Source organism: Magnolia sinica, chromosome 8, assembly GCF_029962835.1.
Source record: "Magnolia sinica isolate HGM2019 chromosome 8, MsV1, whole genome shotgun sequence".
Taxonomy (NCBI): Eukaryota; Viridiplantae; Streptophyta; class Magnoliopsida; order Magnoliales; family Magnoliaceae; genus Magnolia; species Magnolia sinica.
Genome location: NC_080580.1, coordinates 23,691,067 through 23,748,864, shown reverse-complemented (window position 1 = coordinate 23,748,864; position 57,798 = coordinate 23,691,067). Strand labels below are relative to the sequence as shown.

The window sequence follows — 57,798 nt, the reverse complement described above, 5'->3', positions numbered from 1 at the left end:
ACACATACATCATGGTGGGGCCCATAGAGCACCGACCACCAGCCAAGGGGCTAGTGTCAGGGGGAGTAGCCACTCCGTTCTCTCACGAGAGGGGAACACGTCATCCAGCGGCTGTCATATGAATCTACTATCGGTGTCATTCATCGGGTGACTGCAGATTTAACACGACAATGGAATTTAACTGTACTAGGCTGATGGTATTGCGAAACCTTGTTATGGGCATTTGGCTCGTGGGATTGGATGGAATTAGGTGGAATGGGATTCAAACAATGACGTGATTATGGTAGGTTAGGTTTTGCCATAAAATTGGAAGAGAATTGGTTGTGTTGGATGACTGTTTGGATTGCTTGGAAGAACACAATCCATGGTATGACATTTGCATGTGTTTGTGTTTGGATGGAGGTCTTAACTTTGATTATGTAAGGATTATAATTCAGGCATGTTTGGATATCTGTCGTGTCTGGTCCCCACTGATAGATTTCTAAAATTATGGGAGATGTTTGGCAAGACGGCTCCAAACGTGAATTAGTTGGTTTTACGAAAGGCTCCAGACGTGGTGATGTGTGGATTTGTATGGCACTGTAAGCCCGCCCTTGCTTTATGAGTAAATACTCCATGTTATCTCTTCGACCTGTGGTCCACTTGACCTTCACATCTGTTTTACTTGAACTCATTGTATTTTCTCAGTAGTTGGGTTTCTTACTTGGAATGTTCTGGACGAGTCGTGCTGGACAACGTCGATGTAAAACTCACCAAATCATATGGGCAATAATAGAGTCTAACACATCAACACACCATCGCATCGGGTGATGTTGTCAACACCCTGAAACCCTAATGAGGGCCTATTTGGACAGTGGTATTAAGTTGTATTAAATGGGATTGCATTACTAATCCCACTTTGAAATTTGGAATGGCATGTTTGAAAGGAGTGAGATGAGATTAAAATTAACTTTGTAGGCTTTGGAAAATGAGCCTTGTGTTGGAAAGTATGAAATGGGATTACTAATCACACGGATGATGGAATTTTGCTTCATCTAGGTTCAATCCAAATGCAATTTCAAAGTAAATTCTGGGATTTATTTTTTAATGCATACATTCCAAACATAGTATTAGAAAACATGGGATAAACCCAATCCAAGGACCATACCCTACACATGCATTTATTGTAACTTTTATGATTCCATCGACCTTAATCCCACCTAATGCAGCGACCAAACAGGCCCTAAATGTTTTGGATCCAGCTACTTCTCTACCTGCAATATTGTATTATACAAATCACTTACTTATGATTATTACCTCAAAAAGACTTGGAAAATTAAAAATTATTACATAAGAAAATATAATGGCTATTAAATGGTCCCTTGAGAGACCTATGGTTACAATTGAAGGGTATTTGTAGCTTACTTCAGAGAAATGACATACAAATGACTCACTTGTACCATAAAGGCACTCTCAGAGTAGTGAGAGTTATTAAATAATCTACCAAGTGCAAATTTCATTCCAATCATTGTAAAAGTAATGAGTGGTTAAGTCATTTGGAGCCAACCATCGCATACATTGTAAGGTTCAACAGTTCCTCACCCTATTACAAAAGGTTTATGAATCAGTAATAGAGTTGGTTGTTCAAAAAATCAATACATTTGATTAAGTATTACTAAGTAAAACACATACCTTTTCGGATTCGGTATTGTAGACATTGTGCTATGGCCCACAAGCAATTCTGCAAGAGGTCCCACCATCTATGTGCAAGACATAGTTGGATGAGTGAATTAACGAGCGCAATTTACCTCTCCTATGTATACATTTTGCCGCTACGATGCCCTACAAGGAGACTTATGATCTTACAAACGGTTGAGTGAGCTTAGCTTGGCCCTAGTTACATAGTATAAAAACAATTGTCATGAAAGACATGTGCAAAGACAGAGATAGAGTATATGATGGAATTTTACTAATACACTTACATTTTTCATATTTATATTTGAATCCCTATCAGTTATCTGAATCCTATACATTGCATTCCTAAAAATGTAATGAATGAGAAAACAAATTGTTAACCCAACTAGGATATAGAAGAAAAATCAAGTATTAGACATGTACCTCCAACTCACGGCGTAATTGACATGAGTTGGGCAATCTGCTGGAGATTTAACATTCATACAATTATTAAACTGTATATGATACTTGGCATTCTTCCAAGTGGTGGCTAAATCACAAAGAAATAAATGTGCATGTATAATATAGATCTAAGAAATAATTAACATACAAAACTATTTATATGACTTGTTCGGTTCGTCAACACATCAGTCGTTGGTCAAATTACAGTTTAATGATTTGAACTAGAGCTTAATAGCAATATACAAAGCCATAAAAATAACAATTATCCCAACAACCAACGCTGTCACTGTATCCTGTATTGTCAAGGGGCTCTCATCCGTCAATGTACCCATAAAAACCATGCTTGGGACAGTACGTTGGACTACCGAGGTTGATGGGGTTGCATTGACTACCTTATTAGAAGATGGTGTTTTACACGTATGAGTGTTTTCCATGTGAGTCCATTGGCCCACAAGCTCCGCAGTCCGAATGTTTTGTTTATAATTTCATCAATTACTCGCATCTTTCAATGATTTGAAAGAGTGATGATCACACTTGATGTATCCTTCAACTTCCAACCTTGCCTCCTCCCAAGAGAAATATATGCCCGAACGGCGGCCGACCACTACAACATAATATTTCTTTTCCTTACTCATCTGTGTTACATGTACGTTTTGAAAATTTTATAAACGAGCTCCTATTCTTTCAATCAATGGAAGTCATAATTTGGGACCGAACAATACTTATATGTACCTGCAGTGAATGAGGTTGCATCGAATCAGAACATATCTTCTTGATAACAATTTAGCGCCAACAGAAAGTAAACTCTCTAAATGAAACTGGACTTACTTCCAAATCTACAGTAATATGCTTAAATATAGGCAATACATTACATTGTTAAGCCATATAGATGGACTAAATAGTAACACCACGTTCCTTGTGCTACAAGATACCTCAACTGAATTAAACAAATAAGTTAGTCCCGTCATGTAGCAATTAGTATATTGTTGATAGTAATCCATGAAAAGAAGATATAAAACAATGACTGCATAAAAGATTTGAGTAGTACCTGAAGTTGATATATTGGAAGCGAAGAAAATCAAGAATAGGTAAAGTCAATAAACACACACCAGAGGTTATAAAGATATTATATGTCCATAATCGTAACACCCCGAATTTTCGCTATTTGGAATTACCAAAAATTCTTAAATTTTTTTTCTTATATAACTAGCCACATCGTCACTTGCTGACCCTTGACACTCGAGATGGGCTTATACGTGGCTGGTACCGATAAAGAATCATATAAATAAGATTAATCAACCATAGAAAACCAATGAATCCAACCAATTACTCAAACATCGAGTTTAACTCCATGATTTGTTCACATAGGGCCCAAAGCTAACCGACCCATCGCTGACTAATCAAGACAATCGTAACTAAGTTAAAGATCTACCCAAAGCCAAGTCAGTTATAGCTCGGACCTTAATTAATAAACCAAATCAACTCAGTTACTCTTTTAGTCTAAAATCGACGGTTTAAAGTGAATGTGACCGAATTACCCTTTTCGCTAATTTCAAATAGGCCATACTATGAACTTAATTAATCCATATCTCAACAACTGCGTCCAAGAAATCTCTCTACCCAATTTACTCCAGAAATGCCCTGATTACCCGAACAAACTTTAGACCGCTTGTTAGTGGGCCACGAGTTCTGAAATTATAGAGTATTGTCCATCTCACTAGGCTTGACGTCCATCGCGGACGGTGGGCCCAAACGATGCCCCGAACCGCACAACTTGGACCGTGAAGATAGAGCTTGTAAAATACAACTCTCTCAAGTAATAACTTAAAATCTGAAATTTTAAAACAAATGGCCTTGCCACTTAGGACAATAAATTAGGACATTTCAGCCGTCGGATTTTATCTAAATCTGCACCATAGGTTGAAGATATTTTCCTGCACTCATCCGCCAAATCTAACTTCGATCGAGAAATGGTGACCATTGATCGTAAATCAGACCCTTGCGATAAAACCCCGCGTCCGTTTGCCATCAAACTTTGCATAGCCCTTCATCGGGCCATGGAGCACCTATCCCATAAATTAGATGGGCCAAGGAGCCATCAAGGTAGCTCCAATAGCCATAAATAGGTCCCACAAGGCAGTTTGAAGCAATTAATGGAACTCAGGGCTAAATAATTTAATTCCAAGGTATAAAACCCTTAAACCCCTCTCTCCCACAGAATTTCCAATAGCTGAGAGAGAGAGAGGGAGAGAGAGAGAGAGAGAGAGAGAGAGAGAGGGAGAAGGAGAGAGGAGGAGGGTGCATGTGCAAGGGAGCTAGGAAATTGGAATTTTTCGCACTCCCACCTCCACCATTTGTCGGAAATCTCGGCCTTATCGCCGTAGAGGCGAGCGACGTCTGATCCAAGGTAAGAATTCGAGCTTCCTTCCGTTTCTTCTTAGTTAGAGCCACATGCATGTGTCTTGACACAAAGTCCAGGTAACGTAGGGCCCCGCCATGTCAAGTTTGCGGACCCGACGCCGCTAGAGCGACCACAAGAGCTTCCGGTAGACAAATAGGTGCGGACCATTATCTTTAGGTAGCTAACTATTAATCCTAGGATGAAGTTAATGATTGTGGTTGCTGAAATTGCTGCACATGTGTGATTTGCAGGAATTTCGTTAATGAATTCTCCTTGTAATTTGCTTAAACATACATAGGGAAATCAATGCTCAATTCCAAGTCAAATAGACTAGGCTGAATTGAACATTGCCTTCCTCCCTTAATTTTTCTTCTTTTCATTAATGATTGAAGTTGGATCATCCCCAAATTTTATTGAACTTGGAAATTGTGCCGCATGTTTGTCTCTGCCTCAGATTTTACTTGAATGTTCGCTGCTTGTTGCATGCATGACTGGATTTCCTGCAAATAAGAGTAACATGTGATCCTTTCTTATCATTAGCAAATCTAACCCTGTATGCATGCATGTCTAGTTACTGCCATTAGGAGTAGTTCACATTCCTTTTTTGGTACCTTACAAACTATGCCATGATTAAATGCATGCTTCTTATTACTCACCTTCCTATGCACTTAACATGCCTCACCTCACATGAATTGCTATGTTAGTTGTAATGCGGCCTGCATGTTCGTTAAAATGCCCAATAGATTAGAATTTCCTGATTTATTGCATATATCTGTTCCTATAGATGCATAGTTGATTTATTAGTATTATTGATTGACCGTAGCTATTTATTTAATTGGGTTAGCTAGCAAAATCAGAAATATTCGCAAGGGTAGCCCCATTGGATCGGCTACCCTGGGCCAATCCGACCGATCCAGATCGAAGACAGACAATCGATAATAATTGGAATACGCGGGATGCTTGCACCTAGTGACAATTACACCGTACTTCACTTGAGTCAGCCGAATTAGTCCACCAGTTGGCTAACCATGTATGTTCACCATGTATGGTCACGCCTGCCTGAATCTAAAGCACCCCATACCTTTGAGAGGCCACTATTAATCATAATGATATGATCCTCAAGACTCATGAGCCGGACATGGTGGAATGAGACACCGTGTCCGAGCTGTTGGCCTACGCTAGGGTGACGAGCCTTCCCATAGTGACCAGTGAGCAACCAAGTCTCGAGAGCTGGGCATGGTGGAATGAGACACTGTGTCTGTGTTGTCAGCCTACACTGGGGTAATGAGCCTCCCCGTAGTGACCAGTGAGCACAGGAGGTGATAGGTCCTTGTTCGAACGGCCCCCGTTAAATTACCCAGCCGATGGTTCTGTGCCAGAGTACCGTTCTAACGACCCGGGTATGAATGAAATTGGGTGACGAGCCCTTTCCCTTATGGTGATTTGGTTATGTGACAAGCCCGCACCTCGAAACTGAGTGATCATACTCTGTGTTTAGGTGACGACCCATACTGAGTTGATCCTCAAAGCTTTAGGTATCATGCCTTATCTTTGAAAATATTGATTTGTGAGACGAATGGATGATACCTAAATTTAGATCAATGATAGTAGGCTCAGAGCTGCTATGGCCACCTTGGGCCAAGTGATCTAGGTGAGGCCATTAATTAAATAGAGGTGTTTCAGCATCCCTAATCTTATTAGATGAATGGACTTAATTAAATACTCGGCTAACATGAATATTCACGTATTGCATTAGTTAAGTTGGCGACTCGGCAGTTGAGGTCGCATTGAGGGAGTGTTTGTCATTTGCAATCGTAAGATAGAGTCGCTTGAGAGAGTGTTATTGGTGAGGGCATGCATCATTCTATAATACATGCATATGCACTAACAAGAGTAGTTAGGTATTGGTGTTTGTATACTTTTCATTAATCTCGCCTTTGGATTTGATATTTTGTGTAACTCATTGCTAATGACACCCATGAGTTGATCCCTCACTCCCACTCTGGGACGGTGTTTTAACACACGAACATGCCCTTCTTTATATGCAGGTATCGCGGAGCTCGACGCGCTAGACGGGGCTAGCATAGATGAAGAAGAGGAGCTTCCTACTTCCAGCTTTTAGGCGGATCGCCATATACCGCACATGATTAAAGATGGGCAGTTAGGGTGAGGGGATAGTTGCATACCATTTTTTTTTACTTTACATTTGTATATTTTGTTAGGCATCGCCTCACACGTCCTATACGATATTTCCTTGTTGGATCTGCACTTACTTACCCATGTTTTATTTCAGTAGCTTAGTTGTGGTTTGTGGTTCATGATCCAATTGATCTCTCTATTGCTCATTTTGTCTGATTTATACCCCAAATTACTAACTCTTAAGAAATAAGTGACACCCAGGAACTTGGGAGTCAAGTATTGCTCGACCCTAAAAAATCTGGGGGCATTACAATAACACTTAAACAAAACATAAATGTGCTAAAAGCAAAGTTTGAAGTTCCAACCGTCTTCTAAAAAGGTACCTACCAAGTCCATAAAACACTAGCTTAACCATCTATAAAGTTTTGCACATATATCAAACATGACCCTTCATGGAAAATCACCACCTACATTTTTCTGAGAACTATGGAGAATTTTCTTTAGTCATTCCACACAGTGTTCCTCTCGAATACTAACAAAGAAGAATGCGAGTTGCTCGTCCTCGGAGAGGAGCTGACCAATGTTGATGAATTTAGAGTTGGTCAACCCCTGCACCTCTTCAAGGATATTCAAAACTTTAGCGGTACGATTGAATTCCTTGCCAAGTCCAAAATCATGCATGACCTCTGCAATATTTTTAAGAGACATGCCAAGTACATCACAAGGATGACCAAGACGAATTCGCTTCTTTGTAGTACTCCCGCTATGAGTGTTCTTAGAATCGGAAGTACGTTTTGGTGTACCGCGGTCTGATGGATTTTCCCTAGACTGACTGTCAGAAGAAAATCAAGATTTTCTTGTTAAGTCCCCTAAATTGTCGGCTGATAGATCCACACTATCTTTCATATCCTCATCTGCATCTAACCATGTTTCATTTAAATCAGGTTGGACACGAGATGAGCAGGCAACCATATTCCTCTTATATGTAACGTCTAGTAGCCTGATCATCTCCGACGATAATGGCTAAATTATCCATTCTCTCATGTCATGCCCCAAACTCGGAAAACGGGCTCACAAAATTTTCGATCGCCGAATCTAGCGCTGACAGCCTCCGTAGTGCCCCATTCTCAGATTTCGGCACTCACATGCTAGATTCCGATCCTGGGATCCTACAAGGAGGGTTTTCAGTATGAATTTTTTTTTTGTAATGGAGCATAACCACAAGCATAACCAAGTAACAAAACAACATCACCACATATCCACTATATTAAAAACTTTAAGTACAAATGCGGAACGAGAAATACAAGGTAATCGAAAACTCCAAAATGAACTGATGTGAGCTCCTACCTCAGCGCTGCTGCGATCTAATGCCACCTGCACGCAACGGTCATGCATAAGCTTACAAAAGCTTAGAGGGTGGTGTAAGTGTGTGCGCAAGGCAAACGTCAAGTGTACAATATCAGAGTAATACGGAAATATGCGGTAAGTCCATAAATACAACCAGCCGTACCAAGGCTATGTGATGCAAGACATGAATGCTATCGGCCATACCAAGGCCATGCGATGCGGGACATGAATGCTATCGGCCATACCAATGCAATGCGAGGCCTACGTAGCCGAATGTCATATACGAGATGCAATCCAAGCAAGCCAGTACTCATCAAGTACACATCAGTACAGTTCCTCTCTGGGTATCACCGGGGTTTAATACACTTCACACTGACTGCCTCCTCCCTAGCTGCACAGCCAAGCAAGTGGAATAGACCTCACTATCTGCCTGACTAGTAGTCTGCCAATACCTACCCGGCTCGTCGATAGCGGACTCATTTATGAGCTGATCAGACTCAGCCTAACTTATAGCCCCCTCACTCGGGCGGATAAGGCCACACCCCCTTCCAACCGACCATGACACAGTGGAAGACGTGACCTACTGATATTCGGCACTCGAGCGCTCGTGTATCCACTCGGTTTAGACGTTGGAGCAACTCCTGGTATCAAAAAGGTTCTGGGACTTTCACCCAAGGACATCCTAAGTACCCATAGTGCTGGAACTAAGTATTTTCGGTATCCGATATGGCCATTCACGATGTACCTGTGGAGCCATGGCCCTAATGTCGCTAGGGCGTATAATGATTAAGTCACACAAATGCGAGATGCATGAGTCATACCGTCAAATCATGTAGCAATCCTGCGCGTACCATGCGCTCATGTGGGGGCACTCCATCTCATAAAGAGTCCCGTAAATGTCTCAGCCCAACGGCTTATGCTATGATCAAAACATCCCTCATATCAAGCATACATATGATGCGTATGGGCATGAATCATGGAGCTATACTAAGTATGTTATAAAGTGATGAACTGTCCTTATAATGAAGATGGGCCTAGATGGCCTACACAACAAATATGGGCCTATCAATGGGCCCTAGGGAGATTTATAATGCAGACATTAAATCAACATTATTCTTACAATGTGGATGTCAAACCAACATTGCTCCCGAGGCATGGCCCGCCATAAAACATGCTTACACAAACCATGGAGGAATCACACATTGCAATGGACCCTAAGGACATCCCGTTGGGCCTCGACCTAGGGGCCTCAGATACATCAAATGGGCTGCCTCATATGGGCCTTATATAAATCAAGTGGGCTGCATCAATAGGCCTTATGTACATTGCAATGGGCCATATCCCATGGGCTTTTGAATACATCCCAATGGGCCTCGTAACATGGGCCTCATATATACAAAGTGGGCCTCAACAACGGGCCACAAATAAATTGAATGGGCCTCATAACATGGGCCTTATGTATGTCAGATGGGCCACACCAATTGGGCCCCATATGTACATCAAATGGGCCACAACCAAATAAAAGTGGTGATAATGGTTTTCCACCATTAAAATTCCCAAGGCCCATGATGACATTTATTTCCCATCCAATCTGATCATATGGTCACACTGACTTGAAGGGATTTTAATGGTGGACGGTCAAACCCACCGATTCTATAGGGTGGTCCACCTAATCCTAGATCTACCTTATTTTTAATCTCAAGCCTTAAAATGGGCTTTCAAAATGGTTGGACAGATTGGATGCAACACATGCATCATGGTGGGGTCCATACACATCGCCCACCAATTGAATGGACGGTTTGGATATAACCCAGACATTAAGGGTGGGGCCTACTGGCTGTCCAGTAGCCCAACCAAATGGCTGGACAGCATTGATAAAACACATACATTTTGGTGGGGGCCATTAGCCGTCCAGCAGCTAGCCATATGGCTAGACGGCATTGATGAAACACATACACTCTGGTGGGTTCCACGTGGGGCCCACCATAATGCTTATTTGCCGTCCAAACTGTTGATAAGGTCACGCTGACCCCGATGGAAGGAAAAACAAATTTCATATTGTCCTAAAACTTCTGTGAAGACCCAAATGGGTTCAATGGCAGTCATCCAATCATCATTGTTTCCTATGATGTGGGCCACCTGAGCTTCAGATGGGGCTAATATTTGGAGGGCGGCCCACTGCCCTAAGGGCCTACAAAATGGATGGTGTGGATATACAAAACACACATCGTGGTGGGGCCCACAACTGGGCCGTGGGTTTGCTGTCCGTCTGCCAAATGCCGCAGACGCTGCCTGCGCCTCTGGCAGCAGCAACGTCTGCAACATATTTTATTTATTTATTTTTTTAAATCGCGTAATCTCATGATTTTTTAGGCATGGGGCCCGCATCGGAAGAATCCACCTCACCCAATGGATTCTATAGTCTATAACCAATCCATCAAGCCCAATATTGGGCATGTTTCGGCGTGTAGAAAAATTTAGGTGGATTTAAATGGTGAAAATCACTGTTTGCTAAGGTATGGCCCACTGGTTAGTCGGATTGGCCCCATTTTTCGGCTCAACGCCTAAAATGGGTTGAGGAAGAGGATGGACGGCTTGGATCCATACGTCATTGTGGGGCCTATACAAGTGGCTCACCCAAATAGCCCTGAACCAAGGCTAATATTTGTGTTTTCCATTCAACGTCCAGCGTCCAGGGACGCTGGCTGGTTGTGCATCTCCAGTGGGCTGCCCACGTGGGCCACCAAATGAGGGATGGGGTGGATACATCACTTATAAAGTGGGCCCCAACTATGGATGACTTAGATAAAATACATGCCTTATGGTGGGGTCCATCTAGGTGGGCCATACGGCCACATCATCACATACCACAAGAAAGAAAAAAGAGAGAGAGAGAGAGGGAGAGAGAGAGAGAGACATACGTGTGATGGAGGGACCTTGACACTATGGGCCCTCCTTTGAAATCAATCATACATCAAGTGGGTCCCATTACACGTGGGCTCATCAAACCGAAAATCAATGGTGGAGATCCTTTCTCCACCAAATGTAAGGTCTAGATGACCCTATCCATATGAGGAAAATAAACATCATGATGGGGTCCATGGAGAATGGCCCCATCATGAAATGATCATGAGGATCAAGGCAGGCCATCGGCCACATCTTAGGGTTCAAAGTGAGATCCATACCATTGATCGGTAGGCCTCACTTGGCCCATCATAAAAACATGAAACTAGCCTATAGAAGCACCCACCATTCGATCTTCTTGGTCCGTTGGAAAGCCGACCTCCTTGTGTCTCACTTTGATGGAGGGTGATGATGTTTGAATGGCTAGGATGAAGGATTTGGGGTGGGAAGTGGGCCACACAACTCACACTTTCTCTCTTGGGAAACTATGGACATCCACCACTTTTTTCTTTTTTGGTGTTGCTTGGAATTTTATGTTTTGAGAAATGAGAGAGAGAATGGGATGTAAGGAGAGAGAGTGATGGGTGATGGAGTGATGGATGTGAGGTGGTACTTGGTATGTATGGGTGTGTAAGAGAGAGTTGACTTGGTGGTTGCTTTACTTGTGGAGAAAGAAAGCATGGGTGTGTGTACTTGACATGAGGTGATTGATTGATTGATTAATTGATGGGACATATTGTAGAGATTCTCTTGGAATTGCAAACGCGTGGCGTTTTCTTCGAACTGAACGCCGGTCCACATCTCCCTGCTAGGGTATCAGATCAATGCGCGAGACGTGGCACCGGAATCGCGGCGATGGTGAGGTCGCAATGGTACAAGTCTCGGATTAAGCCGACTCAAATCTATAGGATATGACTTAGGGTCACGCGCAAACATCGATTATAGGTCACGGATTGCCAGACTTCGATGGGAAAGATTGCGGGAGTCGATGGAATAGTACGGACTAGGATACAGGCCTTACATCTAAATTCTTTTGCCCCAAAGTCTTTTAGCTTGTGAATAAGACTACAAAAAACAGTGTGGGTACTTGATTAACAAAATAATCACTTTAATATGGTAATGATATACTAATGAAAGTACATTTTACATAAAGATATTCAGAGTAGAGCGTTGTGAGATATTCTTACTCTTATATATTCTTCCCAAACTTTATCTATAGCTATTACAATCATTCGCTCGTTGTCTCATCCAAAACTTTTAGCGACGAGCATATCCTTTACATCAATGTAGCATTTCCTGTGATATTTCATATGGTTTTGCACATTCGACCAATTCACGCACACGTAAGTTTCTTTCGACACCTCGTCAGCTGTAACTTGGTACGATTCCCTCTTGAAGCCATTATTTGCTTTGCATTCGAGCACAATCTACTATATCAACGTGTTAAACATTACTTGATCCATTACTCTAGTCCATTTTATTTTTGGTGCTCGTAGCAAGGGATCTGGTAGACTTTGCACGAGGTGAAAATCATGTTGGGAGAATCCGAGTTTTGTCGGGTGATTGTGTAGGTGTCGCTCTTGGACTCATCCACATTTTCGACATCTGACCTATGAGTATGACATATAGTTACGAATGTAGGTTATATAATTGTCAGAAGAATATGGACAACCGTGATAACACACATTATTTACTTGTACTCGAAAATATTGTCAACATTCTAACATTGAAAATTTCATGATAAAAAAGTATATTAATTTGTCATAAAGTACATTCAAGTAAGAGTAAAGTAAAATAAGACTATCTGTCCTATTATTTGTAACATCCTGAATTTTCACTGTTTTGAATTTCCAAAAAATCCTTGATTTTTTTTTAATTAACTTATATTATCACTTACTGACCGTTAGCACTCAATGTTAGCTTATACACGAGTGGTCCAGTCTGGTCACGATCAGACCGTGTGCAGGCCATCAAGTCAGATGATCGGTTTGTACTCAGCGACAGCTTGTGTAGGCCGTGCAGCAGCCAAGGAAGGTCAGAAAAATTTAAAAATTTGTGAAAACATAGATCTCACTGGGCTTGTGGTCCATCGTGGACCATGGACCCAGTGGACACCCAGAAATAAACTATTCAGGCCGTCTCAACGGCACTTGCCGAATGCAACCCACCAATGCCAGAATTGGAGTCTGGCACTGGTAAATAAGACTAGGATTTCAGGCATTTCTGCCATCGGGTTTCTTCCAAATTTACGGTAAAGGTCTAATGTATTTGTCTACGCCCGCCCACAAAATTTGGGCCTGATCATGGCACGGTGACCGTTAATCACGAATCGGACCCGTGCGACCAAACCCCATATCCGATCGTCCTCAAATTTTGTATGGCCCTTCACCGGGCCATGCAGCACCTATCCTATAAGTTTCATGGCCAGAGGGCCACCAGAACTGCCCCGATTCTCCAAACAAACTCTACACCGCTCGTTGGTGGGCCACTAGTTCCAAAACTATAGAATAATGTCTATCTTACTGGGCTTGATGCCCATCGCGGGAGTCGAACCGGGTTACTGTTCAGAATTGCTCAACTTAAGCCGAAGGATGAGTGCATGAGAAGTGCAAATACCATAAAGGAATGAGTTGGAACTTAAGTGAATTAAGTCATCCACTCTTATGCAAAGTTGAGGATTTCGGACCGTCGGTTTACGACCAAACTTCACACGTGGAGTGAGGATATTTCTCTACTCATATCCGTATAGCCGCGACCCCGATCGATAGTCGGTGACCGTTGAACTGAATTCTGATCCTACCTGTCGATCGACGCATCCAAATGACAGGCCATTCGTGTCTACATGTAGATCATCGCTAGGGTCAATTATCCAACGGTGGGTGTCGACTCCTACGCCCCGTAATAGCCCCAAAATGGTAGAAAAATAACCCCTAGGGCTAGTATGGTAAAAATCCATCCCTTAGCGCCATTTACACCAAACCTGACATTATATAAAGGCCCTATTTGGGCACCCCCTCTCTTCATACGAATTTGCCCTAGGTGGAACAAAGGGAGAGAGGAGAGAAAAAAAAAGGGGAAGGAGGAAGCAAAGAGAGTAAAGAGAGAAGAAAGAGTGTGAAGGAGAGTGAAGGTGGACTAAAGATTGAAGTGGGGCCCAAGGAAGTCCGCTTCTTACAACTCCTCGCCTCTTCCTCAACAAACCCTCCACCACAACCGAGAACCGCTTCCGTTGCTTGCATAGGTAGACCCTCACCCTTTTTTTCTTGAAACCCTTGTGTGAGAGATGTTTTGCATGAGATTCTAACATGCAAGTGAAATGTCTTAAGATTCCGGCCGATCGGCACCGGGTTCGGCGTTTCTAGGTCGTTTTCCAAGACTTTAACAATCCATAGGTGCGGACTATTACTCTTAGGTGGCCTAACACCAATTTTAGTATAAGCTTAATGATTTTTATCGTATAGATACAATATTTGAAATTCTAGAGAAACCCTAGGATATATGTGTTGTGAAATTGTATGGATTTGTATGTTTGGCTCTTGAATGTCGTCCTTGCCTCTCACATGATTTCTGTATATGTATGAATTCATGATTATGCCATGTTTGATTTCTTCATGTCTTGTGCCTCATAGTATATATGATGTCATTTCGCTTGAGCATATGATTTCGTAATATGGGGGGAGTGCTTAACTTCCTCGTAGGCCCACACAACTCACATGCGCTTGTTCATGATAGCGATAGCTTGCTCGTTGAGAATATATGATTTGTATGATTGAGGTACATGAAAACATGATGTGATATGCTAGTTGATGACTTGGATTGTCAGTATGTCATGAATCCCCTCACCCTCTTGAGTTGGTCAGGAACTTGAGGAGAGACGGTAGTCCCATCGGTAGGACTATGGTATGGTTAGACCCGTGGGTTTGGGCGGGTGTGTTCGGGTGGCTCTAGTTCGACTACATGGGTCCTTCGTACCCGATGTCACTCGTCTCACGCTCGCCCGACTCGTGCAGTTTAGCCTACTGTTTGACCAACCTTGTTTGTTAACCATGTTTGCTCACACATGTATGGAACCTGGAACACACCACAACCATTGTAGCTCATTAGTAACTGACTTGAAATTGGTCCACAGCCTTCTGAGTCGGGCATGGTGGAATGGGACACTGTGTCCGAGCTGTCGGCCTATGCTGGGGTACCGCGTCTCCCCGTAGTGATCGCGAGCGATCCCTTTCTCTTGGCACTCCTCATGTGCTTGAAGTCGGGGATGAGGAACCCGACGAGATCACGGACCGTGGGGTCTGGGTCTCACGCATTGGGGGGTCTTGGCCTCGCAACCAGATTAGGGCATTGATACGTAGGGTGTACCAGATTTCCCAATCTGCTGGATGAATAGACCTAACTAATAACTCGGCTAACACGATCGCATTGCATCACACTAGTTAGGGTGGCAACTCGGTAGTCGAGGTCGCACTGAGGGAGTGTTGTCATTTGCGATCATTAGATGGAGTCGCTCGAGGGAGCGTTGTGGCGAGGGCATGCATCATATCATCCTGCATGCATACGCATTAATAAGACTAGTTAGGTGTTTATGATTAACTGTTTTTCATTAAGATCATATTATAATTGATGCTTGTGATAACTTGAGACTAATAGCACCCACTGAGTTGATCACTCACTCCCACTCTGGGACGGTGTTTTAAAACACCAACCAGACTCTCCCGAAACTGTAGGTGATGAGGAGTATGAGGAGCCCAGTGGCACGAGCTTGGACGAGGAGGACGAGCTGTCCTACTTTCAGTTGATGGACGGCTCTCCATCGACTTGGCAGGCGGGACTTGGATCACTGAGTGTTGGACTCAGCTCATCATTCCTTTTTGGATATTTTTTTGTGATTTTGTTGGGTAATGCCTTGTGCGACCCGTTTATATTAATTTGGACTTGTATATGTTTAGACTCCATCTCAGTAGACTAGTTGTGAATTGTGATTCATGTTTTCAGTAATTCCCAGTTGCGCATTTAAACCCGATTTATCATAAAACTATAAAAATTGGGTATAGGTGACACCCGGGAACTTGAGAGTCGAGCGTATGCACGACCCCCAATTTTCAGGGCGTTACATTATTGTTGAGGGAGTCTGCCCACATTCGTTCAGCGATCTCGTCGCGTACTCTCATCCACGCGTCTTTCTCGCGCTGAGTAATTTGAACCAACCAATGCCTCTCATCATCTGTTGAAACCTCATATGGTGTCGGGTTACTCTCTATATCTCCCAAAGGTCTATCGGCATCATGTAGATCTTGGTCTAAATCGCGTTCTACTCATATAAATTAGGGAGTGTAGCAGAAGCAACTACAATTTTCCCTTATGTCCCAAAAAGATATTGTACCGTCATCTTCAAGATTAGGAATTGACCTTTTATTACTCCATAACAATGCTCAATTGCATTGCACAATTGTACATGTCTATAGTTAAATAACTCTTTCATTTTCGTGGGAGGTCTCCCAGTTCGATATTCCTGCAGGTGGTATCGGATGCCACTGTATGGAGCCATAAAACCCGATGAATGTTCATATCCGACATTCATGATATAATATTTTTCTACATTTTTTTGAAGTGATATATTCAAGAGACTAGTTTACTAATAGAATCTACAAAAAAAGTATTGTCCATGGACTAAATGTAAATATTACCATTTGGGATAGTTAGAGGATCATCAATTCATGTGAGAGCGATATGGAGCACCCTTGCGTCAGAAGCAGAACATTCCCAACCGGTTAAGATATATAAAATTTTCATATCAAATTCACATGCAACAAGCACGTTCTAAGATAAGAAACGTTTTCTGTTGTGAAAGCTCGCATGGTTGATAATTTGTACGTGGGCAGGAATGTAGGTCTTGTCAATTGTCCTGACACAATTCTAGATGTAGATTGTCCAAAGTGATTTGTAAGTTAATGCAATATAATTAAACTCATTAGCCAAGTACATAAACCCGTTGAAAAAAACTTATACCTGAAAGTATGTCGACCAAAATGGGTTTGATTGAATCTCATTAGGGAATTTTGGCTCCTCTTGTTTAGCATCTGAAATGTAAATAGAAACAATTGTATCTAGAAGTTGGTGGAAGTGACGGCTAGCAGTTTCACCTGAATGTATGAACCAGTGTCCTATTACCCGATTACGCATGTTATGTCCCACCATGTGTAGGAAAAGTAACAACTGCTCTTCCAAGCTAACATGACGGCTATCGGGTAAAAAAAAATTCTTCTCCCATACTTTATTACACAGCCAAAAAAATATTGCTCGACTCATCCTTAGTTGAGTAATACAATCCCTATCAGAGCTACGAACAATAGAATTGATGAACCTTGCCCGCTCATCATCTCCTAGACGTGCTAGTTGTCTAAATATGTAAAGTCGATAGTATTCCCCAATTGTAGCTACGCAAGTTACAGTTACAAGAACAATGATATAGCGGCCCAACTCTTCCTCACTCAAGTAATCTATCTCTTAACAACAACCTACACTTTGGGAAGAAATGTCGTTAATTATCAGCTCTCACATGTTCTTAAAATGATATGACTAGACTTAAGGAAGTATTATGATATGAGTTACAAAATAGAATATATAGATTGAGAGAAGCATGAAAGGAAGTTTGTGAGACCCGACCCGAGTTCGCATGTGTCCATGTGTGTGTGAGTATGCATCTTGTTCATTTTAGTCCCACGGTCCTACTGGTCAAATTTCGACAACCCACGACCCTTGGGTAGTGTTTGTGGTATCCTTGAGTTCGGTCACGTAGATCCGACTCGGATTGACCCACACTACCAAAAAAAGAGCAAAGGCTATGGATGATTGGAGTCTTTAGCTACAACTATAAACCGTAGCTATATTACTACGGATTAAATCCACAGCTTGATACTCCAATCATCCGTAGTATTTACTCGTATTGATGGTCTCTTAGAAGTTCTATGGGAGGCCCACCACAATTTTGTGTTCAATCTAAGCCGTCCATCCATTTTGACAGATCATTTTAATCTGTTAGCTCAAAAATTAGATAAAGTTAAAGCTCAAGTGGACCACACCATAGGAAATAATGGAGATTAAGTGCCTTTTCTTGGTTTGTGGTGTGGTCCATGTGAGTCTTCTATTTGCCTCATTTTTTTGGGATAAATCCCTAAATAATTCTTTGAATTGAATGGAAGGTATAGATAAATGACATACATCATGGTGGGCCACACGGAGCCCCTAACATGACCGTTCATCTCAATTTGGCGGCTACGCACACAAAAAACAAAAGAGCCCGCCCGTTGCATTTTTCATTCTCACGCGCCCACTTCTCTCTCTATCTTCTCTCGCTCCTTTCTCTCTATCTTTTCCCCACTTCTCTCTCTTGCTCCATGCCCATCCTCGACTGCATGAGGGACTCGTTCGGATGGCTCCACTTCTCTCTCTCTCTCCTTGCCCATCCTCGACTGTAAGGTATTTCTCTCTCTCTCTCTCAATCTCTCTCAATCTCAATGTTGATTTATGAATTTGGGGATTTAGTAATTTGTGAATTTCCAATTCGAATATGGACCCTCATTTAGGGATTTGGGGATTTTAGGGCTTACAGATTTGAATGTGGACCCTGAATTTGGGTTTTTCTGATTTTACAAATTGGGGATATGGGGATTTTAGGATTTCATTTCATGGGCCATGGATATTGTGAAGAAAACATTGATGGACCTTTAAGATTATGAAGAAAATGTTGAATCAATGGTTTTGTCGAATTCTGAGAACATCGAACGGTTGACAGCAAGTTTTTTTTTTCAGCATATGCAGACTCACGCATCGAAGCACTCTCTCACTATCCACTTCTATGCTTGCCTGTTCAGAACTCGTAATGGTTTCCACCAGCTTTCCATCTGATTCCATGGCCTTCTCATTTGTAACAACATTGATCCCAGTAGCTGGATTGATATTTTTGCATTTCGTGTCTCCACCCACATCTAATGTAGAATGAGTGGCCATTTGAATTTGATCAACCTCATCAGTCATCACCTTTTCTATGTTCCCTGTAGCTGTTTGAGTCTGATTAACCTCATCCGTTGCTTTTTCTTCCATCTCCACCACAGCCAAGTTACCACCGTCACCTGCAGCAGCTGTCAGGGGATGACCAACTTGCTTGATAGGAAGAGCATCTGGGTTTTAGCCTTCTGAAACAGAGGAATGATCCTTAACCAGTAACTTGGATTTGACATAACTATTACTATTTGTTGCAGTATGTTCTTCACCTACAGCTTCAACATGGTTTCCTGAATCACAAGCTTTATCTTCCTCTACAACTTGAACATCATTTCTAGAATCACCTGCTGGATGATCAACTGGCATCTTCTCTTCCCTAGTCATTGAATTCAGAATGGCAGTCCCATCAAGACCGATGTCAGCTTGAAAAGGAATAGAGGGATTTTCGACCAAAGTGCCTATCAGGTTGTCACCACTCCCAATAGGGAACTGATCTCCACTAGCATTAATCTCTTTGTGATTCTCACTGTCTAATAGAGTCGCCTTTTCCTCATTCACAGTGGCAGCACCATTATCGGACAGGTTCATATTCATGCTAGTAACTGAATGAGGCTCTGCTTTGTGGCATTTGTTTGCTCCCTGTTTGTAATAGGTCTATGGTTACAACTTTTATCCTGAATTTTCTTTTTTTCTTATTTTCTAAATGCAAGTAATGTGGACTCTAGGGCTGGTTATCTTCATTTCATGGACTAGAAAGGGGCTGATGGAGCTATGAGAAGGATCCAACTCAAGTGACAAGGGTCGTGTAGTGGAGGTTTGAGCGGCTACATATGTGATAGGCTACACCCCTTGGATGTATGTTCCACCAACCCAAAGTCATCCTGCAAATCCTTGTTGAAAAACGCAGGCTAATTAATAACATATAATATCTAAAGAAGTTTTAAATTTTGGTGTTGGACCATTATCTTCTCTACTTTGCTTTTGTGCTCACTTTGATACTAGTTATTGAAATTGTCTGAACAAAAAAAAAAAAAAACAATTCCACGGATTAAATTCATAGCATTGATCTATATATTTCAATTGAAAGCTGATCTTTGTTTCTTCCCTATATGCTGAAATTTAACTTAATAGTTATCTGCAATTATGTTTTTTCTGTGGGAGAATGAGTAGGGATGTGTTGCCTGCAGCCTTCCGTGAGTGCAGACACCCTAATATTATGATTTTCTGAATCATTTTATCCCAAATGGATGGAATTAATTTTTTTGTTGTTGTGATGGGTGCTTTTTCTGCATTGTCCTTTTTTTTTTCCCATTCTGGTATTCGTATGATTTTCAAGTGATAAAAATTAAAACCAAACTTAAAAACTAAAGCCGTGACAAGGGTGCACTTATTATTGTGTCACTACACCAACTGGGCCTGGTTTGCCTTTTCTCTCCTTCGTGTATTAGTTGCATCTTTGTAGTTAAACTATGAAGTCTTCCACATGTTCTTGGCCTTTTCTGCACTCTGGTGATAACAATTGTTTGTAATTTTTCTAGCTTGGTGCCAAATGCTATGCTAGTAGCATCAGTTGTTATTTGTAAAGCAGGGCTAGTGTAAAGAAGGTCCCCCTTAACAAGGTATATAACACATTTCTATTTGTTATTTATTTTATGATTTTGACTTTAGAATTCTCTTCTAGTGATTTTAAATTCCAAGATGGCAATGATGCTTTTAGAATTGCATCTGATTCATTTCAAGTTCGACTTTTGAGTTCCTCTTTATTAAATTAATTAGCAAAGATTATAAATAATGTGGATGTACCCATTTAGGGTGATATAATTGTAAAACAGTATGGTTCAAGCCTTTAGCTATTATCACCCAGTTGTTTAAATCTTGCTCTTTTTGAAACTACACAAGGTATTTAATTCCTTGACAATTATCAACTTAAATTTTTGCGTCTTTTGGCCCTCCAAATTAATGTAGAGATAGTACTTCGGAATAAAAAGAAGTTTTCTTGAGTTGGACGAAGTACTAGAGGTAAATATTCAGTACTTTGCCTACCACACAAGATTCCACCAAAACAAGGGTAAATAATGTTGCGGTTAATTGATACTCTAGAAGGGTGTGGCACTTGACATACAACCACTTAAAAATTTTACATGTTGCACGTATGAACTCAAATTAAATTGTTTAAATCACAAACCTATTGTCATTAAGTTACAATCTAAAAATTAAATTGGTGGTGCAAAACTAATATCTGATTTTATCCGTAGCCTTTGCCCAGTTTTCTGGTAGTGGAATCTTCAAAAAAGAAAAAAAAAAGGTGCTGGTGGCTATAGGCTGGGTACCTGAACCTGGATCGAAACAGGCTGGGTATGGGGATAGTTAAATGGGTGCGGGTGCAGGTATGGGTATTAATTTAAGCCCATTTGATGGTTTGTTGTGCAAAGAGAACAATCCATTCTATAAGGAAGCACATGGACTTTGCGCGTCCATCTCTGTGCATTATTTAGAATTTTAGAAAGACAATGAAACTAGAATTGGACTAATGGATCCCTAACCTACAATTGGGTATTATCCATTGAATGTTTGGAAATAATCACCATCAGTACTATCTTCATCATAATCATTGCCTTTTCCCAATCACCATCAATATTGTCTTCATCATAATCATAGCCTTTTCCTAGCGGGTTGGAGTTGTTGTGAAAATTTATAATGTGCTTACAAATATAGAAGTAGAAAAATTGGAGAAACATAGGGAGAACTCCAAAGCTTGTTGTATTCTATAACTAAGTTTTACATTGTTACACTAACAAATTGAGGTTTGGAATGTTTCATTTTACCCTCCGTCATTGTTTTTTTGTGTTAACATGATTTGAAAACTAGTTTTCCCTTGTCGACACAGCCAATATATATTTTCTCTATTAAGAGCCATTTATACCATGTTTACAAAAACATCTTAAAATTGAAAGTATCTTTCTTTTGAGACTTTTTATGAAATATCTCATTGTAGTGGTTTCACAGAAACCACATTGGGTAGAGCAAAATGTTAGCAACATTATTAATTTATTGTAAAAATACAATGATTGCCAACTCCATAATATATTGTATTTAGTAGATAATATCTATATGGGTTCAATCATTTGATAGCAATTCCTTCATTTCTAACTTTTAAGGAAGATGGTGCATGAGGCTAATTTCCAACTTTAATTTTCGGTAAGGTGCAGGTTGAAAATGGACCCCTTAGTTAATCAAGATCCGACTATAATGAATAGGGAGTGGATGACACTAAGTTTCCCAGACCCACGTTTTCTTTCTGGAATCAGAAGTTTTTCAAAGTTTGCACAAGAAAACCTTCCTGGTAGAGAATCTGTTCCTTGTCCATGCACCACTTGCAGATGTGCACGTTTTTCAGTTTCTTATGATGATATGAAAATACATCTAATAAAAAATGGATTCGACCCAAGCTATAGGATTTGGAACATGCATGGGGAGCATGTATCACTTAAGTGTACTGTACGTGAATCAAATTCCCAACAATACCATAGTGTCCCAAACTTAAATGAGGTTCATAACGCGATCGTTCAAGAACTTGGTGGTAATAACCTAGATGAAGTTGTACAGGATCAACCCAATGTGACCCCTATAGTTGAAGGCGTCTTTGGAGAAAATGAAAATAATGAGTTTGAAGCAAATCTACGAGACACAATGACTGGGCTATACCCTAGGGCCTAAGATTTTATCATGCTGACTTTCATTGTATAACTTTTCAAATTAAAAGTGAATCATGGATGGAGTGAAAAAATCTTTACAGAGCTCCTTCAACTACTAAAGAAGGTGTTACCTTCCGGTAATAAGGCCTCAACTATTACCTACCAAGCGAAGAAGATCATTACAAAGTTGGGTCTTGATTATGTGAAAATCCATACTTGTCCAAATGACTGCATCTTATACTGGAGAGAGAACGAGATGAAAACCATTTGTCCAAATTATAAAACTTCTAGGTACAAGACTGAAATGGATTCTGAGAAAAAATAATCTCGAATACTTAGGAAGGTGTTAAGGTATTTTCCATTAATACCAAGGCTACAAAGAATGTTCAGTGTGCCATGGTTGGTGAAAGAAATGTCTTGGCACTTAACCAAGAAATTTTAACATGAAAAGATGGAGCATCCGGCTGATTCTATTGCATGGAAGAATCTTGATAACAAGTATACAGATTTTTCAGCTGAGTCTCGCAATGTTCGATTGGGTTTGGTTACAGATGGGTTTAACCCATTTGGCACTTTCAGTATGTCGTATAGTTCTTGGCCCATTATGTGTGTGACGTACAACCTTCCACTAAAGCTTTGCATGAAACCTCAGTTTACTATGTTGACTTTGCTCATTGAGGGACTGCGACAACCGGGAAAGGATATTGACATTTATTTACAACCATTGATTGATGAACTGCAAAAGTTATGGTGAGAAGGGGTGATGATGTTCGATGCATACTATGAAAATAAATTCAACATGCGTGCCATTCTGCTTTGGACAATCCATGACTTTTCAGCATATGGTAACATTTTTGGTTGTAGGATAAAGGCTAAGTATGGTTGTCCTGTATGTGGTCCTAACACAGATTCTTTGCGACTCAATATGGAAAGAAACATGTTTATATGGGCCACAGACGATGGTTGCCAATGTCAGAATAAGCTAAAAAGGACACAAGTGCTGGCACGTTCAACAAGAAGGTAGAGATACGTCATCAATCGATCCGTCTGGATGGGATTGAGGTTAAAAGACAAACCGCGAACTTGAATATGCAGTGGGGGAAGACTGGGAAGAGTAATATAAGGGGTATTGATGGAGGCTGATAAGAGATAGCGGATGATGTTGAATCACCGTGGTTCTTCAAACGGTCTATATTATTTGATCTGGAGTATTGGAAAGATATTTCCGTGCGTCACAACCTTGATGTCATGCATATTGAGAAAAATATATGTGAAATCCTTGTTGCCTTGATGTTAAACACGCCTGACAAAACCAAGGATGATGCTAATGCACGTAAGGACCTGAAACAATTGGGAATTAAGAAGCATCTATGGCTGAAAAAGAACAATGACAAGGTGATTCAGAAACAAGGTCCTTTTTGTCTAAGAAAAGAAGAGAAAAAACTTTTCATCCAGACTTTACATGAGCTGCATGTTCTGATCGGTTTTAATGCGAATTGGAGGACCATCGTAAAGGAAGATTACGTGGATTTAAAGGGAATGAAGTCTTATTCTTACCATGTATTGATGCAACATCTGCTCCAAGTTCTCATCCAGCATGCATTCTGGGATAAGAAGGTCATTCGTCCTATAATTAAAAGCTTTTGCACCTTCTTTAATGCCTTGTGCTCGACAACCGTAGACCTTCAAACACTCTTTACTCTCGAGAGGGGCATGGCTAGGACATTATGTCAGCTTGAAACTATATGCCCGCCATCGATATTTATCATTATGATGCATTTGTCGATCCATTTGGCTTACGAGGCTCGCATATGTGGTCCTGTATACTATCGATGGATGTATCCATTCGAAAGGTACGCTGTGATCTTAATAAGAATAAATCGGCTTACAATCTACATTTGCATGTATATATAATGTATCATTAACTTTGTCAGGTTCATGAAGACATTCAAGGCCTATGTCCGTAACAAGACACGACCTGAGGGTTGTATTGCAGAGCAGTACATCCAAGAGGAGATAGTTATATTCTGCAACCAATATAAAGGAAAACAGAAAACAAGCCTACTGGAAAAGCTAGAAAAACAGTTTAACGGAGTCATTCCAGGACTACGTAAGTTAGAAGATATTGTTGATGATGACCCTAATGATGACGACGTTGGACCAGTAGGTTCGGGTCAAAGTGTTATCCTAGCAGGTATCGAATACGAACAAGCTCGTACATGGGTACTGAAGAGTCATCCCAGCTACGACAAGTGGGAAGGGTATGTACAATAAGCTCATATAAATATGTATGTGTGTGTGTGTGTGTATATATATCTTCCTTACTTTATGCGATTTCAATATAACAATGTTATCAAATATCACATAGGAAGCACAAAGATTTCTTACGGCGATGCTATAAGAGGACCAACAGGGTGCCTAGCGAAGACGAATTCATATCTTGTTTGAAGAGGCAACCAGAGTTCATTGAATCTGATGATAATGAATTTAAAGATGTAGTGAGAAGACCTCTAGCTTTTTCTATTGAATACAACAAGTATTGTATTAATGGTTTCCTCTCTGTCACTAAGGACTATGAGGAGAATAAAATGAACCAAAATAGTGGGGTTAGGATAGAGGGTATGACAACCTTCCGATCAAGTGCTAAGGATATCAATACAGTGGATGAAAATCAACCTTACTACGAAGTCCTTCGTAGAATTATCCAATTGGAGTACCGAACAGGGTACAAGCCCGTCCTATTTAAGTGTGATTGGGTGAAAGTGACACATCATGGTGTTTCTTTTGATGTCGAAGCGAATTTGAGATTAGTAAATTTGTCTAGTCTTTGCAGTTTAGACAAAGTCGGTGACGAGCCTTTCATTCTTGTAGAGCATGCCACGCAAGTTTTCTACTCCAGAGATCCAAAAAATCCTGACTAGCATGTGGTCTTGGAGGTTCTAAATTTTTTTTTTTTGTCGAAGAAGAGGCGTGCATTCTATTGGAACGATTAAAGGCTATAAGTAATGCCGATGCAGGACCTGATCTCACCTTATTAGCAATGGTTGATGAGTTGATATTCAATGAATCTGAAGACGTCGGTGTTGTGGTCGAGAAAAAAAAAGAAAAGAAAATGATCAAAGAGAATCTACTGATTTGTTTGTATTTTCTAAGCATGTAACAAAATGATATTTATTGGAGGAAATCTAATTAAGGTTTGGATAATATAGTGAATTTTTTATACTTTATCTGTGATCTAAATTATTTCTTAACCATTAGCTTTTTTTTTTCTTTTCTTTTCATATTAGGGAAGAAATAGGCACATGGATTCACAACCAGAGGTACTGGGTGCGCAGGTGCTTGGGAGTACAGATTCAAGCAACACCAAAGGTAATAAGATACTTCTCCTTAATTATATATGTAAATTTCCTTTTTCTTATATATTGGCGGTAATCAATGATGTGTATATATAACTGTTATTCTTTTTTATGTAATTGTGTCAGCTTCTTCTTCATCTAGAAAGAGAGGCATTACTAGGGGGGTCTCTTTACTTGTGCAACCTGATAGGAAAAAAGTCTTAAAGATGAATGAATTCGGGCAACCGAATGAGGACTGTTCTAATCATAGAGACTTTGCATCGCATGTCGGTGTCCTCACCCGTTCTCATATCCTGATCATATACCTAGACTTTCGCCAGGTGGCTCATGAACAAATTCATATGGTCACAAAAAGATTGTCACAGTTTTATGAGTTTGAGGGTCAAAGTTGGGATGCAAGTCTTGATTACATTACAAAACGCATCAATGAAGCATGGAGGAATTATAAGAGAAGATTGACTGCAAAATATATTAAAAACAAAGATCCTATTACTATGAGAGATGGTCCTGCCCCCCAGGTATCCCTATGGAGGATTGGAGGGTCTTTGTGGATCAACGTACCACCGAGGAATTCAAGAGGGCAAGCGCAAGGAATAAAGTTAATTGGGCCAAGCTAAAAGGACTTGCGTGTCTTGGGAGGCACAACATGGCTGTTACTCGCCATAAGATGATATGTATTTAAAAATAGATATTATAGTTTAAAATTAAAATTAAATTTGAATTATCATTCATTTAAATCTATTAATGATGTATATTTGAATGATATGTAATGTGCCAAAGGTGATGGAGACGAAGCTTACCTCTGATGCCGAGATAGGTAGATGTGAAGTCTTCTTAAGAGCCCATACAAGAAAGGACAAAGTTGTTCAGTATCCTGACCTTGCTGTAAGTGCATCCCTCATACCACTAACTAGTACCCTTATGAAAAGCCTATGTATAACTTTGAATTATATTGCATTCATTTGTATTTTTTCACTGGAAAAACTAGATGAGCTTTATAGTAGCAATCTTGCTTCTAGGATGATCGGCATGGATGATGCCCTTACAGAGGTACTAATAAAATTTAAAAATTACTTAAGTTTTATGGTAATTATGAATATCTAATAACTTGATTTACAATGTTTTATAGTTGGTTGGTTCTGACAATAGAGGGCGAATGCGGGGTCTAGGTTGCTCAATAAGCAAGCTAGGACTAAAGAAGTCAGCCCCTGCTCGTTAAAAGGTAGAGAATGTGACAAAAGAAAAAGAGAGCGTAACTCAAGAGTTATTTCAGATGAAGAAAAAATTAGATGATATGACTCAAGATATAGTTGAGATGAAGAAAACATTGGTCGATATGCAGAAAGAGAGACAGTATACTTAAAATCTCTCATCACCAACAGTCGCTAAATCTACTCAAGCATCTTCGGTATGCAAGTATAAATTTTTTACTGTATTAAGCTTACAATTATATTATAAATGCTAACAATTCAATGCCATTTTATGTGTAAATGTAGCCAGATATTATATATATTGGTAAGAGATGCGACTTGCTTGGTTTTGAAAAATGTAGTGTAGTTGCTCGTGGTGAAGTACACAAAGTTAATCCAAATGCAATTGTCCATTGCAAACCGTTGGAGGATGGAGCTTTTGTTGTTGTCTTGATTGAGGTTATACAACCTCACGCTCCTTTGTGGAAAGAAGATGGGTTCGCATCTACACTTGGAGAGGCCGGTCCGAGATCATTTGTGCAATGGGGGAAAGAGGCTTTGAGAATTCAATAATTTGAACAAATTTAGTACTCTATAATTGAACATGTGTAGTGTGCATTTTGAACTAATTTTGAACATGTAGTGTGCATTTTGAACTAATTTTGAACTAATTTGGCACTTATTTTTTTTTAAAAAATATTGAATGAATTTTGTACTCTATATTTGAATGTATTTATAGTCTTAGGCTTCATTTGGTCATCACATTAGCATTTATGAAAACATTTTTTTGAAAACCAAATGGAGCCTAAGCCCTTTTTTAACTCCGCCAATGCAACTCCTTGCATTACCGGTCCCAAGCCCGGGTAAAGGAGGGAGAAGGGCTTTAGAATGAGATCGTTAACTGTGGAGGAGATCCTGAAAATGCAGTGAGTATTTCTAATTTTATGGTTTTACTTGTACATTCCTGTATTGATTACTCAAGCATGACAGTTATGCGCATTCTTTCAGGTGGATGTTGCATGTGGGAGGATTGGAGCTGCATATTTCAGATTCAAGTACCTGGTACATCTCTTGTCAAGAATGCACATGTGTAGTTTATCAAACAATACATTATGTGATATCATGTGCATGATATCTATGTTGTAATTACAGTTATCTATAATAATAATAATTTGTTCATTATAGTGCATTCACAATAGTTATCATTGTGGTTATAGTTATTCATCATGTGACAGGTTTTCAGGTGAGATGAACGAGTTTCAAAACAAAATAGTGTGCAGTTTTGAGGAGCGATTCCCAGGATGTATGTGTGTTTCAGGGGCCATCTTTACCTTGGAAGCATATAATGGAAGGTAAGAAAAACCCTCGAGTTCCCTTCTTTGAATCATGAAAAGGTATTTATGCTGAATCCCATGCATTGACAATATTAGGTATGCTCATCAGCAGGACATGTATAATTCCGTAAAAATTGATGGAGCAGACCCGAATGTGCGTCGGAGCTATCCGGATGTTAAGCGGGGGTCCTTGGAAGGTGAGAACTGCTGTTATGACCATGATGAAGCTGTCAATTTCCTATGGACAGCATTGGAGTGGCCTGACCATTTGGACAGGTCGTATTTATGTATTTGCTCGAAATTGATGGAGCAGACTCGGATGTGCGTCGGAGCTATCTGGGTGTTGAGCGGGGGTCCCTGAAAGGTGAAAACCGCTGTAAAGACCATGATGAAGCTGTCTATTTTCTATAGACAGCATTAGAGTGGCCTGACCATTTGGATAGGCCGTGTTTATATCTGTATTTGCAGGGACCACACCCTTAATCTAAACCACACCCTAAACCTATAACCTAAACTTATTCTCAATTCCCTAAAGCTATGACCTATAACCTATAACCTAACCTAAACCTATAACCTTAACCTAAAACCTGAAACTAAACCTAAAACCTAAATATATTCTCAAATCCTTAAACCTAAACCTACACCTAATCCTAATCTCAACTCCTTAACTTAAACCTAAACCTAAACTTGAAAACCCAAACCTAAACCCCATCCTGAACCTGAACACGATTTCCTAAACCTAAACCTTAACCTATTCTCAATTCCCTAAAGCTATAACCTATAACCTATAACCTAAACCTAAACCTATAACCTAAACGTATAACCTTAACCTTAACCTAAACCTAAAACCTAAATCTAAATGTATTCTCAAATCCCTAAACCTAAACCTACACCTAATCATAATCTAAACTCCCTAACCTAAACCTAAACCTACACCTAATCATAATCTAAACTCCCTAACCTAAACCTAAACCTAAACTTGAAAACCCAAACCTAAACCTGATCCTGAACCCAAACCCGATTTCCTAAACCTAAACCTTAACCAATTCTCAATTCCCAAAAACTATAACCTATAACATATAACCTATAACCTAAACCCAAACCTAACCTAAACCTATAACCTAAACCTAAACCTAAACTTATAACCTTAACCTAACCAAAACCTATAACCTAAACCTTAACATATAACCTATAACCTATAACCTAAACTTATAACTTATAACCAAACCTTAACTTAAACCTAAACCTATAACCTAAATGTATTCTCAAATCCCTAAACCTACACCTACACCTAATCTTAATCTCAACTCCCTAACCTAAACCTAAACCTAAACTTGAAAACCCAAACTTAAACCCAATCCCGAACCCGAACCCGATTTCATAAACCTAAAAGTTAACCTATTCTCAATTCCCAAAAGTTATAACCTATAACATATAACATATAACCTAAATCTAAACCTATAACCTAAACCTAAACCTTAACCTAAATCTAAACCTATAACCTTAACCTAAACCAAAACCTATAACCTAAACCTTGACCTATAACCTATAACCTATAACTTAAACTTACAACCTATAACCTAACATTAACCTAAACCTAAACCTAAACCTATAACCTAAACCTAAAACCTAAACCTAAACCTAAAACCTGAATGTATTCTGAAATCCCTAAACCTAAACCTACACCTAATCCTAATCTCAACTCCCTAACCTAAGCCTAAACCTAAACTTGAAAACCCAAACCTAAACCCGATCCCAAACCCGAACACGATTTCCTAAACCTAAACCTTAACCTATTCTCAATTCCCTAAAGCTATAACCTATAACCTATAATCTAAACCTAAACCTATAACCTTAACCTAAACCTAAAACCTAAATCTAAGTGTATTCCCAAATTCTTAAACCTAAACCTACACCTAATCCTAATCTCAACTCCTAAAGCTAAACCTAAACTTAAACTTGAAAACCCTAACCTAAACCCGATCCCGAACCCGAACCCGATTTCCTAAACCTAAACCTTAACCAATTCTCAATTCCCAAAAACTATAACCTATAACATAAAACCTATAACCTAAACCTAAACCTAACCTGAACCTATAACCTAAACCTAAACCTAAACCTATAACCTTAACCTAAATCAAAACTTGTAATCTAAACCTTAACATATAACCTATAACCTATAACCTAAACTTATAACCTATAACCTAACCTTAACCTAAACCTAAACCTAAAACCTAAACTTAAAACCTAAATGTATTCTCAAATCCCTAAACCTAAACCCACACCTAATCCTAATCTCAACTCCCTAACCTAAACCTAAACCTAAACTTGAAAACCCAAACTTAAACCCAATCCCGAACCCGAACCCGATTTCCTAAACCTAAACCTTAACCTATTCTCAATTCCCAAAAGTTATAACCTATAACATATAACCTATAACCTAAATCTAAACCTATAACCTAAACCTTAACCTATAACCTATAACCTCTAACTTAAACTTACAACCTATAACCTAACATTAACCTAAACCTAAACTTAAACCTAAACCTATAACCTAAACCTAAAACCTAAACCTAAACCTAAAACCTAAATGTATTCTCAAATCCCTAAACCTACCTACACCTAATCCTAATCTCAACTCCCTAACCTAAACCTAAACCTAAACTTGAAAACCCAAACCTAAACCCGATCCCGAACCTGATTTCCTAAACCTAAACCTTAACCTCTTCTCAATTCCCTAAAGCTATAACCTATAACCTAAACCTAAACCTAACCTAAACCTATAACCTAAACCTAAACCTATAACCTTAACCTAAACCAAAACCTTAACATATAACCTATAATCTAAAACCTAAAACCTAAACTTATAACCTATAACCAAACCTTAACCTAAACCTGAAACCTAAACCCAAACCTATAACCTAAACCTATAACCTAAATGTATTCTCAAATCCCTAAACCTAAACTTACACCTAATCCTAATCTCAACTCTCTAACCTAAACCTACACTTGAAAACCCAAACTTAAACCCAATTCCGAACTCGAACCCGATTTCCTAAACCTAAACCTTAACCTATTCTCAATTCCCAAAAGCTATAACCTATAACATATAGCCTATAACCTAAACCTAAACCTAAACCTATAACTTTAACCTAAACCTAAACCTATAACCTAAACCTTAACCTATAACCTATAACCTATAACCTATAACCTAAACTTATAACCTATAACCTTACATTAACCTAAACCTAAACCTAAACCTATAACCTAAACCTAAAACCTAAACCTAAACCTAAAACCTAAAACCTAAATGTATTCTCAAATACCTAAACCTAAACCTACACCTAATCCTAATCTCAACTCCCTAACCTAAACCTAACCTAAACTTGAAAACCCAAACCTAAACCCGATCCCGAACCCGAACCCGAACCCAATTTCCTAAACCTATACCTTAACCTATTCTTAATTCCCTAAAGCTATAACCTATAACCTAAACCTATAACCTATAACCTAAACCTAAAACCTAAACCTAAACCTAAAACCTAAATATATTCTCAAATCCCTAAACCTAAACCTATAACCTACAACATTAACATAAACTTATAACCTAAACCTATAACCTACAACATTAACCTAAACCTATACTTATAACCTAAACCTATTCTCAAATCCCAAAACTATAACCTAAACCTAAACCTATAACCTAAACCTAAACCTTAACCTATAACCTATAACCTAAACTCAATTCCCTAAACCTTAACATATAACCTAACCTAAACCTAAACCTATAACCTACACTTATAACCTAAACTTAAACCTAAACCCAAACCTGTAACCTTAACCCAAACGTAAAACCTAAACCTAAACCTAAAACGTAAACGTATTCTCAAATCCCTAAACCTAAACCTAAACCTAAACCTATAACCTAAACCTATAACTTACAACATTAACATAAACTTATAACCTAAACCATATGGTGAGACCATTCCTTGGGAAGTGCGTACTTGTGGCTACCGATGGTCCCCCTTGCGGAAATCGTCCAGACGTTTATTTTGGCCCTGCAAACCATATGGTGAGACCATTCCTTTTGTGTCAATTTCATTCCTCTTTGAGTTTTTATTAATTCATTAAGAAAAAAAAAAGAAAATAGTTATACATGATACACTTCTTTCACTTTGTTTTTCTTTCCCCCAATGGTCATTCTGATTTATGAATGCCATGACTATTTGTAGGATGATGAAATATACGAAGCTGTTGCAGGAAGTGACTTTGTCATTACTAGAGTTGCATTTCGAGACAACTCTTCAAAGTACTACATAAATGACCATGAAAGTAATTTTACAGAGGTCACTAAGAAATTGAAAGGAAAAGGAGTGGACTTGGACAACAATTGGTTTTTGATTCTTTGGGTGGGTGATGGCTGAAAAAGGCCTATTTACTTGTGAAAAAAATATTATACTGTCAAAATATATCTTCTCTTTCAATTCTTTATCATTGAAATTTCAGGGTGAAGTCGAGCAAATTTCTTTAATGAAGCCAAAGATTTGTATTTTCAGCATTATTGTAATTGTAATTGTAATTGATTGAATGAAGGATTGTAATTGATTATAATTGTAATTGATTGAATGAAGGATTGTAATTGATTGTAATTGTAATTGATTGAATGAAGGATTGTAATTGATTGTAATTGAATGAATGAATGATTGTAATTGATTGTAATGGAATGAATGAATGATTATGCAGGTGGTAATTAAATGAACAAATGATTATATATATATATATATATTTTAATGTACGAAATAGCGACGGATATTGACTGTAGTCGGTAATCCGATAGCTGTAGCCATTATTAAATTTGGCATATTGCTACGGACTTTTAGCTACAAATAATATCCGTAGCTGTTTATACTTATCGTTACAGATATAATTGTTACGGATTATATCCGTAGCTATTATAACCTATAACTACGGATTAAATTCATAGCTATAGTTTCCAGACCTATTGTTATGGCACCTACGACTACGGTCGTGCTACAGAATATCTACAGGCTAGAACCGTAGCCATATGTCTAAGGCTACGGATTTTATCTGTAGCCTTTGCCCCTTTTTCTGGTAGTACCAAGACATATGCTATTATGACCGCATCGTTGCCGCGGTTCCAACGCCACGTCTCGTGCGTAGATCCGACATGTACATCAAAAGTTGTAGGCCGCACATTATTTGGGCCATTGATCACGATGTGGGACCCACCTGGTGCTTGTACACGTTTTCCTAGGTGGACCCACCCTAGTTTCATCATTTCCTATGAGAGTTATCATTACTTATAACCATCTAGTCAACTCTCTTACAAGCCATCATGGATTTTCTTCCCAAAAAAAAGGTCCTCATGAGCCTTCTTCCTAAAAAGCAATGATTTCCTTACATTGCAATGATGAGTTCTTTAAACACTTCTTCTTCTCATATCCTTCATTTTCTCTCCTCTAGCAAACCAAGAGAAGCCCTTGGACGTCCCCCATATTCCAGCAACTCCAGCCTATTTTCTCTCAAAAACCTCCCAATCTAACCTTTGAAAAGTAATCTCAACCATAGATCTATAACCCTTGGAGCTTAAGGAGCTTGGAGATAGGAGAATCTTGAAGATCCATTAAGGTGGGTGCACTTAGCTTTAGATTTTTTGATTTTTTTGTGGTAGATTCTCCTTTATCTCATCCTTAGGATCTTGTGGGGCCCATCAAGTGATAATGGAGGTACCCCATGTCTCCATGATCGAGGCTAATGGTCCATTCCTTTGCATGCAAGTTCCATGGATGGGGCCATTCTCCATGGACCCTATCATGGCACTTTTCCTTTGATGCATGTCCTTTAGGGGTCATATAGACCATAGATTTAGGTGGGAAAGGCATTCCCACCATTTGATTGATTCCTAACTCCATGTATGTGCTAGATTTAGATTGTATATGATCTAATGGATAACATGAATGTGTTGTGATGAAGGGAGGGCCTCAATAGTGGTGGAGATCCTCTCCTGTGGCCGAACCTTCATTTTTTCCTTATTCTATCTTTCATTTATGATGTGTGGCCCACTTGGGGGCCCTGGAGTATCCAGACTGTCCAAGCAAGGTGGACGCCCATGGCTGTCCATTCCTTGGACGTTGGCACCCTAATTGCTCCATATCGGATGCATGCAATGGGTTTTATGAAGGGGAATTGGTCTAGATGTTTGTGGGGCCCACTGAGGTGGACCACAACATTGATTTCATGGGGTGATTCCCCTTATGTTGGTTCCCATGCTCAGTTTATTTCATATATATGTTGCTATCCAAAAATTTTCTGGACAGTTGCTGGATGGTTTTTAGGTTAAGATTGTGGATTGATAAGAGGGATGTTTCACCCCCATTGATAGATGATTCTTGGAGGTGTGGACCCCACCTTAATGTGTGTTGAATCCCACCTCCATCCGCCCTTGATTGATCACCCAAAAAGGTGGGCTAAGAAGGTTGGTCAGTCCAGATTTTCTGGACTGTCCAGCCACTCTGCATATTGTAAAAATATAAATATCAGCTTGTTTTTGAATACTTGTATAGGGATGTTGGCCCTACATTTTCCTAAATTTTGGCAGATCTGGGCCCACTCTAATGGGGTGCACAAGTCAGGGGCAGCAACATTGTTTCAGCAGGAATTATTTCTGGACCTTGTTGTCCATAATTTGTGTGAATTAAATAAAATATTTATACTATTTTAAAAATTCTAAAATTTTGCAGAGAGGTGACCAACCCATGGTATGACCCACCTAAAAAATTTAGGGGCTAATGGACACTTGTACACACCATGGTGGTGGCTGGACCGACCCATTATATTGTAGTGTCCAGATCAGGCAGTATCTCAGGATAGATTATTTTTTTAAAATAAATTAAAATATCTATAGTTGTCTAAAAATCTTAAAATTTTGTAGAGATATGGTCCACCCATGTTAGGAACCATCTACCAATTTTTGGGGCCAACGGAACCCTGTGCACATCGTGGTAAGGGCTGGACCGGCCCACCACGTTGGGACGTCCAGGTTAGTCGATTTTCTGGATAGACTGCTTTATTTAAATTAATTAAAATATTTATAGATATTTAAAATCTTAAAATTTTGTGGAGTTATGTCCTACCCATGGAAGTATCACCCTATAAAATTTTAGAGCCATCAGTCCCTTGTACTGCCCGCGGTGCAGCCTGGAGTGGCCCACCAAGCAGGGACGCCCAGGCTGGGGCATCCAGCTTGCTTTGTGGGCCCACCTAGACGTATTATATATCCCATCATCTATCCATGTGGGGTCCTTAAGGGACTTGATCATCTTCCCCTTTGGTAGTTTCCAATTGGAGTCCATTTGGATGAGATTCTGGGCTAAATACCCGGGCCCATAGGGCTGCCTACACATGAGGCATCCCCGTCTCGGGCCGCTGCTGGGCCTGCACTCCAACGGTACAACCCACTTGATATATGAGTTATATGCCCACCCTCTCATCTGGTGGGACCCACTGTTATGTATGTGGGCCATCAGGAATTTCATCTACTATAAAATAATTTTTTTGTTGTTGGATTCCAACCAATCCAGAAAAAATGGGTGGGCTGGAATTTGGCAATGAGCCTAATAATTGTTGCCTATAAATGTTGTTTTGGGGCAGTATCACCCACTAGATTTGAGGAGGATTTAAGTCAGTTATCTTACCATTTTAATTTTATATCTGGGCTTAATTAGTGCATGATTAAAGGCCAATTCCAATTGGATTCTTCTTAGGCTAGTCTTCTAGTTAATTAATAGGCCTTATAGCCTTGGTTGGGTTGGAACTTTTGATAGGCCCGTTGGACCCTTGGGTCCTATATCTACCATGCCATTGTGATGGGTCTTATGGGCCAAATACTCAAGTAGTTGGGCCCTTTCTTGCCCACTATAATAAATTCATACTTGGGCCAAGATGTGAGGCCCAACTTACTTGTGCTAAATATAAGAATTTTCCATATGTTGGGATAATGGGCTGCCCATTAGGCCCACCACAATGAGTGAACCTATGAACCTTATGGTTGGGCCCTAACCTTGCTTAAGGGCCCACCAGGTTGCCTATGTATTGGGCTTAGTGTATGGCCCACTAGGCCATGGATTGATTGGGCCTTGGACTTTTCTTTACATACGTAGCAGGCTACCTTTTTGGGACCTAGTTGAGGTTAGATGTCCTACTTGGTGGCCCTAAGGTAGGCCCATAAGGACCTTATAGGTGGTTGAAGGCTCACTTTGGACCTTATTAGGCCCGTTTCTTTTTGAGGCCTTAGGACTTCCTTAGCTTGTGGGTCATCCCGAACTGTTGGGCCCCCTGTAAGGCTCGTATCCTAGCCCTTACTGTTTCATCAACTCCCGCGGTCCTCCCGGTCGAATTCCGATGACCTGCGACGCAGGCACAACAGTTGCACGCGATCTTAAGTCGTATTCCATATATCTGAGTCAGCTCAATCCGAGACTTGTACCATTGCGACCATACCGTCGCCGCGGTTTCGACGCCACGTCTTGCACACCGATCCGATACTCTGCCCAGGAGATGTGGGCCCGCGTTCAGTTCGAGAAAATATCGTACATTTGCAATCCCAAGAGAATCTCTATAACATGTCCCATCAATCAATCAATCAATCACCTCATGTCAAGTACAAAAGTAACCCCAAAGTCAACTCTCTCTCACCTTCTCTCTTACACACCCATACATGTCAAGTACACATCACCCATTATTCACCATCCCTCTCTCCCATCACTTCTCTTACATCACACTCTCTCTCATCTCTCCCATTCTCCCTAAGCAACTCCAATGTCCAACATTTCCATGAGAGAGAGGAGAATTAGTGTGGCCCACCTTCCTACCTCCCATCTCCACCATCCAAGCTTCATCTCAATCGTTGAAATGCATTCCATGGAGCTCTAGGATGCATCAATGGGAGAAGAAGTCCAAGAAGATCGAACGGTGGGTGTTTCTATAGGCCTAGATTTCATGTTTTTATGATGGGCCAAGTGAGTCCTACCGATTGATGGTATGGATCTCACTTTGGACCTTAGATGTGGTCGATGGCCCACCTTGATTCTCATGATCATTCCATGATGGGGCCATTCTCCATGGACCCCATCATGATGTTTACTTTCTAAGTTTGAAAGAGATCATCTAGACCTTTCATTTTGGTGGAGAAGGAATCTCCACTGTTGATTTCGATTTTGGTGGGCCCACATCTATTGGGACCCACTTGATGTATGATTGAATGCATGGAAGGGAGGGCCCATAGTGTCGGGGTCCCTCCATCGCACGTGTCTCCTTCTTTTTATCTCTCCCTCTCTCTTTCATTTTTTGTGTGATGATGTGGCCGTGTGGCCCACCCGGATGTACCCCACTTGATGTATATCTTATCCACACCATCCAACCATTGGTGGCCCACCTAGGCAGCCATCTGTAGGTGGGGCCCACCTTATATATGTGTTACCCAAACCGTCCAGTGTCTATGGGTGATGGACGTGGACGTGCAATGATGTGTGCATTGACAGTGCAGTGTACTGACGGCCAACACAAATATATAATAATAATAATAATAATAATAAAAAATATCAGTTTGATTTAGAAACTTGGGTGGACTACTCATGTAGGGCTCACCTTAATGTATGAAGTTAATCCACGCCGTCCATTCTATTCCCCAGCTCATTTTAGGCGTTGAGCCGAAAAATGAAGTTAATCCGATGTTATGGCGGGCCATAGCATAGAAAATGGTGATTTTTACCATTAAAATTCGTTAAGGGCCACTCTAATTTTTCTACACGCCAAAACATACCGCATATTGGGCTTGTTTGGTTTGTCTTGAGCCATAGAATGTAATGGTTGGGTTGGATTTTTTGGATGCAGGCCCTACTTAAGAAAGACCTCTGAAAAACCCAAAAAAAAAATTAGAAAAAAATTTATAGGCCACCGCTGACGTCCAAAGTAGCAGGCGCTGCTGCGCTATGCGCTGCTGGACCGGCCCCACCGTGATGCATTGCTGGCCCCACCATGGTGTATGTGCTTTATCCACACCGTCCACACCACTAGATGGTGGGACCCACCCGCTTGATGTATATGTTTTATCAATGCCGTCTAAACCAGTGGACCACACGGCAAAAAGCAGTGGGGATTGAGCGTCTGACATTGAAACCCTTTGGTTGTCACATAAGTTGTGGGTCATTTTGAAATTTGTTTTTCCTCTCCATCAGGGTCTGTGTGACCTTATTAACAGCTTGGATGGCAGGTAAATGTTATGGTTGGCCCCACGTGGGACCCACTGATGTATGTATTATATTCACACCTTTCATTGGTGTGGACCCCCATTGTGAGGTATGAGATTTATTTATGTTGTCCATCCCTATGGGACCCACCATGATGCATGTGTTGCATCCAAACCGTCCACCATTTGGTAAGCTTGTCTTAGGGCTTGAGGCTAAAAATAAGACAGATCTAGGATCAGGTGGACCACATTACGGAAAATAATGGGTTTGAACGTCCACCATCAAAACCCTTGGGCTACCAAGTTTGGACCAATATGATATTTGTTTTTTCTCTAAATCTAGGTCTTTGTAACCTTATGAATAGGTCAGATCTCAAAAATACATAAGGGTGGGCCCAATTGGTATACATGAAGCCCATTTGATTCGGCCCATTTGAATCAGCCCATTTGATTTGGCCGTTGATACGACCCATTTGATGTATTCAGGGCCCATTTGATGAGGCCCGATGTAATGTATTTGGGGCCCATAGGTTGAGGCCCATTGTGATATACTAGGGCCCGTGGGTTGAGGCCCATTGTGATCTATTTGGAGCTCATTGGTAGAGGCCCATTGTGATTTATTTGAGGCCCATGGGACGTGGCCCATTGTGATATATTTTCGGCCCATTTGGTAAGGCCCATTGTGGTGTATTCTCAGCCCATATGATGAGGCCCATTATGATGTACTCTTAACCCATTTGGTAAGGCCCATTATGATGTATTCTCGGCCCATATGATGAGGCCCATTGTGAGGTATTCCCGACCCATTTGGCAAGGCCCATTGTGATGTATTCAAGGCCTATGGTTGAGGCCTAGTGCGATGTATATATGGCCCATTAAGTTGTGTATGAATCCATTGTATGGACCATGCCTTGGGAGCAATGTTGGTTAAATGGCCACATTATTGGGCAATGATGATTTAATTTCCACATTGTGACCTTCCCTTAGGCCTTGTTCGGCTGATTTCGATTGTCGAGGCTGATTATTAGTGCCGGTTATCAATACCGGTTATCGATACCGATTATGAGTATGTGACAGCAAAGCATCATGATACTTACACCTTGGAGCCACCTTGTGTATATATTGGGCCCATAGGAAAGTCCAGTTTATTGCCCGATAAAGAGGGTAAGGAAGCCCACTTATTGCACTTAAACTTGGATCTACCCTCGATGGGGGATATTGTGACGCTCCATCATTGTGATCACATGTGGGCGGGTGTACGTGGGTGGACACTGATGTGGGCGGGGCCTGAGGAGCCTGGACGAGCTACCAGTGATTGGCAGGCTACTGTGCACACAGTGAAGGCAGAACTTTATCCTACATCAGTTGCGTCGTCCAATGTTGTGGTGGCTATAAGTTGGATTCTTTCCTTAACTATTGTAACGCGTTTTAAATCAGTGAGCTTATCTTGATATTTGAACTAGATCCGCCATCCTTCTGTGGACCCCCATCATTCATATGTATGTTGTGATGGATGATTGATTAAAACAGATGCCATTGGGCTGAGATGTTTATGGGACTCCTTGTGAGATGGAGTTATCCCCACATGATCACGTGATACGCGTAAGTTTGATGTATGGCCTAGATGAGGTTGATGGTATTTGTGGCTCGTTAGGATTTGCATATTGCATTGTATCCTCAGCATCTGTTATTGTCTTATTATGTTTTGCATTGCATAGCCTTGATATGGCCATTAGCATTCATGCCTTGCATTGCGTAGCCTTGGTACGGTTGATAGCACTCATGGACGTACCAGTATATTTCCGCTTACTTTGATATCGTATGATTCATGATCTTGTCAGTATTTCATCTTACTTTGATTACTCTGATATTGCTTACTTGGCACTTACCTTGTGCACACACTTTCACCACCCACTAAGCTTTCTATAAGCTTATGCACGATAGATGCGTGCAGGTGGCGTTAGGTTGTTGCAGGGTGGAGCTTGGATCATGTAGCTAACTTCTGGAGCTTTGATTTCGATATATGTATTTTCCTTTCAACACTGTACTCAAATGATTATATTAGTGGATATGTGATGATGATGTTGCCTTTATGATTTGGGTATACTTATGGTTATGCTTCTTATGAGACAAATGTATGTTGAAAAATCCTCCTTGTAGGATCCCAGGATAGGAACCTGGCGTATAGACGCTGGGAGCCAAGAATGGGGTACTATGGAGGCTGTCGGCACTGGATTCGGCAATTAGGAATTTTGTGAGCCCGATTTCGAGTTTGGGGCGTGACACCCCCACTAAGAGAACTTCGTTTCTCCTTAGAGTACTTGTCTACATATATATCTATATCTTGTCATTGTCCCTCCTTGGTAAGGAGGAATGCATATTTTGCCGGTAGTGCACTTACGTCGTTGTGACCCATACGCATCATTTGTGTAAATTGATTGCATTGTACGGTGGTCATTAAGGGATGGAGTTTCTCCCCTTGTGTACGTTGAGTGCCTGAAGCTTGTGCATGATCTGTATGTGTGACTCATGTATTGGTATCGCATTTCATGATGATACCACCCTTGCTTTATCAGGGCCTTACCTTCACAGGAATATTCGTGGATGACTGGATGTGTGGACACCGGAAATGATACTTGAGCGTACCGGGTGCATAGGATGCCCATGGGTGAAATTTTTAAAACTTCCATGGTACTAAGGATCTGCTTTAACTCCATAACCGGGTGAAATATATGAGCGCACGAGGGCCTTATACCGTTAGGCCGCGACTCCCACTGCCGTGAGACGGTTGGATAGGGGTGTAGCCTTACTCGCCTGATATAAGGAGGCATTGCTAGGCTGAGTCTGACCAGCTCATGAATGGGTTCGCTACCGTTAGGCCTTGCTGGTGATTGACTATCCACAGGCAGGTAGTGAGGTCTCTTACACTCGTTTGACTGTGCGGGGTTTGTAGAGTGACAGTCAACTAACAGTGTAATGGACCTCAGTAATTTATTTATGATTGGAAATGTACTTGATATGTGGATTGGATATGAGCACTGACATTACTCGCATCACATTCGCATCTACTGTATAAGCCCCTTCATGCATCACCTTGGTATGACGCCCAGTACTCATTGCATCGTGTTCATGATAAGCCTCGGTAAGGCTAGTGATATTGTCATTGAGCATGTTCCTCTTCCTGTTCTTTTGTGCACCATTATTACACACTTTCACCAACCTCTAAGCTTCTATAAGCTTATGCACGATTGAAGCGTGCAGGAGACTCTAGGCAGGAGTCATAGCGGCAAAGCGTGGAGTAGAGTTGAGCTTGAGGAATCCAGTGTTGCTGATCTTTCTCTCTTTTCCTATTATCTTATGTATGTCATTTTGGACCTTATGTAGACTTGTAAAAAAAAATTCAAATTCTTAGTGGATTTTGTGATGTGTGCCCTTAGTTATTCTTAGATGTGCTTGCTGTGATCTTGGGTATGCTCGTATCGAAATTGTACTACTATTATGGAAATCCTCCTTGTAGGATCCTAGGATTGGAACCTGCCTCAGGAGCCGAGAATGGGGTACTATGGAGGCTGTTGCGGTCAGAACTGGTCAACGGGTTCCTTGTGAGTCCGGTTACCGAGTCTGGGGTATGATAAAGTTGCATGTTCGCTCACATGCACATAATCAACCACACAACCCTATTTTCATATAACAACTATATGGTTTAAAATTCGAAAGGTGCGAACGTTTTTTTCATGTAAATCTATACACCTATTTTTCCTTCATTTTCGTCCTCTGAAAGTTATCACACCTTATTAAAAAAGGAAAGTAAAAGCAAATAATCTCGTAATAACAACTACCAAATGAAGTAGATGGACCCCGTATATGTGCATTTGAGTTTTCCACAAATACTGGGCAAATTGTGTTATAAGCAAAAATGTTATACTTTCATCTGACTTATTTGCTTAATGGTATGGTTAGTAACTCCATATACCGACTACATACATATCTCACCAACTATATATGTTTATGTGATAATTAGGTGGGAGAGAACTTTGGATTGCTTGTGTTGGCATGTGAGTGTGGGCCCATGCGACACTGTTATGTTTGGGAAGTGAGTTCTAACTCGAAGATGATCTATCATATACTCTTCTTGTTGAGTCACTCAAGTGAGGTATGGCTTCCTGTTACCATACATTGTAGGGTTTATGCATCTCAAGTCCAAACAGTTATCGAACTTTAAGCATGAATAAAACTACTTGGTTCTTAATATTTGAAGATCTGTTCATTAAGCCAGCCACAAGGTTAATAAGGAAAGCAATATTACAAAAAACTCATATACCCAACTTTACATATAGCTACTTTATATAAAACATTCCATGATCACCATAATACACTAGATTAACCCAATGTGAGAATTTATATTTGACCTGATATAGATATGTAATGTTCATGGAACAGACTTGGAAATAAAAACAATACATCTGGATCATTGAACATGTAAAAGTCTTCTAAAACCATGAATTCCCTAATACTAAACCTAGAAGGAAGATATTGTTGGGTTGAAACACTCCATTTACCCATGAAAGAGTTATCGGAAAATAGAGATACACTGTAACACCCCGAACTTTTCAATACCTGAGTATTGAAAGTCCTCGAATGTTACCATAAATTTAACCTATTATATATACGCGTACGGTACCAGTCTAGTTAACCTAACCCTACATCCATCCTCCGACATGAATCTGACCGATTATGAATGATATTCATCCATAAATCAAGTCATCCGACTATTGCTCATTTAGTTTGATACATGTACCTTCCTTTAACTAAATCAGTGAATAAGTCTTTATTTATAATGATTTAAATATAAGTCCTTTTGTAAGAATTGTTTAGAAAATGACATATAATCATCTAGAACCATTAGATTTCACAAAACTCTTAGATCAACAATAATTACGAAAATGCCATCAACCTATACCCTGAATTTCAACTCACAAGGTTCTTATGATCCGTTTCGTGTAAAACTTTATACCAGGCCTAATTATCATAAATTAACCATACACATCAAATTTCAGCCCTTAGATCACATTAATTTAGCTACTTGATCCCTACATCCGTCCATAAACTTATCAGACCAAGATTCTGATCCGTTCATCTTGTTCACACCATATGAATATATTTAACCCACCATTAGAATTATAATCTGAGAAACCTACACATGTGAATAAGACACTCTAATCTGACGATACACATGCTTTACCCCTAATCCTCTTGAAACCCGCTTTACATATTATCAGTTTACGAAACTGACCGTATACCCACCTACATACATAGTAAGAGTGCTAACCATCAAGTTTCCTTATTTTTAGCTAGTTATCTAACCCCCAGTCATATTCAGATCTGCCAAACGGGCCATAAGAACATCACGGTAAACCGATCATTATGAAGATCTTAGGTTCTAAGTCCAAACTGCCCGGTAACTTGTTGATTAGAGGTGTACAAATATTATTTTAGAATTTTGAAATATATTAGCCATTAAAAGAACCCATCCTTAAGAGATCGGGACCCAAACTGGATCACAGGAAAGAGCACAAAAAATGATGCATGTTCGCCAAATTTTAAGACATTCGGACGACACAACGGGCGTTGGATGCCGGTTGAGAAATGGATGGTGAGTTCGTAAATAGTGAATGTCACTACATGCCACCATTGATGCTTGAACGGATAGTATGGCCCACCCGATCAACAGATCTGCCCCATTTTTGGACTTTAATCCTAACAGGGTATGTTAAACACAATGAACAAAGAGATTGTACAACTACAAGTAGTAAAGTGGACTTCACACAAAATAACTCAATTCATTCAATTTTTCACAGCAAGCTACGTCTCTCGTGCATGGGGTTTAACGGTGAGTGTTGGTTGCTATCGGACACACCGTACAACTTACTCGACTAACCAAATTGTCTCATATTTGACCCCATGTCCTAACATAGCGATACAAAAGTGGTAAATGGCATGGATTCTTTGAAAGATCATCACAGGTGGACCCCACCTATTTTGAATAGCAACGTGAAGTAACATTTAGAAACCGGAGTGACTGTGGTTTCCACCATCATGTCCCTACAACATGTGGACCCAATCGTCTGGTAAATTCCATGGACTATTTTAGCTGTTGACATTCAATTTCAGAATAATCTGACCATTAGATCGATGAGAATCCACCGTTAGAGCTAGGAATCGACTCGTATGGCTCACCTAGACCTAAGATCAGCCTGATCAACGACCAAGATCCCTTAGTGGAGCCTTTGAGACTAATGAATGGAGTAAATTTATCGTAAACATCATTATGGGCCCTATGTTGCTGTGCACGTACACCATGGTGTAGTGCACCTGGTGTGCATCAGATGTGCCAGACAGGCCGACCAGCACTGACCCACGCCCTCTCTCGAACTGAGAGATTTCTCTCTCTCTCTCTCTCTCTCTCTCTCTCTCTCTCCGGTTTACACAGCGGACAGGTAGACGTCCGTCCGTTTGGATTGGTGGCCCACCATCTAGCCCCATTGGGACGATCCGAACCGTCCATCTGACAGAGGACAGGAGTTAGACTAAAACCCCTAGTTTCATGGTATTTCACGCATTTACATGCACACGAACCTCGCTGCAAGTGAGCCCAAAAACACAAAAATTCTAAGAACGGAAGCTGTCTCTTTTCCAGCTCAGCGATCTGAGTGAGGAGGATTCCTTTAATCTCAGGCGCCCATTCAAGGTGGATCTTAGCCATCCAACTGAGGATGTCAGTTCCTCAAAACCAGGGGAGAAAACCTGCGGCTGAAACTGCTCCTCTTAGCTATTTTTAGAAACTGGATGCTGGGATTAAATCCCAGCTGTTCATTCGCATCCAACGACCCTAAGGGCATTGGAATCCCTACAAGAAAGGAGATAAACCACCCTAACTCTTGTTCTTGCGGCAACACAAAGGAAACTGGCCATTTCCGTTCTACCCTCGAACCCACCACCCAAACTGCATTGAAGCTTCATTCTCTGACCTCCACAAGCTCCTGTGGACCAATACCAGATGTCCAGCAAAAGCAGAATGGAGAAACATCCATTGGTTGGTGATCCGCCATTAATGACGGATCATCTTCTTCGTTGGGAGCTGAACCGGGTTCGGTCTGGTTCAGACCAGCGACCTTACTGTGAAAGGTTAAAGAGAAAAAGAAGAAATGAGAAAGAAATGAGGGAGAAGAAGGATGAGGGAGAGGATTCGAGTGGTGATGCGGCACCACATTGGGCCGAGTCGCGAACGCGACTTAGGCCGAGTTCGGTCTGAGCTAGGCCAGGTTTGCGTCCACTATTGGACGTTTCCAGTAGTAAGTTAGAAGGAAAAGAAGAAAGGAAAAGGCAGCAGGGAAGGAGAAGAAAATGAGAGAGAATGACGAGAGAGGGAGTGGCTGCCAGGTTGAGCTTAACCCGACCGAGTTGCGGGCTGAGTCAATGCATTTGGACGCATTTGGTGGGCCCTGTCTGAGTCAGTAGTTGCTGGAGTTCCAGCAGAGGAAGAAAAAAAAGGGGGAAAAGAAAGAAGAGGAAGGAAATGGAGAGAAGAGTAGAGAGAGAGAGATAGAAACCATGGCTGTTGAGTTTGACTTGACTGAAACCGGATCTAGCCGAGTCGAGTTGGGTTTGGACTGTCCAAACTCTTGCTGGATTTCTTGCATGAGGGAAAGAGGGAGTGGAAGAAGAGAGAAGAAGGAAGTGAAGGAGAGCGAGTGGTGGTTAGTCGAGTTGACTCAACCCGAGTCGACAAAGGTGAGTCTACCTTCTCCTTCCTGAATGAAATTCTTTCGATTAAAATTTATCATTATTGCCATTTCCATCATTATTAGAATCATCAGTATTATAAATGAATGACAGTTGATAAACTATCTATATTGATGTTAGTTATTACATATAAGAACTATCATTATTAAATATTAGTGTCTTATTTTGTCATTATTAGACATTACCATTAATGTTAGGGCATACTATGCATTTTCACCAAAATGATTATTAGCATCACTTTAGCTAATATATATTATAACACTAATGCTAACAATATTATATAATTATTAAAATTTACATTAAAATTAAGTGCACACCACCTAGGGTTCAAACCCTAAAAACCTAGCCTAAACCTATGTAATCTGGACCATAAGTTATGATCCTAGCTGTTAGTAAATTATCCATACGAATATTAGTTAATACATATAAAAGTTATCATTATTAAAATATTAATATTTTACCTTGTCATTCTTAAGATATTACTATTAACGTTAGAACGTACTACTCATTTTCATCAAAATGATCATTAATGTCACGTTAACTAATATTAGGGATATTGTTAATACTAATAATCATTTTGGAATTATTAGTATTATTGTTTGTGGTGGGTTGTTGGTAGGAAATTTAATATAATAGTGGCCATTGTTAATGTTCCTACATTTAATAACCAATTTATTTAATTAATTTTATTTATTTATTATTCCATTTGATAATATGATTAATGACCACACAAAATAGAGTTCTAATTCCATAACTGAAACCGGGAATCTAATACTAAAACTAAACCCTAGGATGAAGACCTAACTCTACACCGAAACCCTAAAGGTAAGTAATTAAAACCCTAGGCTATGATCTTAAACCCTAGGTAGTAGGTAGAACTTGGATCTAATTGTACGAGTTCCTAATTTATGGTAGGACTTGATTTTAAGGGCATGCGCTTCCTAGCAGCCTTAATTGGCTTTGGCGATTCGACTAGTCAGGTGATGATTCTTCCCCTTGAGCTTTCCATCTTCTCATTAGCTTAAGTTATAGTTTTTATTTAAATTTATATTTGATATCGCTCTCTTATAATCACATGTGTTAGCTGGTGGAAATTGAATTGATATATTGCCTGCTTAATGTTCATCTTGTATATTTGTTCATGAATTATTTATGGATTACTTATGGAACTTAAACTGGTACATCAGTGGGTAACCTCCACTTATAAATGTACACCCATACTTGGGATGTAACTCGATTGATGTAACTCGATTGACGATGATTGATATGGACCTTCGATCTAGTAGTTATTGAGTGGTGGTCTAGATGGATCATTGATGTGGGCCTACCATCCAGGGTTGTTATGTCTAATGGTTTTTAAGGATGGTTTTTATCGTATGGTTTTGATATTCGCCCTATGTGGCATATTTTGATACTTGCCCTATATGGTTTTGTTTTGATATTTTTCCTATATGGGTTCGATGTTTTATACTATGCAACCGTGCGATGGTAAGCCCCATATACTGTAATATGATTAGCCACTAGTTGATGGCTTTTCATTAAATATCCTAAGATGGTAGTCTCATGGGCCGGGGATGGTGGTAATGGGACACTCTACCCGAGTCGTCGGCCTACGTTGGACCATGTGCTCCCCGCAGTGACCGTGAGCGTATTTAAAGTGGCTGATTGTAACTGGACTAATAACGGTTTGTCTAATCATGCATTCATAGCATATTGGCGATGACTGGTGGCTAATCTGGATGCTGTAACACATGCCCTAGAGTTGTTGGGGTATCGTTTCGCTCGCTCCCAGACCACCGACTATCGATCCCTGTCTGACTGGATTGATTTTCCCAGGTCGATGATTGCATGGGTGACGAGCCCAAGTTCGACTGGATGTGCATCCCTAAGTTGATATGCATTCACGCATCCATGCATTTAAAAAGATTGCATCATGTGTTGTTTTGATTGCCTTGTTGTTTTCTAACTATGCTTACCTAATGTGGCAGTGTGTAATCATGAGGAGAATTCACACTGAGCTGGCCACTCATCCATCAAATATACAACTGTACAGGTAAAAAAGGTGGTCCAGATGATGTATATGTTCAGACTTGATGAGGAGCTGTGCAGGTGCCATGGATGCATGACCATATTGCTATGAGGAACTGCGTGGTCGTGCGGCTTACATTTATATGCTTTCTATTATTTCTTATGTGTGAAAATCTTGTAATCGTTAATGTTGAGACATTGGTTTGTATAAGTCATTATGGGCAACCTCTTGTATATTCTAAATGTAATTGAAAATTTTCCTTTATGCTTACTTGTCCATTCTATGCTCATCTGCTTACTCTGATAGTTGAAAAAAATATATACACTCGAATTTGACCATCCTTTAAGGTTAACTCTCGGGTTTTTAGGAAACGAGTCATATACTCGGGTCTTGAAGATTCAGGGTGTTACATACACCTTCTGTTGTGTAATAGGGTGATATTTACATAGGCCTTCATTCTATTTGTATTATGATGAATATGACAGGTACATCTGCTAGCTCGTAGTCCTATGGTTGTTCTCTCTACTTTCTAATGAACCCCTTTAATTGTATATAAAGGAGTTCTTTTGCCATAAATCTCATTTCTACACATATCTTCTTGAGAACACCCATATTATTCTTTCTCTCATAATACATAAATGAAAAGTTAAAGGCCATCCATAAGGTAGAAGATACAACGATGGATTGTACTAGCTTATTGGAAACAACTTTGACAGATTATAAGACACTCCTCTAGACTGACTTGCTGCGCTCCTCGCCCCCGTAAATCTGTATTAAGTAGGTAGAAAATCATTTTTAGAAATTAGACGGTGGGAGGAAATCATTTAAGCATATATGAAATCATCAGAAGATCAAGTTTAACCATATACTGGAACTATTATAAACTTCATACATTTTTCACTTGCATGTATTAACAAAACATTAAGATAATGTTTTCGTCAATAAGGAGGTCAGTTTTATGTTGAGATCTAAAATAATCTAATGGAAATGTTATCTCTTTCGAAATCAAGAGAAATTAGAGTGGTCATCGGACTGGCCAAACCCACCGAAATGGTCAGTTTCATGTCGAGATTTCAGAAGAGATGACAATATACCAAGAGGGTTCATGAACCCTACAACATGTCATGAGGAATTTAGAATATCACATCCAAAATCAGGAGAAATTAGATTAGAAATTGAACCAACCAATTCCTGTAGATAGGGCAATTTCATTCCCCATGGTCATAGAAATCAAGATAAATATGAAGAATCAAGTATCAGATGTTGTCAGGTGGTTAAAATGATGCTTCATCTGCATGCACCACACATGGGTTTTGAACACCTTAGCTCACCAAAATATACATATCTCGGTTATCACTTCGGTCGATGCTACTCGCAGGGTTGTGCTTGTCCTATGGAAACCTTTGAACTGTAGTGTCCATGAACAATCATCAGAAGATGGGGTCTGAGAAGAGGAAATAGAGAAGAAAAAGAAAAAGAAAACGATAATGCACATCTCTAGGGAGAAGAAAAGAGCCTATAGGTGCTTGTATTTGAAGCACACTTGGAGTTGTCAAATTTCGTAGACAAAATCAGTGTTAGATTTCAAGTACACTTCAGTCCTCTATGTCACCTTGTGAAGATCTGCTCAACAGCTCAAGACTTAAGGACTTGGAATGGTTTTAAGATAAAGATCAATGTGTATGCCAACCACTAGGTTGAATGACCTAATAAAGACCTTAGGTTAGGTCCTTTTGAATGGTGGCATTTAAATGTTTAATATGCTTAATTTATAATGTAAGTTCACTAAAGTTTGGTTAGCCCAACTTACTTCGGCTAACCCGACCTCAGATTCGGTAAAGTTTCCAAACTTAACAGAAAATTTGTTGCAAGTTCGCCCTGAAGGTGTCTCGGGTCAAGTTTCCAGCAATGAAATTCTAAATCTTTTTGGTATAAATATGGACCTTCTCTCATTCATTTCTACAATGAAAATTAGTGAAAAATCTCCTACAAGTCAGAGAGAAACTTAGTCCTTCCAAAGCTATATGTGTGGTAATTCTCATTTTATTTTAGCTTATTTAATTCCCCTTCTCAAGTTAGTTTTTGTAAGTGCTTATACTTAAAGCACACTTAGTGCTGTCAAATTTCATAGTTCCGGATGGATTTCAAGCACACTCTAGTATTCTTTGGCAACTCATGAAGATCACTTAGAGAAAGGCTCAACATCTCAATATTAGCTCAACATCTCAAGCCTTAAAGACATTGCATGGTTCAAGACTAAAGCACTTAGTATATGTCAACCATCAGGTGGTATAAACCTTAGAATGACCTTATGTTAGGTGTTCTTAAATTATGGTCGTAATAATAATGTATATAATGTAAAATACACCGAAGTTAAGCTATTTCGACTTCAGGTTTGGCCAACCTAACTATATTCGGCTAACCTAACATAATTCGGGCAAGTTTACAACAATAATTAAATTTTTCGTGGCAAATTCAGCCAACTCGACTCTGAGTTCGGCCAACCAAACTTAACCATTGACTAGCCCGAGTTTTGTTCGGTCAAGTTTCCATCAATGTAACTTTTTATATTCTAAGCAAATTGGGTGAGTCGAACCTTGTGTTTGGCTAACCGAAAATTTAATTTTCTTATCCCGCAGAATCTGATAGCCATTGGACCGCAATCTTTGAAATCCAACTAGCCGAACCAAAAATCAGGCTGACTGAATTTCCAATTCCTTTGGCTATAAATAGAAGCCTTTTCTCATTCATTTAAAGCATGAAATTTTGTAAGTAATCTTCTCAAGCATAGAGAGAAAGTCAGGGCCTCCTTAAGCTGTTTATGCGGTAATTCTAATCTTGATTATAGCTTATTCTATTCTCTTTCTCAAGTTAGTTTTAATCATTTTTAATAGAGTAGTCCATACTATACTTGAGATTTAGAGAATTGAATTTTCAGCATTAGGGTTTTCTTTTATTACATTTAAAATACATTAGATCCGTTTATTCTTTCGGGTTGAACATATACTGCTACAACAACTTTCCAAGAAAGAAGATCGCTGCAATCAAGCTTCGGTTACATCTTTGATTCGGCATTTTAAGATAAGTAGCGTGCATTTACTTTTATTTCATTTGGGTTTTTATGAGATAGTAGTGAGCCCGTGAAAATCACAAAGTGGGTTTTGTTGTGATAGCCCATGAAAATCACAAGAAATGTATCAAGTTGTTAAGGTGATCCTATGAAAACCTTGAAATAGTGATAGCTAGAATTACGAGGGTAGTAATTTTGGGAGTAGAGTAGGTGTGGGTTTAAGCATCAAACCATTATAACTCCTTGTGTATTGGTTGTGATTGAACATCTCTTTATTGTGAATGCTTTATTTGTTTTGATTGTATCTTGCAAGTTTTAAAAATTAATCTCAAAGATGTTATGAAATAAGGTTGTCCTGCCTAAATCTTTTAGGTGAAGGTTGTCCGACAAACTATTTGGAATCAAGGTTTTAATACTCTAAGCAATTGAGATTAGCTGTTTATTTATTTCGCATTATATCAAAATATTTAGAATTATCTTATGCCCCCCCCCCCTCTAGGATATCGAAGGTTGTCTTTTCAGTTTTAAATGCAATTAGAGAGTAATCTATACTCTACTTAAGAAATAGAGAATTGAATTTACAACAGTTAGAGTTTATATTCTTTGAGAAACATTAGATCCCTATATTCTTTCTGGTTGAGCATATACCAATTCATCAACTCTCAAGAAAGAAAATCCCTGCTCGAAGTCTCGACTACATCTTTAAAGCGACGCTCTGTCTTATGAAGATAATTACTGCTATTATTTGTTTTATTTGGGTTTGTTGTGATAAGCCAAAAATTTCATTTGGGTTGGTTTGTGGTAGGCCCATAAAAATCATAAAGTGGGTTGATTTATAGTAAGCCTGTGAAAATCACAAAAGTGGGTTGATTTGTGGTAAGCCCATGTAAATAAAAAAAGGATTTTATTGTGGTAAGCTCGTGAAAATCACAAGAACTATAAAAGTTATTATTGTGAACCTGTGAAAACCTTGATATAGTGGAAAGACAAAATTATGAGGGTAATAATTTTGGGAGTGGCATAGGTGTGGGTTTAAACATCGAACCACTATAACTCCTTATGCATTTGTGGCGAATGATTTATTTGATTCTCTCTCTTTAATTATTTTAAAAGATTGATTCCAATGACGTCATGAAATAAGGTTGTCCTGCCTAAAATAATAGGTGAAGGTTGTCCTACGCATTAATTGGAATCCAGGTTTCAATACTTTGTGTGATTGAGAATATATTTTCCACATTTTATTACAAGGAATTGGTATTGTCCTATTCACCCCCTCTCTAGGACATGTAGCTCATCTTTCAAAGTCGTTGTGCGATTCTCTGCATCCTTCTCCTTCCCATATATGGTGTGGAAGATATCTTAGATCTAAGGACTAAAGATGTCTTGGATTGTAGACTCCTATCAGCCTTAGCAACAAGTCTGCTCTAAGGATTCGGACTTACATTAAGTGGGATTTGATCAGAAAGTCCACGATGGGATTTGGTATTATTCCCCAAATCCAGCCATTGGATTATGTGGAAGTGACCCGACGCCATCATGAAATCCAATGCGGGATTGCGAGAATCCCTAGCCCGGGCGCGGTTTTCGATAAGTCACTCCAAACTTAGCCCTGGATGTCCATCCAAACAAAACACTTTTTGAAACCCAGGATGAGGAAATCCGCTCCCATTTAAACCCGTATAGTCTCATGCGCCAAATGCCCCCTTAGGTTTAAATATAGATATTATATGCCCATAAATGAAACATACGTTGGTTGGGGAAACTTTGTATAGGCTAATATTTTTGTTTTTTCAATTTATTCCGGTAGTAAATGATCTTATGAATATTTGAGATATTTTATGAACGGTTTGAATTACATATAAACATTATGATTGAGCCCCAAAAAAATTGTATGGTAGTCGATCTTTTTTCACTTTTTCACGTCGTATGGCTCACTTAAGTTTTGAATGTACTTGATTTTTTGTCTCATACTTTAATATGATCTAACAAAATGGATGAATGAAGATTTTTCACAAGCATCATGGTGGGCCCACGTCCGATGCCAATAACTTCCTCTGAAAGGCATTCGCTAGAAATTTGTGTCCATGTGATGAGATGTGATGTGAATTGATGTCACTCAACAAGAACTATGATGTGCTTTGTAAGGCCTATGAGGTTGACCTCATGGGAACTTTCCATGAGGTCGAAGCTGTGTGGGCCTAAACTTGGCAATATATGTAAGAGAAATTCCATACCCAATTCTTCTACAGGGACAAAGAAATTTATATGGCTGATCTTGCACGATTACGACATATGTCTGATGAATCAATCAAAACTATATCGCCAGGTTCAAGAGAGCAAAAAGCCGATGTGAAGTAGTTACGACTGAGGCTGAGTTTGTGAAACTCACCCAGGATTGTTTGGAATACCAGCTCTGCAAAAAAAATTATCGAGATGGAATAATGAGCCCCTTTGGCGGTGGGCAGTAGGAATGAAGAACCTTCTTCAAGGAGGAGTGATACAAAAGAACTTATCAGTTAGGACATATTGCTATGATCATTACTACGAGGTGGCAGCGACCGAGGTAGTGGCCAAAAAGCCATTTATGTGTTCATCACTGGTTAGAACTAAGGCCATAACGCCGACTACGCAGAAAACTCACAGAATATACATATTTGATATTACTCGGGCTAACGAAATCTTTGATATCATGTTGGTCACAAATTTCATTAAAGTTCTCATTAACCAGAAAATACCCATGGTTGCATAGTTTAAGAAAAATGAATATTTCAAGTGGCATGGAACCCGTTCTCACTCTACTAATAATTGTGTGGTTTTCAAGAATATCATCCAGGATAACATCAACCAAGGATTACTGAAATTCCCTGATAAGGATAAGGAAGTAATGTTGATCGATATTGATCCGTTTCCACCTAATTTGGCGGTCAACATGGCCAGGTCAATCCTCAACAACTAACTCGACTGTGACAAAAAGTCAACCTTGGTCCATGTGATCGCCAGGTTGTGGCATGACAATCTAACAAGATATGTTACACGTCTTGGCGAACAGCCACAAGCGTGGAAGCACACGTCAACTGCGGGCCAAATCTATGCAATCGATGCACAATGGCGATCTAACCAACCAGGTTGTTACTTGGTTCGACTCATCAAATCAGACCCTTATTTTCATAAAAGATTGAAGGATCGGGCTTTTATCAACTGTAGAGAACATAGTAGCCTCATTTTGACCAGTCCTAGCCAGTTCCATCATCGAAACGAATAATGGTCAAACATCACCCTACTTAGGAGGTCTAGAGGAGGGTAAGTCACCCTAAGTTTCCAACCGTATCTGAGGGATGACTAGCACTCAGAGCAACTTTGGCAATGATAACAAGCTGCCAAGTGAAGAGAAGTGTTCTTGGTATCAATCCCTAGTGGGGGTGTCTAACAGTGAAGTGTGAACTGACAGTGGGGTGTACTAACAAGCTAACAAAAAAGTGAAGAGAAGTGGCCTTATGAAAGATGAGCTGCAACCAGAGACCATAAGGTCATGGTAACCATTGATAATTCCTCAGCCAGGAGATGTGCAGTTGAATGTGAACACGATCGATTTGGTCATAAAGCCTTCCCTGGATGGTTCACATATGCTTGGTAATCCAACGTGTCTTGTTCTTTGGATTTATATCTCTGAGCTCATGTTGACTTTTGTAAGAAAAAATTCGCAAGGTATGTCTCTGTACATTTAATGTATTTTCTTAAGTTTCCATGTTTTATGATTATTGCGTTACGTTTGTTAAGGTGCAAATATATGTATGATACAGTGATAACATGAGCACTATAATTTAGGCATGGCATGTAGTGAAATGTACATATGCATTACATGGGAATAATGATGCATTCAATATTTTGAAATACTTGCTTACATATTGGGCCAGTCTTTGGGTGAAAGTCCCTAAAGCTATGATGTCGGGCTAATTCCTGGGCAAAAATCCCTAAAGCTATTATGATAGGCTTGGTCCTGGGTTGAAGTCTCCAAATTGTGAATCTAAGTATATGGGTGCATTTAAATCCAAGTGGAATTTATGCAGTTGGTATATCAGAACACTTGTAAATATTTGGGTGAATTAATGTCCAATTAGTTAAAAATCCCTAAAAGTGAAATAAGTGGGTGTAACGCCTCAGTTTTTTGAACCCAAGTATATGACTCATTCTCCAAAAACCCAATTGTTAGCCTATAAAATTCAGTGTAAATTTGAACCGCTTATCACTAATCAGAATTAACAACAACGAAGCTAGAGTAAGCCATGCATCGATTAAAAACATTCTGATCATCACAAAATTTCAATGTAGTGCCCATACAGGACTTATACAATCCCAAATACAAAGTTCATTAAACAAATATAGAAATCTAGCGTCTAATGATGGAACTCAACATGGGCCATAGGGATCCCGTCTAGCTCCTCGGCTACCCGATCTGCTCTAGCGACCCAATGAAAGTCATCAGCTCGCTCTACACCTGCATCAACTGTTATGGTTTGATAGCGTCAATGGCTATCGCAGTGACGAGCACCCTCTAAGATTACACACTCATTATTCATAATCACTCAGTGCAAGGTAAAATAAATATGTAAAATAAAATAATTATCATAATAAGAATATTAACGATAACCTTGCTAAATGATATTTTAATAATAAGGAAAATATGGTAAATCTCACTTGGACATTCCTAGACATTACTATGATTAGTAATGGACTCCTAGTACTGAAGTAAGACTCTTGTAGACTGTTGAAAGTAATCCCTATCCACATATCAACCATCCATTTAATTTATTCTCAAAATGGCCCATCACAACTTCAGAGTCACCTACTCTAGGGCTTCAATCACTCGGATAGACCAATCACTAGTTTAGATTAGGAGCTTGTTTAGTCACGACCTTAACCATCAAATCATTCTTCCTGATTTTAGGAGTTCGAACAACAAAATCCACAATGTGTCGTCGATCACTCCAACACTTAATTTTCCTAATCCAACCACCGGGTTATAAGATGATCAAATGGAGTGATCCACTTGTATGCTGGGCAATCCTAATCTTAAGTAATGAAACCAAATGATGCATAAAAAGAAGATCCCACATCTTAAAGCATATATAATAAATAACAACAACAATAATAATAATAAAATTAATATGTAAATATTATAAAATCATAAGATGGGTAATCCTAATAACCTACAGAGTGGGACCTACAACATGATAAAGTAATAATAATAATAATAAAATGAAATAAATAATTATACTAATAAATAGTTTATGATAGAGTAATAGTATGAAAATTAATATTAATATTAGTATTTTGTTAGTAATCTATTATAAAGGTCTTACAAACAACCCATTAGGACCTTTTTGAAAGTGCCCTGGTTTGTTAATTAGCGTGAGTGTTGAGTCAGCTAGACTGTAGAGCCTTATAGGAAAATCAAATCAAAGCATGTGTCTCAACCGGATCTGTGCAAGCTTGCCACAGGTAAATCTAAGCCTCACATCCCATGTCCCAAAACATCAGGTATATAAAACCCTAAAACAAACTAGAATATCATAGGGTTTTTAAGTTAAGAAAACTTTTTCAAAATCAAAAAATTCTCTAAGTTTTCTTGCTTTGTCGATTTTATCGATACACTTCTCGATAGAATCGATTTATGTTGTTGATGTCCTCGATGCTTAAACGATATCATTGAAATGAGGACAAAATATGTCCAGCAAACTCATATATTTCTAGACGGATTTATCGATGTATCGATATACGTATCGATATCATCGATATTTGAATCTTGAGTCCATCGAAATTGACTCGATAATATCAGCAGACAGATATCCAGCGCCCCTATTTTTCTTAAGAAAATCACATGTGCATCGATATATCGAAGCCGTTATCGATACCATCGAAGTTCAAATCTCGATGACATCGGAGGGCTCTCGATATTATCGGTCAAGGGCGCCTAATCTTCTAGCAATTATTTCAGGGTTTTTATCTGCGATCGAGGGTCACTCAATAGAATCAATATTTAAATATCGATGATATCGGTACGGTTTTGATCGAACAGGGACAGAAACTGTCTAACAAGCTTAAATGAAAATCCCTTGGATTTATCGATGCCTCGACACATCTATC

At 39.7% G+C, this 57,798-nt stretch overlaps 2 protein-coding genes across 2 annotated transcripts; both read left to right on the top strand.

The window, feature by feature from the left end:
• The first annotated feature begins 25,707 nt into the window (after window positions 1–25,707).
• LOC131253907 (uncharacterized) lies at window positions 25,708–26,614 on the top strand. Its single transcript, XM_058255017.1, has 2 exons — window positions 25,708–25,974; window positions 26,088–26,614. The coding sequence occupies exons 1-2, from the start codon at window positions 25,908–25,910 to the stop codon at window positions 26,576–26,578; spliced, it is 558 nt and encodes a 185-aa protein (XP_058111000.1). The 5' UTR covers window positions 25,708–25,907; the 3' UTR covers window positions 26,579–26,614.
• A 5,874-nt stretch (window positions 26,615–32,488) lies between these two features.
• On the top strand, window positions 32,489–33,198 carry LOC131253906 (structural maintenance of chromosomes protein 4-like). Its single transcript, XM_058255016.1, has 3 exons — window positions 32,489–32,557; window positions 32,718–32,894; window positions 32,992–33,198. The coding sequence occupies exons 1-3, from the start codon at window positions 32,555–32,557 to the stop codon at window positions 33,070–33,072; spliced, it is 261 nt and encodes an 86-aa protein (XP_058110999.1). The 5' UTR covers window positions 32,489–32,554; the 3' UTR covers window positions 33,073–33,198.
• The last annotated feature ends 24,600 nt before the right edge of the window (window positions 33,199–57,798 follow it).

Coding starts and splice junctions, on each gene's coding strand:
- LOC131253907 (XM_058255017.1), top strand. CDS start 25,908: ATGGATTCACAACCAGAGGTACTGGGTGCGCAGGTGCTTGGGAGTACA. Junction 25,975..26,087: donor AGATTCAAGCAACACCAAAG/GTAATAAGATAC, acceptor TAATTGTGTCAG/CTTCTTCTTCATCTAGAAAG.
- LOC131253906 (XM_058255016.1), top strand. Junction 32,895..32,991: donor ATTGGTTTTTGATTCTTTGG/GTGGGTGATGGC, acceptor TTGAAATTTCAG/GGTGAAGTCGAGCAAATTTC.